The 60948-nt window shown below is 37.2% G+C and overlaps 3 protein-coding genes and 1 long non-coding RNA gene across 7 annotated transcripts; 3 read left to right on the plus strand and 1 right to left on the minus strand.

Annotated features, from left to right (window-relative positions):
* The first annotated feature begins 3851 nt into the window (after positions 1–3851).
* On the plus strand, positions 3852–5301 carry LOC149666837 (uncharacterized). The gene is made up of 2 exons (XR_016368241.1): positions 3852–4039; positions 4111–5301. It is a non-coding gene; the product is annotated as an uncharacterized LOC149666837 (long non-coding RNA).
* Positions 4282–6396, minus strand: LOC149666838 (uncharacterized). Its single transcript, XM_089841544.1, has 3 exons — positions 5573–6396; positions 5424–5502; positions 4282–4405 (listed from the first exon to the last, which is right to left on the minus strand). The coding sequence occupies exons 1-2, from the start codon at positions 6008–6010 to the stop codon at positions 5470–5472; spliced, it is 471 nt and encodes a 156-aa protein (XP_089697670.1). The 5' UTR covers positions 6011–6396; the 3' UTR covers positions 4282–4405; positions 5424–5469.
* A 29089-nt stretch (positions 6397–35485) lies between these two features.
* On the plus strand, positions 35486–45236 carry LOC149666839 (uncharacterized). Its single transcript, XM_089841643.1, has 6 exons — positions 35486–36916; positions 36959–37307; positions 38112–38310; positions 43240–43272; positions 44682–44960; positions 45080–45236. The coding sequence occupies exons 1-6, from the start codon at positions 35486–35488 to the stop codon at positions 45234–45236; spliced, it is 2448 nt and encodes an 815-aa protein (XP_089697769.1).
* A 4519-nt stretch (positions 45237–49755) lies between these two features.
* LOC149666840 (uncharacterized) lies at positions 49756–55666 on the plus strand. 4 transcript variants are annotated; one of them, XM_089841545.1, is made up of 13 exons: positions 49756–50286; positions 50951–53041; positions 53209–53404; positions 53468–53689; positions 53777–53911; positions 54021–54116; positions 54282–54335; positions 54394–54588; positions 54652–54702; positions 54761–54811; positions 54882–55111; positions 55166–55310; positions 55391–55666. In XM_089841545.1, exons 3-13 carry the CDS (start codon positions 53215–53217, stop codon positions 55525–55527), a joined length of 1506 nt encoding a protein of 501 aa, XP_089697671.1. In that variant the 5' UTR covers positions 49756–50286; positions 50951–53041; positions 53209–53214; the 3' UTR covers positions 55528–55666. The 4 variants fall into 4 exon arrangements, with proteins under 4 accessions (XP_089697671.1, XP_089697673.1, XP_089697675.1 ...); XM_089841547.1 differs by having other exon boundaries at positions 54045–54116; XM_089841549.1 differs by having other exon boundaries at positions 54045–54116; positions 54285–54335.
* Positions 55667–60948: the final 5282 nt, after the last annotated feature.

Genomic DNA, 60948 nt, shown 5'->3' on the forward strand with positions numbered 1-60948 from the left:
ACAAGATTTTTAGATTTTGAAGGAGATTTTCAGATTTTCAGATTTTGAAGGAGATTTTCAGATTTCGAAGATATTTTCAGATTTTTGATGAAATTTTGGGTATTTACAGGGGATATCAAGATTAAGTATTAACTTCCGGTGTTCAAAGGATATTTCCAGATTTTGAAATATAGGTTTAGGTTTTAGACTTTAAATTTGATTTAATTTACCGCAATGAATACCGGAGAAAAATTGACCAAAATCGACCAAATTAGTCTAATTTGTAATACAGAACTCGGGCGTCAAAAAGCGAGATGGCTGGCAGAGTTTTACCCCCGTGACTTCCGCTCTTAAATAGTTGCAAAACGTGTATTGTAAGCGTGGGGACTTTCAGATTTTTATATTTTAGGGTGAAATTTCGGGATTTTCTGTTAAGATTTCGGGGTTTTCAGATTTTGACGTGAGATTTTGGGATTTTTAGATTTTAAGGGTAAGATTTCGGGATTTCGAAGCTTACGAGAGAGATTTTAAATAGATTCAAACGAACTGTGCGAGATTTTGACATACGTCTGACCCCTCGGCCTCGACACCAGAGGAGACCATACGTTCAGACCTATGCGGACCACTTGAAGTTTCAATTGGAGGAATACGATGGTCCATTTTGTTCAATGATAATTTTTCCCGTTTCCGGGTTGGATACTTCCCAAGAACCGATAAGGGTATAAGTTTGACCTGCCCTGTTGTCGTACTCGTAGGCGGTATGACTAGGGTTTTGGTTAACTGTAACTTACGATTTTCTCGAATGAATTGCGAATATGGTAATAACCTTGATACATTACCACCAAATTCTTATTTCTTTCGACCGGAAAATGGTCTTAAAGCTCCTTGTTTTAAATGGTCTTACACTTTGAAATTTTTCTCTACCCAAGCTTGCGTACTTATTTAAAAAAGAAAATATAATTCTATAAACTGTGGTATTTTTCATTATTTAGCTTAAAAACTACCAATATAATTTAATTTTGAATTTCGGGCAAATTAAATTGAACGGAAATTTACGCTGTAAATTACGGCGTAATTTACTTTTTTCCAAAATTACCGTAATTTTCGAACCCTAAGTGAGTAGTGTAAAGCCGCACTTCGTACCTCCGTAGGTGTAGAATGTAGGTGTAGAATGTAGGTGTAGAGTGTAGGTGTAGAATTTCAAGGTCACCCTCTCGCCACGCCCCCTTGGGAAACTCGCGCGCGCCCCCTCGCGGGAAAACTCGCGGGCCCCCGCGCGCCCCCTGGCGGCTGCGCCCCCTGGCGGCTGCGCCCCCTGGCGGCTGCGCCCCCTCGCGGGAAAACTCGCGCGCCCCCTCGCGGGAAAACCCTGCGCGGGAATCTGGCAGACCTGTCTACAACTGTATCTGTGACGTCATTGGCGGGAAAATCTACAACTGTATTTGTGACGTCATTGGCGGGAAAACACCGTGCGCCGCCTATTGGGAAACTCCTCCCTTCTACAACTGTATTTGTGACGTCATTGATAAGAGACGAGAATTTATTAAACGTACATGGCCAAGGGTTAATGATAGGCTGAAAGTTGCGCAATCCATTGTAATATTTAGTTTGACTCAAAATTTTAACCTTTTTTCAAGGAGTTTATTTTGATTATGGTATTGTTTTTAATGGTAATTAAAAGTCAGTCTCTTCTACAACTGTGACGTCATAGATAAGAGACGATAAAAACTTTAAACGTACATTGCCAAGGCTTAAATCTTCTACAATTGTAGCTGTGACGTCATTGATAAGAGACGAATGGAAGCTTTAAACGTACATTACCAAGGCTTAAATCTTCTACAATTGTAGCTGTGACGTCATTGATAAGAGACGAGAATGGATAGCTTTAATACATTGCCAAGGGTTAATGATAGGTCTCTGCTGGATGGTAATTAAAAGGGAACAAAGATTTGTCAGCCCAAACGGAATCAAATACCAGTACAGAAAATAAATGTTTTATTGCACCTTAGTGTATTTTATTGTGGTGGGTTACGGTACCAGTACAGAAAATAAATGTTTTATTGCACCTTAGTGTATTTTATTGTGGTGGGTTACGGTTAAGGTTTGAAGTGTTACTAGGATGATTATTAGAGTTAGGAGTTGTGGATGTAGAGGCCGCTTCAAGTGGTAAGGGCAACCCCTGACTTCTATGTTGTGATCTTATCCATTGACGTTGTTGCTCGTTCAAACGCAAAACGAAGGGTATTTCCTCAATTGGGTCCTGTTGCTCCTGTACACCTTCACGCAACATCGGCCTGACCCGCGCTATCTGTAAATTTCTCCATGACGGGTGTTTTTCGTACAATTTCTCATTTTCGGTTCTTATTATCTTATTACTTAATTTTTCTAAAATTTCCTAAAAAATATTTAATTATTAAATTCTTAGACCCAATTGGAAATCAAAATTTCTTTATTTCGGGCAATTTAGGAAACTATCGAAAATTGGTTTTAAAAGTTTTTCAGTTTCTTTAATCCGATGTTTAAACCTCATGTTATTATATAGTTCCATGTTATATCGATCTTCCAGCGGTATTACATGTACAGTTATTATATGTGAAAAACTAACCAACAATTTTTGGTTTTTTACACAAAGATGCTTTTCTCTCATCAGGTAAAGTTGTTGCGAATAGCTCCTTGTTGGTGTTTAGGTTATTGGGAGAACTAATATTATCTAAAAGAACTAATTAACCGACTGAAAAATTAACTAGTCTTAATATACTTTTGTTGGTTATTTTGTAAATGAATAAACTTTGAGACTTTATTTGCAAGAAATAGTTTATTTTAGCAAGGTTAAAATTAAATGAACTTCTCGCGTTGGAGGTAATTTCGAGAGTGATTTTTTGAGAGACTCACTAACAAGAGACGCGAGACCCTATACGTCACGTGTCCGTTTTTTATCTTAGAACAGCAGAGGTTTTCTAAGCTGTTATCTTATTTACCTATATTATTTTTTTACATTGATCTATTTTGTTAATTTTAGACTATACATTATTAATTATTATGATTATTTGATTTGTTATTTACACAAGATAAAATTACTAATTTTTTTCTTTTACACAAAGTTCTAAAATACTTTTCATGGGTCCGCTTTAAAACCAAATGGCAAAGTGTCCCAACCTTTAATTGCACGTTTGTTAAACGTAAATCCAAAGCTTTTTTCTAGTTTTCGACTTAAAAGATTGGCCGACGTTTTATTTCGAATGACGTTGAAAGGAACGTCCACTTTTAGACGTTTGGATTTATTTTTTATAGAGTCCACTATAGCTTCAAAGTTTATAATTTTCTCATTAACACGATTAAGGCAAATTCCTTTAACCTTCACGACAGATTGACCGTCCGTAGTTCTGTAACCGTAACTCTTGGGCCCATTTGAAACAAACTCTGCAATTGTAGCGTCCCCTAGTTCGTTAACCCAACATCCTAAATTGTTACCCGTGGGGGGTTTAAAATCGTTTTCCCCCGCCACAAATAAAACGCTGTCCGTATCTGTGTATAATGCTCTTTTACCCATGCGCAATCCATTGTAATATTTAGTTTGACTCAAAATTTCAAGGAGTTTATTTTGATTATGGTATTGTTTTTAATGGTAATTAAAAGTCAGTCTCTTCTACAACTGTGACGTCATTGATAAGAGACGATAAAAACTTTAAACGTACATTGCCAAGGCTTAAATCTTCTACAATTGTAGTTGTGACGTCATTGATAAGAGACGAATGGAAGCTTTAAACGTACATTACCAAGGCTTAAATCTTCTACAATTGTAGCTGTGACGTCATTGATAAGAGACGAGAATGGATAGCTTTAATACATTGCCAAGGGTTAATGATAGGTCTCTGCTGGATGGTAATTAAAAGGTACACGTAAAAGCGTAATTAATATATAAGAAATTCATCTTAGACGCAATAGTAGAAAGCGTAATTAGTCTCTGAATGTAGAGTTATACTTACAAAAGGAACAAAGATTTGTCAGCCCAAACGGAATCAAATACCAGTACTTAGTTTCAAAATACAATCACAGAAAAGTAAGCGTGTGAAAATACTCTCCTTTTAAATCTGGCATATTCAAAGCAATTCACGTCTAATTTTCTATTAGAATGGTACTAAAGCCAAGGTGGAGGCCGAGGCTACCCCGTTTACAGGTCAACACCAAATGCCAGGACTCGTCCTAACGTGTCTAAACCTAACCTACCTCCAAGTTATAACGAAGTTATCACTGATTCAAAATAAATCACCGATAGGTTAGTAGTGGTTTGAAAGCAATTACCTATACTAAACCAGACTATTTTGGTAAAGATGTCGTACTTGCAATGGTTTAATAGTAGCAAAATTTCTTCCAACATATAAATGTTTAAGGGATTTGTTTTTTCCAGCTAAATCGGCATCGAAATCTGAAAGGACTCGACTTTAATTTGAGCTGTTAGATTGTCATACCTTTTGAAATAACTAGTTTTTCAGGCATTTTCCTCCTGTCGTATGTTTATATTTATTACCAACGTTCCAATCAAGGTACTAGAACCTACTTTGTTATTCCCTATTGAAATTGAATTCATAGTTTGTTTATTTAAAAATGGATAGAGCACACATTCCACTATTTAGATATTCAGGGTGTAGAAAGTAAATTATTTTTAATTGATTTTAACATAAAGAACAAACTATTTAGCTGTGCCAAGTGATTGAAAATAGAGTCTTCAAGTTTAAAGCAATTAACAACGAGATTGAAGACAAAGCAATTCACGTCTAATTTTCTATTAGAATGGTACTAAAGCCAAGGTGGAGGCCGAGGCTACCCCGTTTACAGGTCAACACCAAATTCCAGGACTCGTCCTAACGTGTCTAAACCTAACCGCTTAGATCCATTAACGGCTGAAGAAAGTCGCAGAGACCCTTGTAAATCTTTGATAGATAAACTACAGTCAGTCAGAGTTGCGGGTGAAAACTATAGCCATAAAGGGCCGTACCCCAACAACTTATTACGTAAGATGGCGAGAAGAAATTCCCCCCACAGAATTTGTATAAGTCTTAGACGTTGATATGATGCCCAACTATAACCTCCACGAAATGTTCCTGGAGTATGCCTGAGAAAATAGACACCTTCAAAACTAAGTTAATCTATACTTGATATTCAAGTAATCTCATCTGTATAAATGTTGATTTAAATATAAAATGTACAAACAACAGCTTCAAAACTAAGTTAATCAATACTTGATATTCAAGTAATCTCAATGTTATTTGTATATGATCTGTATACTTTCTCATTTAAATAAAAAAATGTACAAACAACAAACCTACAATCGTAAATTCATACGCAAAGATAAATTATCACTATGCAGCCAAAGGTAGAAAAAACTAGTTGGTTTATATTGAACTGGTATTGGGTGAAAAGCGTTTCAAAAATGGTACACCTACTGTTTCCGTTTTGTCGTGACAGATGTTCGTGGAATGGTTAGTTGATTCAAACGAAAAATATCGTTATAATATTGGATTGCTATTGGGAATGTACAGTTATTATATGTGAAAAACTAAGCAACATTTTATTATTATTTTTAATTTTTTACACAAAGATGATTTTCTCTCATCAGGTAAAGTTTGTCGCATTTGAAGCAACGGTTTTTCGTATCGCATTTGGTGTTTTTTAAATGCCAAAAAAAACAAATTTTACAGTGTACGGTCGTGGTGCCTCTCGCTTTTATAACGGATTTAGCCGTAAACCGACAAGTTGTGCCTTCTTCGGAACATTCGGCGTTACGAGCGTCCTTCGCCGACGAATACGTACCGCATACTAAACACACTCTATCCGGACTCAAAGGTTGAAATTTTTCTTCTATCGGGTGTATGTGATTATTTTTTGTTACAAAAACAGTGTGATGTCTTAAAGGACAATCGAGATCTCCATCGCAATAAAACGTTTGTCCGGCGTGATCTGGAAACTCAATAAGGCTTCCGCCGCATTGATAACATCCAGTCGGATAAGGTTTCATTTTATCAGTAGACATATTATCAAGAACTAGAACTAAACGATTTTTTCGACTATTGCGTTAGCAAAAACTACATTGGTTATTCAGTAGATATACTTTTCGTCACGGGGGGGAAAGAATCATATTATATTAATAAATCCACGGTACTATAGTCATCAACCGAATACACCCTCAAGTAACATTGGTTCGCTCGTTAACGTATCTGCCTTTAAACTCGTTGTTCACGAGTTCGAATCCCCTTAGCGAGAGTCCTTAACAAGCGAACCAAGGTTACTTTTGTAAAGGATATGTATTTTTATCTCTTATAACAGTTGCTTTTATAAAGCGAAAACAAGGTTGACGTCAAAGATAATTGGAAATATATTTTTATATCTTATAACAAACAGTTGTTTTTATAAAGCAAAGACAAGGTTGACGTCAAAGATAATCGGAAATATATTTTACTCTCTTATAACAAACAGTTAGAGTATTTGGTTAATTTTTACACCATCAGGGACGAATCAAAAGCGTTCTCCGAAACTGACAACACATCGGACACCCCTTCCTAGCCTATCTGCTGTAGTGAGGATTGTAGAATGAATTCACCCATTACTTTAGAAGCCGTCGTTAGACGAAACAACTTAAGACGAATTGAAAAATTTGGTGCTATCGGATGGGATAAAGATTACGGAAAATCCGAAAGGACTACAGATCCCGAAACGGGGTATTTACTAATAAACCCCACACCGAATGAAGTCTATAATATAGCCGATGGTGAAGGTTATATATGGCAATACGTTAATGGTCCTAATATAAATTTTGGATTGAAACACTTGGCAATGTACAGATTACTAACTTCTACAGTGCAATTACCCCCAGGGTCATTAATTAACATGTTTGTTAGACAGTTTCCATGTATCATAAATAACAAGGTTCATCAATTCAAATTGAAAGAAATCACTGGGGATAGTATCCACGAATTTAACGTACACCTGACACCGAACAAAATGTATGGAACCTCAAATATTTGTCAGTTAGGTAGTTGCCATCCTCGCAATGAGGAGGGATGTAAATTTCGTACATTTTATTATGGAGGATACGAATTTCATTGTCCAAACCAATACTTAAGAGTTCTTAACTTAGCTCTTCATATGTGTATGTTTATGGTATATAAAACTAACAAAACCATAAGGAAAAATTATAGTGATGAAAACGACATAGCTACGCATTATATATTCAAGGCCATGCAGATTTGCAGGTTAGCCGAGTGTTTGTGTGATAACACTAACAGTTTAATGTTTCATGAAGTTCATTATCACATGAGATCCAATGACGCGAATAATTATTTCGCGAATAAGTATTTCGCAGACTTTCTTTAATATAAGCCTATTTTCAAACCTTATCTTTTTACCATTTAAACAACTGTCTATCTGAACGAGGTTTAATTCATGGTTCGTACAAACCTGGGAAAACTAAGACAAATAAATAACTTTCAAAAAATTCAATGTTTTTCTTCTTGGCGGTCTAGTGTAACCATGTTTTACTGTAGTTTAGTGTGTTTTGTTTTAATTTAAGTGAATTTTAGACTGTTTTATTGCAGTTTTATAGCAATTTAAATGTTTTATTGTGCTTTTAGTGTGTTTTATAGTGGTATAGTGTAGGTTTAGAGTGTTTTATTGTGTTTTACTGTATTTTATTGTAGTTTTATTGTACCTTAATGTATTTTATTATGGTATAGTGTACTTTTAGAGTGTTTTATTGTAATTTTAGTGTATTCTATTGTGTTTTACTGTGTTTTATTGTAGTTTTATTGTACTTTTAGTGTATTTTATTGTAGTTTTATTGTACTTTTAGTGTATTTTATTATGGTATAGTGTACTTTTGAAGTGTTTTATTGTAGTTTTAGAGTGTTTTATTGTGTTTTAGAGTGTTTTATTGTACTTTTAGAGTGTTTTATTGTAATTTTAGTGTATTCTATTGTGTTTTACTGTGTTTTATTGTAGTTTTATTATGGTATAGTGTACTTTTAGAGTGTTTTATTGTAGTTTTAGAGTGTTTTATTGTGTTTTAGAGTGTTTCATTATAGTTTTATTGTACTTTTAGTATATTTTATTGCAATTTAACGTCATTGGCGGGAAAACACCGTGCGCCGCCTATTGGGAAACTCCTCCCTTCTACAACTGTATTTGTGACGTCATTGATAAGAGACGAGAATTTATTAAACGTACATGGCCAAGGGTTAATGATAGGCTGAAAGTTGCGCAATCCATTGTAATATTTAGTTTGACTCAAAATTTCAAGGAGTTTATTTTGATTATGGTATTGTTTTTAATGGTAATTAAAAGTCAGTCTCTTCTACAACTGTGACGTCATTGATAAGAGACGATAAAAACTTTAAACGTACATTGCCAAGGAAATAGATCAATGTAAAAAAATAATATAGGTAAATAAGATAACAGCTTAGAAAACCTCTGCTGTTCTAAGATAAAAAACGGACACGTGACGTATAGGGTCTCGCGTCTCTTGTTAGTGAGTCTCTCAAAAAATCACTCTCGAAATTACCTCCAACGCGAGAAGTTCATTTAATTTTAACCTTGCTAAAATAAACTATTTCTTGCAAATAAAGTCTCAAAGTTTATTCATTTACAAAATAACCAACAAAAGTATATTAAGACTAGTTAATTTTTCAGTCGGTTAATTAGTTCTTTTAGATAATATTAGTTCTCCCAATAACCTAAACACCAACAAGGAGCTATTCGCAACAACTTTACCTGATGAGAGAAAAGCATCTTTGTGTAAAAAACCAAAAATTGTTGGTTAGTTTTTCACATATAATAACTGTACATGTAATACCGCTGGAAGATCGATATAACATGGAACTATATAATAACATGAGGTTTAAACATCGGATTAAAGAAACTGAAAAACTTTTAAAACCAATTTTCGATAGTTTCCTAAATTGCCCGAAATAAAGAAATTTTGATTTCCAATTGGGTCTAAGAATTTAATAATTAAATATTTTTTAGGAAATTTTAGAAAAATTAAGTAATAAGATAATAAGAACCGAAAATGAGAAATTGTACGAAAAACACCCGTCATGGAGAAATTTACAGATAGCGCGGGTCAGGCCGATGTTGCGTGAAGGTGTACAGGAGCAACAGGACCCAATTGAGGAAATACCCTTCGTTTTGCGTTTGAACGAGCAACAACGTCAATGGATAAGATCACAACATAGAAGTCAGGGGTTGCCCTTACCACTTGAAGCGGCCTCTACATCCACAACTCCTAACTCTAATAATCATCCTAGTAACACTTCAAACCTTAACCGTAACCCACCACAATAAAATACACTAAGGTGCAATAAAACATTTATTTTCTGTACTGGTACCGTAACCCACCACAATAAAATACACTAAGGTGCAATAAAACATTTATTTTCTGTACTGGTATTTGATTCCGTTTGGGCTGACAAATCTTTGTTCCCTTTTAATTACCATCCAGCAGAGACCTATCATTAACCCTTGGCAATGTATTAAAGCTATCCATTCTCGTCTCTTATCAATGACGTCACAGCTACAATTGTAGAAGATTTAAGCCTTGGTAATGTACGTTTAAAGCTTCCATTCGTCTCTTATCAATGACGTCACAGCTACAATTGTAGAAGATTTAAGCCTTGGCAATGTACGTTTAAAGTTTTTATCGTCTCTTATCAATGACGTCACAGTTGTAGAAGAGACTGACTTTTAATTACCATTAAAAACAATACCATAATCAAAATAAACTCCTTGAAAAAAGGTTAAAATTTTGAGTCAAACTAAATATTACAATGGATTGCGCAACTTTCAGCCTATCATTAACCCTTGGCCATGTACGTTTAATAAATTCTCGTCTCTTATCAATGACGTCACAAATACAGTTGTAGAAGGGAGGAGTTTCCCAATAGGCGGCGCACGGTGTTTTCCCGCCAATGACGTCACAAATACAGTTGTAGATTTTCCCGCCAATGACGTCACAGAGACAGTTGTAGACAGGACTGCCAGATTCCCGCGCAATGTTTTCCCGCGAGGGGGCGCGCGAGTTTTCCCGCGAGGGGGCGCAGCCGCCAGGGGGCGCGCGCGAGTTTTCCCGCGAGGGGGCGCAGCCGCCAGGGGGCGCGCGGGGGCCCGCGAGTTTTCCCGCGAGGGGGCGCGCGCGAGTTTCCCAAGGGGGCGTGGCGAGAGGGTGACCTTGAAATTCTACACCTACACTCTACACCTACATTCTACACCTACATTCTACACCTACGGAGGTACGAAGTGCGGCTTTACACTACTTAAGTGTGACAGAATAAAAACTTTTCGTTCGTGGATTTTAAAAGGATGGGGATTACAATAGAAAGTTTTGGATGTTCAATTTTAAATGGTCGAAAAAAGGCGTTTCCGACGCTAGAAACCAAAATGTAGTTTAATATTTTACGTTATAAGGATTAATAATGTCGTTCGTGGGTCGTAGCTCAGAGACCTCTTTCTAAACTCATAATTTTGATTTAAATTGAACATTTTTTTAACTTGAATAGTTTTGTAAACTTTAAAAATTCTTATTCGAGTAAATGTATAGAACAGCATTGTATTAAGATTCTTAATCATAATGAAAGTGACTAGCGGTTTTATTTTCTGAGAAATCTATGGCATTTATCAGCCTAGTGAAATTGACATTTTGAATTAAAATATTTTTCACTTGCTTATATCCTCGTGGTCGATGTGGAACTCGGAATTGAAATTTAACCAGTTGGCCTCTCGTATAAAGGTTGCACTCGGGAAATAATAAACTTTAATAATTAAAAGTTAGATAACACCAAATATTATAATTTATAAAAAAGAAACTATGTAATTAAGTGGTGATACATTTTTCGGTGTGTAATTCCACAGTCAGTCCGACTGTCGAATGGCGATGTTACACGTAAGCAATGTAATATAAAGCGGAGAGGAAGGTAGCAATGAGGATCTAAGTGCTAAGAGATTGTTTGTACAACTCGTGATTTTACAATGTCGGCAATGAAGAAAATCTCTTATCTCATTCATATTTTCTGTCTTCATGTTATTCTAATACTGATTTCCCCTTCTGAGTGCGATAAAATGGCTGGCTATCACCATTCATGGTGTAAATAGCCTGATTCGTACCTCAATGATTAATTCATACATGAACTTGTTTTCGAATAAAAGCTTTGTACTGGACGTTTAATCTCTGTTAACGATCATTCCAAAACACTAGTCAGTCCTCGAGGGATTTCAATAACACAGAAAATTACTCTGTTTTGCTCAAATTTTCTAGTAGAGGAGAAAAGGCCAAAATATGAACACGTGAGAAGAAATTATATGTAATTATAATTACGGGTCGATTACTAGGTTGTGTGTAATTAAGATATTTAGATCGATCGATTTTTTTCTTGAAAATTACCTTGCACCCATTTTCTTGTGAATAAACAGAAGCCTGTAAAAAATATAAAGAAAGGTAACCTATGGTACCGAGTAGGAGATCGAACAGATAACTCGACATACACAGTAGCTAAAGGAACGCAGCGTTGAAAATGGCAGGATCTTCACAAGTAAAAGCCTAAGATGGGTAGATGGGAAAGAGTTACGGCGCCAGTACTAATTCCCCTAACACCAGGAAAAAATTCAAGCGACCACCACGGTTGAGACCAGCTCCAAAGAAGCTCTCGCCTAAATGTATTATAAAAAATCGTCTTGGTTTGGACCAAGGCCGAAAAAACAAACGATATGTGGGAGGTTTATCATTTGACTGAAGTTTCAGATATTGCAATTGTTTTAGTTATTTTTATCCATTTAATCCTTAATCAATATTAAATTCAATCAACTGATTTTACTGTTAATCGATCCATTCCCTCTAAATTAATTGAAAAAATTACATATCTACGCTTTTTCAAGAACAATTACATTTTCCGAAAACATTTTATCATGAAATTAATTATTTTGAAGGGATTTCGTGTCGATAATTACTAACTTGAAAGCACATTGACGGTCATAGTTTTGATTAAGGCTGGCTTGACAAATTTTGAAGTTTGCAGCAAAAAAGTTTAAATCTGTAGTAAGTTTCTGAGAAGACTGATGTTCAAGAAATTGATGATAAATAACTTATTTTGCTCAAACTAATTTATAAACTAATGTCGTCTTCTTAAGACAAAGCAACAACGTTTATCCCGCGTGGTTTCTTTTAGTAGGTGACACTCTGTAGCACACGAAAAATATATTATTTTATTTTAATGTATGCGCTTTTGATGTAACTCCCCCCTTCCTCTAAAATTTCAATATATACAGTTTTACAATCACCAGTCGTTCCAGTGTATGGGTCATCTGAGCCGTCGCAACACACTCAGCCAATATTATCATATAGTTCGAGATCTTTTCACATTAGTGAACGGTACATGACTCTCCGGAGTTGCCCGCCAACCTTAATAACCTAAAACTATAAAACATTCGTGTACATGAAGGATTACGGTTCTGGCTTGACACTCGCTAGCGCCTGACGGACCGATCAAGTGAGTGCTCAGACCACTGAGGTGGTCTGAGGTGAGTGGAAAATTTTGGAAATTACATACACATAACTAAAACACAGCGGTGATACCACCATTGAGGTCTTCTCTCTCTTGCCTAGAAGCACCGCTATAGGCAGTGAGATTTGACTAGCCTCTTGCCTGTAGTGAACTTTGCCACAGTCTGGCGGTGACCCTTGGTGTGAGCGAGAATACCCCAATGGTGGCCTCGCCCCTGTGTGTTTTTCGAAATGGTCTTTATGCGTACTAAAATGATTACACGTAATACGTAACCGGTGTACAAGTAGCGCCAACAGTGTAGAAAGGGGTGGTGACGTTTCAAATGAAGAATGAATTATGACCAAGAAATTCTAAAGCACGGAGAGGGAAATGAAGAAAATAGGTTTAAGCGCGCTATAAGGTTAGGCTGACCTCTGACCCAAAAGTAATTTTTTGACGTACTGTCTTAATTAGTTAAATTACAAAAATTAGAATTCATTAATTAAAAATCGAAACAGTTAAGTTTCCCATTTAATAAATGCTTGTTAATTTAGAAGTATTCCGAATACTAACTTCGCTATACTTTTTCCGTATGGCCTATGACCATTTCGTTAAAAAAACGAAAATTTTTTAATGCTTTTTCTATGGGACGCTAACCCTAAAAGGTGTGACTTTTTCTTCAACATTACGGAAGGGTATCATGTCATATCTACAAGGGCCTACCGGCCCTGTAGAATTGTTTTAATTATGGCCTTAAGCCCTAATTCCATTTGTTAGTCCATGGTCTTAAGTCTAAGTTACCTCATTAGTTTGAGAATAACAGTTGTGGCCTTATGCCAAACCGCGAGTGTGCATGCTTTATTTTGTTTATTACCAGTCAGGGCCTAAGCCCTCGCGAGTGTTCATGCCTTAGGTTATTATCTATTTGCTATTAGTCTGCCTACTGTGCAGTTATTTTTATTAAAATTAAGATTTAGTTGGCAATCTCATTCATAACCCTCATTCTAAAGATAAGCATACCCCTTTAGACATCTGATCCATTAGTTAATTATCCACTTCCTCGCTCTACCCAATAGTGTAATAGACGCGAGTTACCCAGGACCATAACATCATAAGTTTCGTTGGTAGAGGACGGGACTTTAGTAATATTATGAAGATGATTTTAGTTTAAGTAAAGAAACACGTTACAGCCCCGATTTGCCAACGCGGTCCCCTGGGGTGTAACAACAGACAGAAAGACACACACCGACAGACACGTCGAAATTAGAAGTTCTCCGTGACATACGTCACTCGGAGAGGTAAAAAGGAACGGCCACGGTCGTTAAATTGTTTTATTTGTTTATTTTTTCAATAGGTTTATGAAAGACCGACTTCCTAGGCTAATTTAATGGGCTTCTGATTCTAGTTTAGTCGTTTTAAGAAACGTTATTTCTATAATCGTTGTCAACATACCTATTGTTAACGTTTGACTTCTATCGAACGCTTTTTTCAAAATATTTCAAAATTTAGGGTGTATAAGGCGATATATTCACAATAAATGACAAGAAAGCCGCGTGAACCTTAGGTGGAAGCTTTGACTTCGATCGCCGCGTACATCTTAATCCTAGCGATGTTAATGGAGTAGAAGCCAATATACTATGAAGGCGGTCAGGATATTACGAATAGAGACCTTTCAGTTGGAGGTGGAGCTGAGTCTCGTGACATAATAATTGGTGGGTTTGAAGCAGGAATGAAGCTGAGACCACCCAATATGGCTACCAGAACAGCGGTAAGACTGGGAGGGTGTGACGTGCAACTATCCCATCTGAAAGCTCTCTATGAGTTTGCTCCCATTTGCAACTGCGAACACTGTGAGAGACTCACAGACACTTCCGGTTAAATACCTCGTAATCTGCACTTGGAGGGGTGAAAACACAAAATCCAACCTCTAGCCTCCTGATTTGCTACCTCAAACGAGGTAGAAAGCAGGGCTAAAGCTGAAAATTTGACCCAAGTATTATACTCTCTTCTATTTTCTCTTGCAAGTACCTCCCTTATGATTAACTCCCTATAATATTATAAAAATCTGAAGAAATGAAACATTTTCTAATCAAGATATGTCATAAAGATTATTTCTCTCCCGGGTAAACAAAGAGCTTATTTGATAAATATATATGCAAGGTAATGGTTTGACTAATATTACTAAAATCTGAAGCAATATAAAAATATTCATTTTGCTGTAATGAAGCCCATTTCTAATCTAGCTTGTGAAAAATATACTTTAAAAGATGAACATTTCTCTCTTTCGGGTAAACAAAGAGCTCATTTGTCGAATATATATGCAAGGTAATGGTTTCACTAATATTACTAAAATCTGAAGCAATATGAATTTATTCTTTTTGCAGTAATGAAGCCCATTTCTAATCTAGATAGTGAAAACTATACTTTAAAAGATGAACATTTCTCTCTTTCAGGTAAACAAAGAGCTCATTTGTTGAATATATATGCAAGGTAATGGTTCTGAAACAGCCCTCTCAGTGAGATTGCACATTTTACGTAATTTCGCCATTGGTTTGTTCGCCCTTCAAAACGAGCAGCGTTAGTTTTCATAGAATCACAGTAAATATACAGTTCGAACTTTAAAGAAATAAATTTGGCAGATATTAACCAATACTGGTCATTTTCAAGGTAGGTTCATTTTAGTTTTGCAACTGAATGAGAAACATTCGGGGGGAGGGGGGATTCGAGTCAATTTGGGCGCGTAGTTCAGGCACCAGGATACGATTCGGGGTTCAAGTGATTTGTCAGGAAAGTGTTAGAGGTTCGAATAGTTCAGGTAAATAAAAATTTGTGGACACCGAGGCGAAAACTAACTTTTTGCTAGGTGTGGTTATTTAAACAAACCTACCTTGCGATGTTGTTCCCTTAATTATTTTATAACAAAGATTTTGAGTACAAATTTAGGAAAATATCAACTGTTTTCTCCAATAAAGTTCTTGGCGGGTAATTAGTTAAAAAATGTTCGTTTCAATCATCATTAAAGCTCAATATCTAATGAACTGTTTCGATGTACAGCTTATTTTACATTACCCATAAAGTTCTAAAATCATTAATTACAGATGTAACTTGCTTATTCAATCAAACATATATAATTTATCGTTTAGTGCTCACGACTCCCATACTCTTCGTAAACGGCCCAGAGTGTTGCGTTTCGGTTGAATTAAAAGTTCTGAAAACTCAAGAATTAACTAATTTTATATTGAACTTTCATTGATTGATTCTGCTGATGTAAATTTGAATTACAAACAGAACTTTATATAACTTTTAACCATAAGGACTATAATTACCCTGGTATTTTCACAAATAATTGGCTTGTAAACATTGTTAAGTTACACAGCATGATTAAAAAGGTTTTATCTTTCGGTGACCAGAGCCACAAAAGCAGAGAAAACGCACCGAATAATGAAAGGGTACCCAGACCAAACCTATAACTATGACAATCTAAAAGCGCTTATGACCTTGGGTTCTATTAAATGAACTGAATTATCCAATTTTCGGCTATTTTTGAACCGTTAAAACCTCTCATTTATCTATATCTATATCTATATCTATATCTAGATCTAGATCTAGATCTATATCTATATAAACAAAAGTCCATAACCCCCCTCGAAGTACTGAGATGTAACAGTTAATACCCTGGCCGTCCTCGGTGTGGAAATTTTGTTTCAATCCACAAGTTTTCCGACTAGTTTTGGGGAAATATTGCCCCCCCCCAGCTTTCAAGCCGGTCTTAGCGCCAAAAATATTTTTGAGAGGGTACTTTTTCAAAGTATTTTCACGAACAACGGGGTGACATTAGGTAGTATTGTCCAATCGAAACGTTCCCTTCTCTATCGTTTCGTCTTGCCACTAGTCCCTACCACCAAAATATGGTATACGGGGGGGTTGAATAGGGCGTGGTGGGAGAGTTCCAAAAGTGCTTTGTTTTGATCACGTACGTAAAATCTTAAATTTTGGATTTTTTATCATTTTTCGGGTAATGTTACCTCTCTAATTTTTAATATATTGCTCATATTCAGAAGACTAAATTAACTAAGTTACGTAATATTCTTCATAAAATTCTATGATCTTAACTTGAACGACAAAATAAAACATTTTTTCGTATTTTCAAAAAAAAAACTACCGGGTCCCTCCTGACCCTAATATCCACGCTAGCCTCTGCGCCGCCGTTGTGGGAATTTCCGTTGTCACTTTTACAACCTCTGTTCTTATAAGCTCCCTTGAGTTCGGGAAATTCAAAAGCAAACAAGCTGGTCCAGCAACCAGATCATTTTTGCACACCCAATCAATTTATAGGACATTGGTCCAGTGAGGCAGTGACCCCTATAAGTGTTTCAAAGTGTGTCTCAGCATAAATTACACTAAGGCAGTAAATTAATTACCTACGATAAATTAATTTATTACTTTAAAATTTGAATTTTATTCAATATAAAACTAAGCTTTTCCTGAAGGTTTTGAACCGTTTAATTGAAATTATTTAAACTATTAGTGATGATCAATTGGCCAATATCGTAAATTAACCGATGTCAATACAAATTTATTTAAAATCAATGAAACGACAATATCAATATCACTGGAAAAGATATCAAGCTATTCTTTAATTTAAATTTCTCAGGATAAGTTTCAAAAGAAGATGAATTTTATTATTTTCTAACACCAAAATGGGCAGCTTCTTTGCATAATTCCCGAAGTTTTTCTATTCCAAAATAGAAACGTTAACGTTTTGTGATATTAAAGGAGAAATATAAATAAAATATTCGTTTCTTTTGAACTAGTTTCTATAAAGGAACTTTAATCAAATGGCAATTTGTATGAGTACACTTACCGATAATGGATTGTACTAATCTAGACAATTACTACGTCTTTTAATTAATATTTTATAAATACTACCTGAATATTTTTTAAATATGAAAGATTATTTTTTATTTCAGATTAATGAGTTAAAAAAATTGGTATCCGTGTTTCAGTTAAGCTTTGATTTTGACTTCGGTTAATTTACGATATCGGCTAACGATCCTAGTCTGATTATAACATTAAATCGGAACTGCAATTGTCACTAGACAGTATATAACTTCAAAATCGAGAGTTAGGAACTTTAAAACAATCTCAACAGGATATCCGTGGTTATATGTGCTAATGTAATAAGATAATTTGACCAAGCGGCTCAGTGAACGTTGGGCAATGGCCTCAGAGTTTTGCTTGTTGTTAAGCTAAAATTCCTCACTTGACTCAGTCTTCTAAGGACCTATTAGTAAAATAATATATTACGAACAAAAATGGTCTCACTTAGATCACAAAAATTATACTTAGCTTGAAAAATTCATATTTAAATCGAAGTAGAAAATTCAGTTAAACAAAGGCTTAGAGCATTGCCGTAATGACGTCCGCACGCAGCCGACGCGCCGCGGCAATCTCCCCTTAGTTTATTCTCAGTATCATCCTAAACAGCCAACCCTATTTCTTGCCAATATTTTAGAGAAGCAGCCCAATTTGCGGCTTTCCCGCCCAATATGGCATCCCTGCAAGCTGCAGACCGATGGCATCCCTGCAGGCTGCAGAATGACCCCCCCCCCCGCAGCCGCACTGCAGAACGTCGCGGACTGCAGAACGACGCGCTTGAGCGGCTCGCACTGCAGAACGGCGCTCACGAGGGAACGAGAAAATAACGTCGTCGTCCGAGGGATCAGCCACTGGCGTATTCTCCCGCTATTACCTCTTTGGAGGTTTTAATGCCGTAAATTCGGGCGATATGCCTACAATCCGTTCTAATATTGAAAAAAAACTGTAGAAAGTAATCCCGAGTGTATTTCCGCGTTATACGGCGTAATACCTTTCACATCTTACACCCTCAGAAAGACTTTATTATAGAGTGGCTTCTCCCTCGTCAATTGTCCCGTATAGGGACTAACATTTTTGCTCCGCCAGATGGCGTGTGCAAAAATAAAAAGAAACACCCCTTTAGAGACATTTTTTTCCTCTTCGGACCGCCACTATCGCACGGCTCTCTCAGAGGCGAGAATTTGTGCTTGCGTCGCGGCGTTTTGCTGAATTAGCCTTATTCCTGATCAGCGCCACCTACCCATAGCGGCGACTTTGAGAACTACTGTAATCGGCAAGCCAATCAAATGTCGCTAAAATCTGGTGACGTCATTTTTGGTAACGTCACCACATTTTAGCGACATCTGATTGACTTGCCGGTTACAGTAGTTCTCAAAGTCGCCGCTATGGGTAGGTGGCTCTGATCAGGAATAAGGCTAATTAAGCCCTGAAGAGTGTATGCGGGAAAGCTTGACTTTTGCACTCCAAATGTAATGGACTCCTAGTATGACACTACTTATACTTCGTAATGCTAGAGACTTACTAAGAGCAAATGTGGATGAGAGGGAAAGTATGACAATGGCCATAGAGCCTGTGTTAAAAAACGCGGACATCAAAGTTTCGCCAATAACTATTTAGTTTACTAGTGACTGATGGACTTGCAAACTCGCGATTGAAAGTCGTTCAGACATTTATGCTCCTTGGTTTAACCATAGCCCACTCGATAACGCGAATCACGACGCAAGCTGCTCGCGCTATAGCAAAATTACTGAGATTTCTTTTAAACGTATCTAGTTTTATGTGCTCTTCTATTGCTTCGATAACCTTACTTAAATCCATATTATACCTTCTAATACCTTTTAAACCATTATCTGCTACTCTGTCCTGACTACAAACACAAATGGAGGAAGTTCTAGCTTACACAATAGCAGACGACGGTAAACGCGTAACCGCGAATTAACACAAGACCTGTTTTAAGGGAGTGAACAGGTCCAGTATAGCTACGCCAATAATATGGTCAACTACGTAGAAACTCTGATGACTCGTGACTTTTGGCCATTTTCATACTTTTCCTCTCATCCACTTTTGCTAACATCATTTGAAACTTAGCTTTTATTGACGTTTGACGTCTGGCGTATGCCTTTCTCACGCTTTTGATTTTGATAAACGAGGGTATATACAGGGTGTTTCTGATAAGCATGTCATAAATTAAAGGGTTTGTTCTTTGGGTCAAACTGAGTGAAAAGTGTCAAAGAACATGGGGTCTACAACGCTTAGTTTCGGAGATACGGGCCCCCAAACATTGACCCCCAAAACGTGAAAAATGTCACAAATGTGGAATAAGACATAGCAGCTTGCTGATCTTGTTTAGACAATTCCAATACCCTCCCATCTTAGAATACTAATGAGCCATTATCTAGCAGAAGCGTATTATTAAAGGTAGAAGTGTGCAAGGACTAGTCAATAAAAGTTGATTCAAAGTGACAAACAAAGAAGAGTTTCCAGGTTATGTATCATTTATTCGTACATGTACAAAGTTAGCAGAAGTTTCAGAGGTATTATTCAAAATGTTCACCATTAGCAGTAATGCAAACATGTGCCCGTCATTGAACGATTCTTGGACATGTTGAAAGATGCCTGGTGTGTTTCGGATTGTTTCACACCCTTCAAGTATTCGTTGTCGCAAGTCGTCCACATCATGGACTTCACTCTTGTACACCAAGTCCTTGAGAAAACCCCAAAGGTAGAAATCACACGGATTCAAATCGGGAGATCTCGCCGGCTACGCAACTGGTCCTCCTCGTCCAATCCACCTCAAAGGAAATGTAGCGTCGAGATGTTCTCGAACCATACGGCTGAAGTGTGGTGGTGCCCCGTCGTGCATAAACCACATGTCACGTAGCAATGCTAACGGTATGCCCTCGAGTAGTTGAGGTAAAGTCTCTCTTAAAAACTCGAGATATGCCTCGCCATTTAGTCTGGGTGGTAGAAAATGAGGCCCTAATAAATGTGAGCCGACAATTCCGCACCACACATTTAAACTAAATTGAACTTGGTGACTCCTAACAGTTGTTACATGTGGGTTTATCTGACGCCATTCATGGTCATTGTGATGGTCTTCAATTCTAGCCCCAAACAATACGCGTCTAAGATAATCTGCATGGTTAAGAGCTTGTATTTTCTGAATACTCCTCCTTGTGCAAACCACTTCCAAGAAAATGTAGCATAGGACAGATAAGATTTTTACGTGAACGTAAAACAATCAGAAACAAAAATATTTTACTCAGATCATAAAAATTGCGGTCGGTTGGTATAAGGTACGATGCTGTTGTTCACAAAGTCACAGAGTCTCTTGAACCTCCGGTAGTGACATAATGGCGTACACTAATGCAGAATATGCGGATATGCATGTTATGTATGGACTTGCGAGGGAGGCACGGAGACAATATCAGGAACAATTTCCGCAACGTCGCGTACCGGATAGACGAACATTCGAGGCTGTTGACCGGCGCTTGAGGGACACGGGTCAACTACAAGCACGAAATGATCGAGAACGAGGTCTTCAAGAAGGCATCGAGGACATCGAACAAGACGTTCTTACTATGTTCGAGGATGACCCATAAACTAGTACCAGACAAGTTGGACAACAGTTAGGCGTCAATGACGTCTTACTATGGAGAATTCTAAAAGGGCATCAGTTTCACCCGTATCACATTCAGAAGGTGCAAGCTCTTAACCCTGCAGATTAGCCTAGACGCCTAGACTTTTGCCGGTGGTTTGTGGCTAGAGTTGAAGATCATCAATTCCCACGCACTCTTTTAGTTACGATGAGGCATCTATCTCCTGTGATGGTATTTTGAACTATCACAACGACCATGAATGGCGTCAGATAAACCCACATGCAATAACTATTAGGAGTCACCAAGTTCAATTTAGTTTGAATGTGTGGTGCGGAATTGTCGGCTCACATTTATTGGCGCCTCATTTTCTACCACCCAGACTAAATGGCGAGGCATATCTGGAGTTTTTAAGAGAGACTTTACCGCAACTACTCGAGGACATACCGTTAGCATTGCTACGTGACACGTGGTTTATGCACGACGGGGCGCCACCACACTTCAGCCGGATGGTTCGAGAACATCTCGACGCTACATTTCCTTTGAGGTGTATTGGACGAGGAGGACCAGTTGTGTGGCCGGCGAGATCTCCCGATTTGAATCCGTGTGATTTCTACCTTTGGGGTTTTCTCAAGGACTTGGTGTGCAAGAGTGAAGTCCATGATGTGGACGACTTGCGACAACGAATACTTGAAGGGTGTGAAACAATCCGAAACACACCAGGCATCTTTCAACATGTCCAAGAATCGTTCAATGACGGGCACATGTTTGCATTAGTGCTAATGGTGAACATTTTGAATAATACCTCTGAAACTTCTGCTAACTTTGTACATGTACGAATAAAAGATACAATAACTGCAAACTCTTCTTTGTTGGTCACTTTGAACCAACTTTTATTGACCAGCCCTTGCACACTTCTACCTTTAATAATACGCTTCTGCTAGAAAATGGCTCATTAGTATTCTAAGATGGGAGGATATTGGAATTGTCTAAACAAGATGAGCTAGCTGAAATGTCTTACTCCTCATTTGTGACATTTTTTCACGTTTTGGGGATCAATGTTTGGGGGCCCGTACCTCCGAAGCTAAGCGTTGTAGACCCCATGTTCTTTGACACTTTTCACTCAGTTTGACCCAAAGAACACAACTTTTAATATATGACATGCTTATCAGAAACACCCTGTATACATGGCGGCCGATTCCCCATTGTTTAAACATTGGCGAATGCCCTATCATTGGGTGTCTAAACGTTTCTCGTAACGCCTAAAAGTATGCAATTTATCGCTGCCATCTTTGGTGATTTTTGAAATTGATATTATTAAGAGATTTTCAATTTCCCTAAATTGCCTTTTTCAAATTATTTCAAGCTAGCAAAATAGTATGGTAAAACATTGATTTATTTGCCCAACGAATACTTCATATCAGAAGTGAGATGAGACTCGAAGTGAAGGGCTCTAGCATTGGTAATAGATCCTGGCACTAGTGAACAAGTTTGAGGTTTTTATGCCGCTTCAATCGCGCCTACACTACAGAGAAAAAAATTGGTCGAGTTCCAAAAACATTTCCTACCCCCTTCCCCTCGAACTAAAGCCGCGGAACAAGGACACCTGTAATCTAGTTCGGCTGTCTACCACCGCGAGCGTCTCACGTTTTGGAGGCAAAATTCAGAAACCGCTACTAGAGGGCCAACCGTTGGTGTGTTAACCAGAATATTCACTTTCTCCAAGTGAAGAATTTGGTTAGCTCAGTACTTCTGGTCTCATCTCACTTCTGTTCATATATATATATATATATATATATAGAATTTTTTACGATTCTATGTAAATACTGTTTGTTTATCTTCCAATTTCTCCTTTGCAAATCCAGCATGTCCGTCACATATTGATTGCATGGTGCTTGTTTCGAGACGTTTGATATAAAAACAATAGCCTACATCATGGATGCTAGAACTGTAATGCAAGTCGTATTACTAGCCGTAAGTTTACTCTATATTTTATTCTATTCAAGTTTCTAGTTGATCTTCGCAATATTTAAAGGTCGTGTGTATTTTATTCACAACTTTGAAGATAATTGTTTGGCGGGGGGTTCGACATTTACACAAAATCAAGAAATCTATGACGTAGTTGCGAAATCAACGAAGAAATCACGAAACCATTGGCGAAATAGCGAAATAATAGAAGACATTTTTGGCGCAATCCCAAAATCTTTGTCGAAATCACAAAATCAAAGAAGAAATTCCGAAATTTCTGACGAAATCACCAAATCAAAGAAATCTTTGACGAAATCATGAAATCTTTCTCGAAATCATGAAATACCGTGTTGCTTTTTTTTGGGAATGTCGGACCCCTCGTTGTTTGGTCAACAATAAATAGATGATTTTTTACCTGTGAGCCAGATTCAATAGTGCCCAATTAGGCTTTTTGATTTAAAGACTACAGTTAAAGGAATGGGTTACCCATAAACCTTGTAATCCATTTAATGATACCCAAAACCAAGATTTCGAGAGGTAAAAAAATTTTACATTAAGTATATTTTAAATTAAACCAGTAAAACAAATTGCATTGAGGATCTTATGGCGCCTGTATGGTTCTTTTCCGCAAAGCCAGAGAGAGTGCGATACATCACTCCCATATATTACTTCAGTCCTCCATCTTATTGGCCGAGGTATCTATAAGACAAGCTTCTACTAAAAAGTAAACTCGACTATTACGCGGTTGAGCGCTAGACCGGCGAAAAGGTACGTTGGCAGCGCCCGTAGAGAGAGCCGTAGTCAAGCCCGTAGCAAAGGCCTAGCTAGTACGCTGGCGAATCGTAACCATAAGGGTACTTACAGTGATCGGGAACAGTATAAAAACTAACCGCACACCTAGAGTTAACACTCTGACAGTCTTTTATAATACCACTTGGCATTTCGGCAAATAATTTTGATTCAAATTGATCAACGGCACGACTAACGAGAGCTATACATACTTGAAGACGAAGTTGTCACACTCAAAAAAAAAACCCCGACCTAAATTGTTCTGTTTGGAGTGCTAAAATTACATTGGTTAAACGCATTTCTCAACCGGCCAATCATCTGGCAGGTTTAGCCAAGCAAGACAGTGAAGTTTAGAGATAAGGGTTAATGGTGATGTCCATATAAAATTTTATCCTAATTATAAAATGAAAACTATCGCTACTAATTTAATTTCAGTAGTCCCACTATCTTTGTATAAGAACTATTGACGCTAAGAGGCAAAAACGTTTATGGGTGTACCATTCCTTTAAGTTGGACTTTACGTTTAGTACATTCCTTCAAGAATAGGCATGCCGAGTGTAAAAATAACGCGTTAACGTATTTCCGACTCCGGTATTTCACTTTGTATCAAGGAGTCATATCAACGGCAAAGAGGTAGTAATAACAAAGTTTTTAGCCTCGTGCATTTTTTCCCTTATAGAAGGATTACAACTTTTTAATGGAAAAATTCGAAAGGAAGGGTACACATTTTGCAGATATCCTTCAAATTGATTTCCTTTTGTTTACGAGAGGGAGGTAATTTTTTCCAGGCTTGCATAAATAATTTTACCGTAGGATATAGATTTTTTTGTTGTCTATTTCAGGGTAAATATTACGTTCATTCCTGTAACCGATTGGAGCTACGCGCCGGTATTGTATTTTTGCATGATACACTTGTGCAAAATTATGTTAATTTTTTATTTCGTTTTAGTACACCGATCTACACTTAGAACCTCGTGTACTTGAAACGTTTTGCGTTGATTCAATTGAGAAACGAAACCAAACCTGCACGCACCCATATTGGTACACAGAGCACAACACTCTTACTCATTTCCGCGAAGCCGAGTACCAAATATCATTGACCGGGGTCCTTCAAGTCTTTCATCCTCAGGCATGTCTGTTCTCTAATTTTTATATTACTGGTCAGTGGGTGGATGAATATGACCATTAATCGGTCAGTTTGAGATAAGTCTTTTTTTAAAAAAAGAAAAATTTGAATCATGCTCGTGCTGTTCTTGTTCATTTCATCGGGTTCAGTGAATGAGTCCGTGAGTCACTGAGTACTCTACTCGACATAAATTGCTCTTAAGTGTAAAGATTTTTAGGACCTTTATGTCTTCTACAAAGGTTCGTAATTCTAAAACTCTATTTCAATCCCGTGAAAATTGGATTTTTCATAATAGACTCAGGACGGAAGATGTTAAAGCATGCCCTGGCTAGCAAGAAAAAAAGCTCTCAGTATTTTCTGTAAAATCGTATACTAAAACTGGAATGAACGCTTAAGTGTTTTGCACCTGAGAACGCCCACGAAACAGGCCTACGCCGGCCTAGGGTTATGTTGTGTTTTGCAGACCAAATTATATTTTATCAACAGTACGCCAAAGCATTATATTTTGTTATCATGTAAGCCTATTAACCTTTTATCTACCCTTATATAAATACGGGAGAACAATTAATGTACGCGCAATATATGACGGACGACGTTACTAGTTGACTAAATAAATGCTCTTAAACATAGTTGTGATCCTTATTGAAAGCACGGCCTAAACCCCAACAGGTTAAGACGGAACATCCAGTATCTGGAAATCTAACGTCTTTGAATTCACATACCGGATGTCTCGTCTTAAGAAAACAATGTGGTCAAACAAACAGACTCTATTTACCCCGTCGAATAACAGTGTCTGTTGTTTCACGGTTAGATCGAAAAATTGATATTTTAAAATACCCTTTTGGCTTTCTGCGTTGTAGTTTTCGATTAAAAAAGAGCTTGATGTGTGCAACTTACGATCTAAATGTTCCTTTATAGCAGTGAAATATTTTACCTCATGTTTATGACATTTTTGATGAAACTTGAAGCGTTATTTGACATTGAAACAGTTCTAAAGTTCAATAAGAAAAGATCTTTCCCGTAATGTAATGGCTTTTTCAAGGTGTAAGCACGGAAACAAAAATATTCCAGATGACCTAGATTGCTGATATAAACTGCGTTTTCTTTGTTGAAGATAGCATCCAAGTCATCTTTATTCTCCGTCGGGTGTTCCTTAAATCTTCTTTCGTATTCCTTAAAGATATCCTGACGGATGGCCTGTTAATGAAGATTATTTTTTATACTCAACATATAGAATTGACCATACAAATTTTAAGCAAGGTTGACATGATAATGGTTTTTGGTAGGTCTCTGCTTCCTCCTGATCTTCCTCTACCTCTAAAGCTTTACTATTGCCGAAATTAAAAATTATAATAACAGGGATTTTGATACCTCCCTGTCCTCACTTCAGGGAAACAAAGAATTTAACATGAACTAAACTTGAAGCCACTTAATACCTTAATAAAAACGTAGCTGGTTGCCTGTCGATGTAAGAGAATAGGCAAGTCTGGGTATTTCAAGATATCGTCCAAGTAATTTATGTTGTGATCAATGTCCAACGTCAATTTAGTTGACAGGTTGGCCTTGAAGTTTTCTACCAAAAAAAACAACCGACGAAATAGAGCGCCAATAAAAACTTCTTGGTAGCTTCGCATTTGTTAGCCAACATATCAGAAACCAGTCGTAGTCCGGGCACGAATCGATTGGTATACGCAAACAAGAGATTCCAAAGTTTGAAATTGAACAAGATCAGGAAAAGATTGATAAAAATCCAGACCTAAAAAGTCAAAATTCCCCCTTAAATGTAATAATGGTTCGCTTCTCCACGTTGTTATATAAAACGTGAAATTCTGGAACACCGATTAATGGTCATATTCATCCACCCACTGACCAGTAATATAAAAATTAGAGAACAGACATGCCTGAGGATGAAAGACTTGAAGGACCCCGGTCAATGATATTTGGTACTCGGCTTCGCGGAAATGAGTAAGAGTGTTGTGCTCTGTGTACCAATATGGGTGCGTGCAGGTTTGGTTTCGTTTCTCAATTGAATCAACGCAAAACGTTTCCAGTACACGAGGTTCAAAGTGTAGATCGGTGTACTAAAACGAAATAAAAAATTAACATAATTTTGCACAAGTGTATCATGCAAAAATACAATACCGGCGCGTAGCTCCAATCGGTTACAGGAATGAACGTAATATTTACCCTGAAATAGACAACAAAAAAATCTATATCCTACGGTAAAATTATTTATGCAAGCCTGGAAAAAATTACCTCCCTCTCGTAAACAAAAGGAAATCAATTTGAAGGATATCTGCAAAATGTGTACCCTTCCTTTCGAATTTTTCCATTAAAAAGTTGTAATCCTTCTATAAGGGAAAAAATGCACGAGGCTAAAAACTTTGTTATTACTACCTCTTTGCCGTTGATATGACTCCTTGATACAAAGTGAAATACCGGAGTCGGAAATACGTTAACGCGTTATTTTTACACTCGGCATGCCTATTCTTGAAGGAATGTACTAAACGTAAAGTCCAACTTAAAGGAATGGTACACCCATAAACGTTTTTGCCTCTTAGCGTCAATAGTTCTTATACAAAGATAGTGGGACTACTGAAATTAAATTAGTAGCGATAGTTTTCATTTTATAATTAGGATAAAATTTTATATGGACATCACCATTAACCCTTATCTCTAAACTTCACTGTCTTGCTTGGCTAAACCTGCCAGATGATTGGCCGGTTGAGAAATGCGTTTAACCAATGTAATTTTAGCACTCCAAACAGAACAATTTAGGTCGGGTTTTTTTTTTTGAGTGTGACAACTTCGTCTTCAAGTATGTATAGCTCTCGTTAGTCGTGCCGTTGATCAATTTGAATCAAAATTATTTGCCGAAATGCCAAGTGGTATTATAAAAGACTGTCAGAGTGTTAACTCTAGGTGTGCGGTTAGTTTTTATACTGTTCCCGATCACTGTAAGTACCCTTATGGTTACGATTCGCCAGCGTACTAGCTAGGCCTTTGCTACGGGCTTGACTACGGCTCTCTCTACGGGCGCTGCCAACGTACCTTTTCGCCGGTCTAGCGCTCAACCGCGTAATAGTCGAGTTTACTTTTTAGTAGAAGCTTGTCTTATAGATACCTCGGCCAATAAGATGGAGGACTGAAGTAATATATGGGAGTGATGTATCGCACTCTCTCTGGCTTTGCGGAAAAGAACCATACAGGCGCCATAAGATCCTCAATGCAATTTGTTTTACTGGTTTAATTTAAAAAATACTTAATGTAAAATTTTTTTACCTCTCGAAATCTTGGTTTTGGGTATCATTAAATGGATTACAAGGTTTATGGGTAACCCATTCCTTTAACTGTAGTCTTTAAATCAAAAAGCCTAATTGGGCACTATTGAATCTGGCTCACAGGTAAAAAATCATCTATTTATTGTTGACCAAACAACGAGGGGTCCGACATTCCCAAAAAAAAAGCAACACGGTATTTCATGATTTCGAGAAAGATTTCATGATTTCGTCAAAGATTTCTTTGATTTGGTGATTTCGTCAGAAATTTCGGAATTTCTTCTTTGATTTTGTGATTTCGACAAAGATTTTGGGATTGCGCCAAAAATGTCTTCTATTATTTCGCTATTTCGCCAATGGTTTCGTGATTTCTTCGTTGATTTCGCAACTACGTCATAGATTTCTTGATTTTGTGTAAATGTCGAACCCCCCGCCAAACAATTATCTTCAAAGTTGTGAGTAAAATACACACGACCTTTAAATATTGCGAAGACCAACTAGAAACTTGAATAGAATAAAATATAGAGTAAACTTACGGCTAGTAATACGACTTGCATTACAGTTCTAGCATCCATGATGTAGGCTATTGTTTTTATATCAAACGTCTCGAAACAAGCCCCATGCAATCAATATGTGACGGACATGCTGGATTTGCAAAGGAGAAATTAGAAGATAAACAAACAGTATTTACATAGAATCGTAAAAAATTCTATATATATATATATATATATATATATATATATATATATATATATATATATGAACAGAAGTGAGATGAGACCAGAAGTACTGAGCTAACCAAATTCTTCACTTGGAGAAAGTGAATATTCTGGTTAACACACCAACGGTTGGCCCTCTAGTAGCGGTTTCTGAATTTTGCCTCCAAAACGTGAGACGCTCGCGGTGGTAGACAGCCGAACTAGATTCAAGTACAGGTGTCCTTGTTCCGCGGCTTTAGTTCGAGGGGAAGGGGGTAGGAAATTTTTTTGGAACTCGACCAATTTTTTTCTCTGTAGTGTAGGCGCGATTGAAGCGGCATAAAAACCTCAAACTTGTTCACTAGTGCCAGGATCTATTACCAATGCTAGAGCCCTTCACTTCGAGTCTCATCTCACTTCTGATATGAAGTATTCGTTGGGCAAATAAATCAATGTTTTACCATACTATTTTGCTAGCTTGAAATAATTTGAAAAAGGCAATTTAGGGAAATTGAAAATCTCTTAAAAATATCAATTTCAAAAATCACCAAAGATGGCAGCGATAAATTGCATACTTTTAGGCGTTACGAGAAACGTTTAGACACCCAATGATAGGGCATTCGCCAATGTTTAAACAATGGGGAATCGGCCGCCATGTATACAGGGTGTTTCTGATAAGCATGTCATATATTAAAAGTTGTGTTCTTTGGGTCAAACTGAGTGAAAAGTGTCAAAGAACATGGGGTCTACAACGCTTAGCTTCGGAGGTACGGGCCCCCAAACATTGATCCCCAAAACGTGAAAAAATGTCACAAATGAGGAGTAAGACATTTCAGCTAGCTCATCTTGTTTAGACAATTCCAATATCCTCCCATCTTAGAATACTAATGAGCCATTTTCTAGCAGAAGCGTATTATTAAAGGTAGAAGTGTGCAAGGGCTGGTCAATAAAAGTTGGTTCAAAGTGACCAACAAAGAAGAGTTTGCAGTTATTGTATCTTTTATTCGTACATGTACAAAGTTAGCAGAAGTTTCAGAGGTATTATTCAAAATGTTCACCATTAGCACTAATGCAAACATGTGCCCGTCATTGAACGATTCTTGGACATGTTGAAAGATGCCTGGTGTGTTTCGGATTGTTTCACACCCTTCAAGTATTCGTTGTCGCAAGTCGTCCACATCATGGACTTCACTCTTGCACACCAAGTCCTTGAGAAAACCCCAAAGGTAGAAATCACACGGATTCAAATCGGGAGATCTCGCCGGCCACACAACTGGTCCTCCTCGTCCAATACACCTCAAAGGAAATGTAGCGTCGAGATGTTCTCGAACCATCCGGCTGAAGTGTGGTGGCGCCCCGTCGTGCATAAACCACGTGTCACGTAGCAATGCTAACGGTATGTCCTCGAGTAGTTGCGGTAAAGTCTCTCTTAAAAACTCCAGATATGCCTCGCCATTTAGTCTGGGTGGTAGAAAATGAGGCGCCAATAAATGTGAGCCGACAATTCCGCACCACACATTCAAACTAAATTGAACTTGGTGACTCCTAATAGTTATTGCATGTGGGTTTATCTGACGCCATTCATGGTCGTTGTGATAGTTCAAAATACCATCACAGGAGAAAGATGCCTCATCGTAACTAAAAGAGTGCGTGGGAATTGATGATCTTCAACTCTAGCCACAAACCACCGGCAAAAGTCTAGGCGTCTAGGCTAATCTGCAGGGTTAAGAGCTTGCACCTTCTGAATGTGATACGGGTGAAACTGATGCCCTTTTAGAATTCTCCATAGTAAGACGTCATTGACGCCTAACTGTTGTCCAACTTGTCTGGTACTAGTTTATGGGTCATCCTCGAACATAGTAAGAACGTCTTGTTCGATGTCCTCGATGCCTTCTTGAAGACCTCGTTCTCGATCATTTCGTGCTTGTAGTTGACCCGTGTCCCTCAAGCGCCGGTCAACAGCCTCGAATGTTCGTCTATCCGGTACGCGACGTTGCGGAAATTGTTCCTGATATTGTCTCCGTGCCTCCCTCGCAAGTCCATACATAACATGCATATCCGCATATTCTGCATTAGTGTACGCCATTATGTCACTACCGGAGGTTCAAGAGACTCTGTGACTTTGTGAACAACAGCATCGTACCTTATACCAACCGACCGCAATTTTTATGATCTGAGTAAAATATTTTTGTTTCTGATTGTTTTACGTTCACGTAAAAATCTTATCTGTCCTATGCTACATTTTCTTGGAAGTGGTTTGCACAAGGAGGAGTATTCAGAAAATACAAGCTCTTAACCATGCAGATTATCTTAGACGCGTATTGTTTGGGGCTAGAATTGAAGACCATCACAATGACCATGAATGGCGTCAGATAAACCCACATGTAACAACTGTTAGGAGTCACCAAGTTCAATTTAGTTTAAATGTGTGGTGCGGAATTGTCGGCTCACATTTATTAGGGCCTCATTTTCTACCACCCAGACTAAATGGCGAGGCATATCTCGAGTTTTTAAGAGAGACTTTACCTCAACTACTCGAGGGCATACCGTTAGCATTGCTACGTGACATGTGGTTTATGCACGACGGGGCACCACCACACTTCAGCCGTATGGTTCGAGAACATCTCGACGCTACATTTCCTTTGAGGTGGATTGGACGAGGAGGACCAGTTGCGTAGCCGGCGAGATCTCCCGATTTGAATCCGTGTGATTTCTACCTTTGGGGTTTTCTCAAGGACTTGGTGTACAAGAGTGAAGTCCATGATGTGGACGACTTGCGACAACGAATACTTGAAGGGTGTGAAACAATCCGAAACACACCAGGCATCTTTCAACATGTCCAAGAATCGTTCAATGACGGGCACATGTTTGCATTACTGCTAATGGTGAACATTTTGAATAATACCTCTGAAACTTCTGCTAACTTTGTACATGTACGAATAAATGATACATAACCTGGAAACTCTTCTTTGTTTGTCACTTTGAATCAACTTTTATTGACTAGTCCTTGCACACTTCTACCTTTAATAATACGCTTCTGCTAGATAATGGCTCATTAGTATTCTAAGATGGGAGGGTATTGGAATTGTCTAAACAAGATCAGCAAGCTGCTATGTCTTATTCCACATTTGTGACATTTTTCACGTTTTGGGGGTCAATGTTTGGGGGCCCGTATCTCCGAAACTAAGCGTTGTAGACCCCATGTTCTTTGACACTTTTCACTCAGTTTGACCCAAAGAACAAACCCTTTAATTTATGACATGCTTATCAGAAACACCCTGTATATACCCTCGTTTATCAAAATCAAAAGCGTGAGAAAGGCATACGCCAGACGTCAAACGTCAATAAAAGCTAAGTTTCAAATGATGTTAGCAAAAGTGGATGAGAGGAAAAGTATGAAAATGGCCAAAAGTCACGAGTCATCAGAGTTTCTACGTAGTTGACCATATTATTGGCGTAGCTATACTGGACCTGTTCACTCCCTTAAAACAGGTCTTGTGTTAATTCGCGGTTACGCGTTTACCGTCGTCTGCTATTGTGTATGCTAGAACTTCCTCCATTTGTGTTTGTAGTCAGGACAGAGTAGCAGATAATGGTTTAAAAGGTATTAGAAGGTATAATATGGATTTAAGTAAGGTTATCGAAGCAATAGAAGAGCACATAAAACTAGATACGTTTAAAAGAAATCTCAGTAATTTTGCTATAGCGCGAGCAGCTTGCGTCGTGATTGGCGTTATCGAGTGGGCTATGGTTAAACCAAGGAGCATAAATGTCTGAACGACTTTCAATCGCGAGTTTGCAAGTCCATCAGTCACTAGTAAACTAAATAGTTATTGGCGAAACTTTGATGTCCGCGTTTTTTAACACAGGCTCTATGGCCATTGTCATACTTTCCCTCTCATCCACATTTGCTCTAAGTAAGTCTCTAGGATTACGAAGTATAAGTAGTGTCATACTAGGAGTCCATTACATTTGGAGTGCAAAAGTCAAGCTTTCCCGCATACACTCTTCAGGGCTTAATTAGCCTTATTCCTGATCAGAGCCACCTACCCATAGCGGCGACTTTGAGAACTACTGTAACCGGCAAGTCAATCAGATGTCGCTAAAATGTGGTGACGTTACCAAAAATGACGTCACCAGATTTTAGCGACATTTGATTGGCTTGCCGATTACAGTAGTTCTCAAAGTCGCCGCTATGGGTAGGTGGCGCTGATCAGGAATAAGGCTAATTCAGCAAAACGCCGCGACGCAAGCACAAATTCTCGCCTCTGAGAGAGCCGTGCGATAGTGGCGGTCCGAAGAGGAAAAAAATGTCTCTAAAGGGGTGTTTCTTTTTATTTTTGCACACGCCATCTGGCGGAGCAAAAATGTTAGTCCCTATACGGGACAATTGACGAGGGAGAAGCCACTCTATAATAAAGTCTTTCTGAGGGTGTAAGATGTGAAAGGTATTACGCCGTATAACGCGGAAATACACTCGGGATTACTTTCTACAGTTTTTTTTCAATATTAGAACGGATTGTAGGCATATCGCCCGAATTTACGGCATTAAAACCTCCAAAGAGGTAATACCGGGAGAATACGCCAGTGGCTGATCCCTCGGACGACGACGTTATTTTCTCGTTCCCTCGTGAGCGCCGTTCTGCAGTGCGAGCCGCTCAAGCGCGTCGTTCTGCAGTCCGCGACGTTCTGCAGTGCGGCTGCGGGGGGGGGGTCATTCTGCAGCCTGCAGGGATGCCATATTGGGCGGGAAAGCCGCAAATTGGGCTGCTTCTCTAAAATATTGGCAAGAAATAGGGTTGGCTGTTTAGGATGATACTGAGAATAAACTAAGGGGAGATTGCCGCGGCGCGTCGGCTGCGTGCGGACGTCATTACGGCAATGCTCTAAGCCTTTGTTTAACTGAATTTTCTACTTCGATTTAAATATGAATTTTTCAAGCTAAGTATAATTTTTGTGATCTAAGTGAGACCATTTTTGTTCGTAATATATTATTTTACTAATAGCTCCTTAGAAGACTGAGTCAAGTGAGGAATTTTAGCTTGACCATTGCAAGCAAAACTCTGAGGCCATTGCCCAACGTTCACTGAGCCGCTTGGTCAAATTATCTTATTACATTAGCACATATAACCACGGATATCCTGTTGAGATTGTTTTAAAGTTCCTAACTCTCGATTTTGAAGTTATATACTGTCTAGTGACAATTGCAGTTCCGATTTAATGTTATAATCAGACTAGGATCGTTAGCCGATATCGTAAATTAACCGAAGTCAAAATCAAAGCTTAACTGAAACACGGATACCAATTTTTTTAACTCATTAATCTGAAATAAAAAATAATCTTTCATATTTAAAAAATATTCAGGTAGTATTTATAAAATATTAATTAAAAGACGTAGTAATTGTCTAGATTAGTACAATCCATTATCGGTAAGTGTACTCATACAAATGGCCATTTGATTAAAGTTCCTTTATAGAAACTAGTTCAAAAGAAACGAATATTTTATTTATATTTCTCCTTTAATATCACAAAACGTTAACGTTTCTATTTTGGAATAGAAAAACTTCGGGAATTATGCAAAGAAGCTGCCCATTTTGGTGTTAGAAAATAATAAAATTCATCTTCTTTTGAAACTCATCCTGAGAAATTTAAATTAAAGAATAGCTTGATATCTTTTCCAGTGATATTGATATTGTCGTTTCATTGATTTTAAATAAATTTGTATTGACATCGGTTAATTTACGATATTGGCCAATTGATCATCACTAATAGTTTAAATAATTTCAATTAAACGGTTCAAAACCTTCAGGAAAAGCTTAGTTTTATATTGAATAAAATTCAAATTTTAAAGTAATAAATTAATTTATCGTAGGTAATTAATTTACTGCCTTAGTGTAATTTATGCTGAGACACACTTTGAAACACTTATAGGGGTCACTGCCTCACTGGACCAATGTCCTATAAATTGATTGGGTGTGCAAAAATGATCTGGTTGCTGGACCAGCTTGTTTGCTTTTGAATTTCCCGAACTCAAGGGAGCTTATAAGAACAGAGGTTGTAAAAGTGACAACGGAAATTCCCACAACGGCGGCGCAGAGGCTAGCGTGGATATTAGGGTCAGGAGGGACCCGGTAGTTTTTTTTTTTGAAAATACGAAAAAATGTTTTATTTTGTCGTTCAAGTTAAGATCATAGAATTTTATGAAGAATATTACGTAACTTAGTTAATTTAGTCTTCTGAATATGAGCAATATATTAAAAATTAGAGAGGTAACATTACCCGAAAAATGATAAAAAATCCAAAATTTAAGATTTTACGTACGTGATCAAAACAAAGCACTTTTGGAACTCTCCCACCACGCCCTATTCAACCCCCCCGTATACCATATTTTGGTGGTAGGGACTAGTGGCAAGACGAAACGATAGAGAAGGGAACGTTTCGATTGGACAATACTACCTAATGTCACCCCGTTGTTCGTGAAAATACTTTGAAAAAGTACCCTCTCAAAAATATTTTTGGCGCTAAGACCGGCTTGAAAGCTGGGGGGGGCAATATTTCCCCAAAACTAGTCGGAAAACTTGTGGATTGAAACTTAGAAATAATGTTAAAGGGGATGGAAATTTAGAAGCTGCTTCCAGAATAGATAACCATGAGACAAACTAAAAAACATCAAATATACTATCAAAACAGCAGGGGATTACGTAGCAAGGCCGACACATTCTTCAACAACGTAATAGCAATGAACTATGATATAATATGTATAACAGAAACCTGGCTCAACAGTTCTCATTGCAGTTCCGACTATTTTCCGAGTGAATATACTGTCCACCGAAACGACCGCGTTACCCTAGGTCGTGGAGGTGGATGCATCATAGCAAACAAAAGTAACATAAAGACCATAAGGCGTAGCGACCTAGAGTCCAATCTCGAGGCTGTTTGGATTGAGATTCGACTAAATACTCGCGAAACCCTCCTGCTCGGCTGCATATATCTCCCTCCAAACACTAGTATAGCAACTTATGAAGATTTAACAAATAACCTTAGAAGTCAACTACTTAAATTTACTGGTGATATAATTATCCTAGGGGATTTCAATATTCCAGGCGTAAATTGGACTACCTGGGAAACCAACGCGTGTAGATCTCATGTGAAACACAAAGCGGAACATATCTTAGAACTGGCACACATAAACAATTTAGAACAATTAAACTCGAAGTCCAACATGTGTAACAATATACTCGATCTCTGCCTTCTAAACAACAGCCATGATTATACAATTAAATACCCTAACGACACCCCTTTAGTCCCGACAGACCCACATCATCCAGTATTCACTGTGGCATTCAAAAAGAATGAAAATCTTACCATAACTGAAGACAAACGTAGAAGATATCACTATAAAAAAGGGGACTATTATAGGCTTTATAATATAATTAAGAGTGCGGATTGGGCTCCCATATATCAATCAAAAGACTTAAACTATTGTGTAAATTACACTAAAGGAACCATACAGTCGGCAATGCAGGACAGTATTCCCCGAACTACTACGACGATACCTGTTCGGCACTGCAAATACCCAAGCTGGTATTCGCGCGATCTAATTAAAGCAATTAAGAATAAAAATTACTACCATAAGAAAACCAAAAGAACAAACAATGCGAAAGACCTTGGAAAATACAAAAAAGCCAGGGCTACGGTAAAAACATTACTAAAGCAAGACAGGGGAGCATACTCAAATAAAATCTGTGATAGCGTTAGGAACGACCCCAAAGCATTCTGGACATACGTGAACGGCAAAACCAAATCAAAGAAAAACAATATCACTCTCAAGTCGGGTGGAAACTTTGTAACCAACAGCACGGATATAGCAAAGGAATTTAGAAACATATTTTCAAATATAGCCCATGACTACACAAGTAGCTTCCCTAACATACCGGAAGACAAGGTCCCACGAGAGTACTTTGATTGCCGTATCACTGAAAACGAAACTAAAAATACCATAAAAAATCTTAAACCCAAATTATCATCGGGATCGGATGGAATACCAAACTTTATAATTAAAGGGTGTGGGGACCTACTGGTACGCCCCCTTACATATCTATATAACCTCTCCCTTGAGCAGGGTTGCTTCCCAAACAATTGGAAAGAGGCCCTGATAACTCCTGTTTTCAAAAAGGGGTCGGAAGGAGACCCTTCAAACTATAGACCGATATCCCTACTAAACTCCCTCTGCATGATATTCGATATGATTATGAGTAAGAAACTCTACTCATGGTTCAAAATTAACCTACCCGACAATCAACATGGATTTGTCAAAGGCCGATCAGTCGAAACGAACCTAATCAGTACGTTGGAGTACATTAGCCAAGAATTCGAGAATAAGGGGCAAGTCGACATAATTTACATTGATCTAGCAAAGGCCTTCGACAGAGTATCACACCGCATACTACTACAAAAATTACACCTCTACGGTCTGTCCGGGAACCTCCTTAAATGGTACACAAGCTATTTAAACAAAAGGGAAAATATACTAAAAGTCAATGGAGATGTCACAAATGTAAAGTACGAGGTTACCTGCGGTGTTCCACAAGGTTCATCATTAGGCCCTCTACTATTCAACATCTATATCTCCGACTTACCAGTGAACACTCTGACCTCAAGGACCACGCTATTCGCCGACGACCAAAAACTTGCTCATAAAATCAAAAATACAACTGACTGCATGAATCTACAAGCTGACTTAATTCGCCTTAACCATTGGTGCTTAACTAATAATATCCCTATAAACGAGAACAAAACAGCTGTTATATCATACACTCGTAAAAAAAGTAAAATCATCTATCCTTATGTCTTGAACGGAAAAATCCTCAAACGGGAAAGTCAAATAACCGACCTAGGCGTAATATTCGAAGACAGACTGCACTTCCGAAACCACATCGACAATATATACACTAAATGTATAAGGACGATATGCTTAGCGCTAAAAATATCCCGAAATATAAATTCGGCGTCATGTTTTAAGAAACTTTAATTCACGCTAGTCAAGCCAAAACTATTATTTGCATCTCTGGCATACAGCACATGTAGTGATTATCAGAAAACCAAGTTAGAACGTATTCAAAGAAAATTCATTAGATACTACAAAATGTACTTCTGTTATAAAACAAATCATAATTATGAAACCATGCTGGAAAAACTGAACATAGATACTATCAAGGACACATTTATCAAGGCTGATATCATGTTCCTACAAAAATTAATTTCAAATGAAATAGATTGCAGTGAAGTAGTCCACGAACTGAACTTCAATATCCCCAACAAAAAAACCAGACTTACAAATTACAAGCCATTCAAAGCTGAAATATCATCAATTCGACCCATTAGCCGCATAATGGAAAATTTCAACAAATTTGGCCGAAAAACAGACATTTTCAACAGAAAAGGACTGACTCCTCGACAAATTATCCTGGAAAGGTGATGCCGAAATCACATTTTAATGACACTAAAAGAGACATTTCTCTTTTTATTCTAACTTAATAGTGCTCTAATGCACAAGTGTAAATCCTTGTAGGTACTCAAAATGTACTGTTGATTTGCACTAATAAACCAAAATTTTATTATTATTATTATTATTATTATAAAATTTCCACACCGAGGACGGCCAGGGTATTAACTGTTACATCTCAGTACTTCGAGGGGGGTTATGGACTTTTGTTTATATAGATATAGATCTAGATCTAGATCTAGATATAGATATAGATATAGATATAGATAAATGAGAGGTTTTAACGGTTCAAAAATAGCCGAAAATTGGATAATTCAGTTCATTTAATAGAACCCAAGGTCATAAGCGCTTTTAGATTGTCATAGTTATAGGTTTGGTCTGGGTACCCTTTCATTATTCGGTGCGTTTTCTCTGCTTTTGTGGCTCTTGTCACCGAAAGATAAAACCTTTTTAATCATGCTGTGTAACTTAACAATGTTTACAAGCCAATTATTTGTGAAAATACCAGGGTAATTATAGTCCTTATGGTTAAAAGTTATATAAAGTTCTGTTTGTAATTCAAATTTACATCAGCAGAATCAATCAATGAAAGTTCAATATAAAATTAGTTAATTCTTGAGTTTTCAGAACTTTTAATTCAACCGAAACGCAACACTCTGGGCCGTTTACGAAGAGTATGGGAGTCGTGAGCACTAAACGATAAATTATATATGTTTGATTGAATAAGCAAGTTACATCTGTAATTAATGATTTTAGAACTTTATGGGTAATGTAAAATAAGCTGTACATCGAAACAGTTCATTAGATATTGAGCTTTAATGATGATTGAAACGAACATTTTTTAACTAATTACCCGCCAAGAACTTTATTGGAGAAAACAGTTGATATTTTCCTAAATTTGTACTCAAAATCTTTGTTATAAAATAATTAAGGGAACAACATCGCAAGGTAGGTTTGTTTAAATAACCACACCTAGCAAAAAGTTAGTTTTCGCCTCGGTGTCCACAAATTTTTATTTACCTGAACTATTCGAACCTCTAACACTTTCCTGACAAATCACTTGAACCCCGAATCGTATCCTGGTGCCTGAACTACGCGCCCAAATTGACTCGAATCCCCCCTCCCCCCGAATGTTTCTCATTCAGTTGCAAAACTAAAATGAACCTACCTTGAAAATGACCAGTATTGGTTAATATCTGCCAAATTTATTTCTTTAAAGTTCGAACTGTATATTTACTGTGATTCTATGAAAACTAACGCTGCTCGTTTTGAAGGGCGAACAAACCAATGGCGAAATTACGTAAAATGTGCAATCTCACTGAGAGGGCTGTTTCAGAACCATTACCTTGCATATATATTCAACAAATGAGCTCTTTGTTTACCTGAAAGAGAGAAATGTTCATCTTTTAAAGTATAGTTTTCACTATCTAGATTAGAAATGGGCTTCATTACTGCAAAAAGAATAAATTCATATTGCTTCAGATTTTAGTAATATTAGTGAAACCATTACCTTGCATATATATTCGACAAATGAGCTCTTTGTTTACCCGAAAGAGAGAAATGTTCATCTTTTAAAGTATATTTTTCACAAGCTAGATTAGAAATGGGCTTCATTACAGCAAAATGAATATTTTTATATTGCTTCAGATTTTAGTAATATTAGTCAAACCATTACCTTGCATATATATTTATCAAATAAGCTCTTTGTTTACCCGGGAGAGAAATAATCTTTATGACATATCTTGATTAGAAAATGTTTCATTTCTTCAGATTTTTATAATATTATAGGGAGTTAATCATAAGGGAGGTACTTGCAAGAGAAAATAGAAGAGAGTATAATACTTGGGTCAAATTTTCAGCTTTAGCCCTGCTTTCTACCTCGTTTGAGGTAGCAAATCAGGAGGCTAGAGGTTGGATTTTGTGTTTTCACCCCTCCAAGTGCAGATTACGAGGTATTTAACCGGAAGTGTCTGTGAGTCTCTCACAGTGTTCGCAGTTGCAAATGGGAGCAAACTCATAGAGAGCTTTCAGATGGGATAGTTGCACGTCACACCCTCCCAGTCTTACCGCTGTTCTGGTAGCCATATTGGGTGGTCTCAGCTTCATTCCTGCTTCAAACCCACCAATTATTATGTCACGAGACTCAGCTCCACCTCCAACTGAAAGGTCTCTATTCGTAATATCCTGACCGCCTTCATAGTATATTGGCTTCTACTCCATTAACATCGCTAGGATTAAGATGTACGCGGCGATCGAAGTCAAAGCTTCCACCTAAGGTTCACGCGGCTTTCTTGTCATTTATTGTGAATATATCGCCTTATACACCCTAAATTTTGAAATATTTTGAAAAAAGCGTTCGATAGAAGTCAAACGTTAACAATAGGTATGTTGACAACGATTATAGAAATAACGTTTCTTAAAACGACTAAACTAGAATCAGAAGCCCATTAAATTAGCCTAGGAAGTCGGTCTTTCATAAACCTATTGAAAAAATAAACAAATAAAACAATTTAACGACCGTGGCCGTTCCTTTTTACCTCTCCGAGTGACGTATGTCACGGAGAACTTCTAATTTCGACGTGTCTGTCGGTGTGTGTCTTTCTGTCTGTTGTTACACCCCAGGGGACCGCGTTGGCAAATCGGGGCTGTAACGTGTTTCTTTACTTAAACTAAAATCATCTTCATAATATTACTAAAGTCCCGTCCTCTACCAACGAAACTTATGATGTTATGGTCCTGGGTAACTCGCGTCTATTACACTATTGGGTAGAGCGAGGAAGTGGATAATTAACTAATGGATCAGATGTCTAAAGGGGTATGCTTATCTTTAGAATGAGGGTTATGAATGAGATTGCCAACTAAATCTTAATTTTAATAAAAATAACTGCACAGTAGGCAGACTAATAGCAAATAGATAATAACCTAAGGCATGAACACTCGCGAGGGCTTAGGCCCTGACTGGTAATAAACAAAATAAAGCATGCACACTCGCGGTTTGGCATAAGGCCACAACTGTTATTCTCAAACTAATGAGGTAACTTAGACTTAAGACCATGGACTAACAAATGGAATTAGGGCTTAAGGCCATAATTAAAACAATTCTACAGGGCCGGTAGGCCCTTGTAGATATGACATGATACCCTTCCGTAATGTTGAAGAAAAAGTCACACCTTTTAGGGTTAGCGTCCCATAGAAAAAGCATTAAAAAATTTTCGTTTTTTTAACGAAATGGTCATAGGCCATACGGAAAAAGTATAGCGAAGTTAGTATTCGGAATACTTCTAAATTAACAAGCATTTATTAAATGGGAAACTTAACTGTTTCGATTTTTAATTAATGAATTCTAATTTTTGTAATTTAACTAATTAAGACAGTACGTCAAAAAATTACTTTTGGGTCAGAGGTCAGCCTAACCTTATAGCGCGCTTAAACCTATTTTCTTCATTTCCCTCTCCGTGCTTTAGAATTTCTTGGTCATAATTCAGTCTTCATTTGAAACGTCACCACCCCTTTCTACACTGTTGGCGCTACTTGTACACCGGTTACGTATTACGTGTAATCATTTTAGTACGCATAAAGACCATTTCGAAAAACACACAGGGGCGAGGCCACCATTGGGGTATTCTCGCTCACACCAAGGGTCACCGCCAGACTGTGGCAAAGTTCACTACAGGCAAGAGGCTAGTCAAATCTCACTGCCTATAGCGGTGCTTCTAGGCAAGAGAGAGAAGACCTCAATGGTGGTATCACCGCTGTGTTTTAGTTATGTGTATGTAATTTCCAAAATTTTCCACTCACCTCAGACCACCTCAGTGGTCTGAGCACTCACTTGATCGGTCCGTCAGGCGCTAGCGAGTGTCAAGCCAGAACCGTAATCCTTCATGTACACGAATGTTTTATAGTTTTAGGTTATTAAGGTTGGCGGGCAACTCCGGAGAGTCATGTACCGTTCACTAATGTGAAAAGATCTCGAACTATATGATAATATTGGCTGAGTGTGTTGCGACGGCTCAGATGACCCATACACTGGAACGACTGGTGATTGTAAAACTGTATATATTGAAATTTTAGAGGAAGGGGGGAGTTACATCAAAAGCGCATACATTAAAATAAAATAATATATTTTTCGTGTGCTACAGAGTGTCACCTACTAAAAGAAACCACGCGGGATAAACGTTGTTGCTTTGTCTTAAGAAGACGACATTAGTTTATAAATTAGTTTGAGCAAAATAAGTTATTTATCATCAATTTCTTGAACATCAGTCTTCTCAGAAACTTACTACAGATTTAAACTTTTTTGCTGCAAACTTCAAAATTTGTCAAGCCAGCCTTAATCAAAACTATGACCGTCAATGTGCTTTCAAGTTAGTAATTATCGACACGAAATCCCTTCAAAATAATTAATTTCATGATAAAATGTTTTCGGAAAATGTAATTGTTCTTGAAAAAGCGTAGATATGTAATTTTTTCAATTAATTTAGAGGGAATGGATCGATTAACAGTAAAATCAGTTGATTGAATTTAATATTGATTAAGGATTAAATGGATAAAAATAACTAAAACAATTGCAATATCTGAAACTTCAGTCAAATGATAAACCTCCCACATATCGTTTGTTTTTTCGGCCTTGGTCCAAACCAAGACGATTTTTTATAATACATTTAGGCGAGAGCTTCTTTGGTGCTGGTCTCAACCGTGGTGGTCGCTTGAATTTTTTCCTGGTGTTAGGGGAATTAGTACTGGCGCCGTAACTCTTTCCCATCTACCCATCTTAGGCTTTTACTTGTGAAGATCCTGCCATTTTCAACGCTGCGTTCCTTTAGCTACTGTGTATGTCGAGTTATCTGTTCGATCTCCTACTCGGTACCATAGGTTACCTTTCTTTATATTTTTTACAGGCTTCTGTTTATTCACAAGAAAATGGGTGCAAGGTAATTTTCAAGAAAAAAATCGATCGATCTAAATATCTTAATTACACACAACCTAGTAATCGACCCGTAATTATAATTACATATAATTTCTTCTCACGTGTTCATATTTTGGCCTTTTCTCCTCTACTAGAAAATTTGAGCAAAACAGAGTAATTTTCTGTGTTATTGAAATCCCTCGAGGACTGACTAGTGTTTTGGAATGATCGTTAACAGAGATTAAACGTCCAGTACAAAGCTTTTATTCGAAAACAAGTTCATGTATGAATTAATCATTGAGGTACGAATCAGGCTATTTACACCATGAATGGTGATAGCCAGCCATTTTATCGCACTCAGAAGGGGAAATCAGTATTAGAATAACATGAAGACAGAAAATATGAATGAGATAAGAGATTTTCTTCATTGCCGACATTGTAAAATCACGAGTTGTACAAACAATCTCTTAGCACTTAGATCCTCATTGCTACCTTCCTCTCCGCTTTATATTACATTGCTTACGTGTAACATCGCCATTCGACAGTCGGACTGACTGTGGAATTACACACCGAAAAATGTATCACCACTTAATTACATAGTTTCTTTTTTATAAATTATAATATTTGGTGTTATCTAACTTTTAATTATTAAAGTTTATTATTTCCCGAGTGCAACCTTTATACGAGAGGCCAACTGGTTAAATTTCAATTCCGAGTTCCACATCGACCACGAGGATATAAGCAAGTGAAAAATATTTTAATTCAAAATGTCAATTTCACTAGGCTGATAAATGCCATAGATTTCTCAGAAAATAAAACCGCTAGTCACTTTCATTATGATTAAGAATCTTAATACAATGCTGTTCTATACATTTACTCGAATAAGAATTTTTAAAGTTTACAAAACTATTCAAGTTAAAAAAATGTTCAATTTAAATCAAAATTATGAGTTTAGAAAGAGGTCTCTGAGCTACGACCCACGAACGACATTATTAATCCTTATAACGTAAAATATTAAACTACATTTTGGTTTCTAGCGTCGGAAACGCCTTTTTTCGACCATTTAAAATTGAACATCCAAAACTTTCTATTGTAATCCCCATCCTTTTAAAATCCACGAACGAAAAGTTTTTATTCTGTCACACTTAGGGTTCGAAAATTACGGTAATTTTGGAAAAAAGTAAATTACGCCGTAATTTACAGCGTAAATTTCCGTTCAATTTAATTTGCCCGAAATTCAAAATTAAATTATATTGGTAGTTTTTAAGCTAAATAATGAAAAATACCACAGTTTATAGAATTATATTTTCTTTTTTAAATAAGTACGCAAGCTTGGGTAGAGAAAAATTTCAAAGTGTAAGACCATTTAAAACAAGGAGCTTTAAGACCATTTTCCGGTCGAAAGAAATAAGAATTTGGTGGTAATGTATCAAGGTTATTACCATATTCGCAATTCATTCGAGAAAATCGTAAGTTACAGTTAACCAAAACCCTAGTCATACCGCCTACGAGTACGACAACAGGGCAGGTCAAACTTATACCCTTATCGGTTCTTGGGAAGTATCCAACCCGGAAACGGGAAAAATTATCATTGAACAAAATGGACCATCGTATTCCTCCAATTGAAACTTCAAGTGGTCCGCATAGGTCTGAACGTATGGTCTCCTCTGGTGTCGAGGCCGAGGGGTCAGACGTATGTCAAAATCTCGCACAGTTCGTTTGAATCTATTTAAAATCTCTCTCGTAAGCTTCGAAATCCCGAAATCTTACCCTTAAAATCTAAAAATCCCAAAATCTCACGTCAAAATCTGAAAACCCCGAAATCTTAACAGAAAATCCCGAAATTTCACCCTAAAATATAAAAATCTGAAAGTCCCCACGCTTACAATACACGTTTTGCAACTATTTAAGAGCGGAAGTCACGGGGGTAAAACTCTGCCAGCCATCTCGCTTTTTGACGCCCGAGTTCTGTATTACAAATTAGACTAATTTGGTCGATTTTGGTCAATTTTTCTCCGGTATTCATTGCGGTAAATTAAATCAAATTTAAAGTCTAAAACCTAAACCTATATTTCAAAATCTGGAAATATCCTTTGAACACCGGAAGTTAATACTTAATCTTGATATCCCCTGTAAATACCCAAAATTTCATCAAAAATCTGAAAATATCTTCGAAATCTGAAAATCTCCTTCAAAATCTGAAAATCTGAAAATCTCCTTCAAAATCTAAAAATCTTGTTCCAAATCCCGAAATCTCCTTCAAAATCTGAAAATCTTGTTCCAAATCCCGAAATATCCTTCAAAATCTGAAAAGCCTGAACAAAATCCCGAAATCTGAAAATCGCGTTCAAAATCTGAAAATCTCGAAATCTTGGACTAGATTTCAAAATCTAGAAATATCAAAATCCCGTACACTAAAATGCTGAACGTCCGACCCCTCGGTCGAGGCCCTGTATTTCCTACGAGAACCAACTGACTTTCTATGTTCTTTGTCAAAGTCGCAAAATTCTCAAACTGAATGGTCTTGTTGGACTTCTACGTTTAACTCTGCTCTAACGTGTCGCTTATTATAATGGTCCATTCTCTCGTGGAATAATTGAAGATTTCCACTAACGGCAGAATTGAATTCGGATGCTGTAAATTTCTTAAGGGCTCGGATAGATCATTTTAAGAGTCCTTTTCGACGAAATCCCATTAAACTTGATCATTTGTGACCAGGGAAGCTATTCAATGAAAATCTAAACCTTTAGAACCCCAGATCTATATTCAAGAGGGCCGGTAGGCCCTTATAGATAAGAACCTACACCCTTCCGTAATGATAAAAATAAATTCAGTTTTTCGCTAATTTTCCCATTGGAATAACATGATGTTTTTTGGGCTCCAGCACGAATAATTTAAAAACTACAGCGAAGTTACATTTTTCGAAATACTTTCAAATTAACAAGTAACTATTCAAGTTGTGCCTTTTCAAAGTTTTATGAAAAACAATTAAGTCTAAGTATGTTATTTCAATTAATTTCTAAAATGTGGCAAAAACCGTTTTCCCTGTACCATGTCAGATTAAAACCTTACCACGTTCAAAGCTATTTTGTCCATGAAAAGCAAGGGGAACAATTTTGTGAGTGCTATGCCGCTGTATTTGTGGGGTCAGATACGTCTGTATTTCTGGAGTCGGATACGTCTGTATTTCTGGAGTCGGATACGTCTGTATTTCTGGAGTCGGATACTTCTGTATCTACTACTATATCTATGGGTCGGATACTACTATAACTTTGGGGCGGATACTTCTGAATTTCTGGGGTCGGATACATCTGAATTTCAAAATATTTAGGGTTGGATGCTTCTACATTTTTAACTTTGGTGTCGGAAAGTTCTAAATTTGTATCTGTATTTGTGCGGTCGGCTATGTCTGTATTTGTATATTTGAAGTCGGATTCTTCTGAATTTGTATATTTGGGGTTGGATACTTCTTAACTTTTATCTTTGGGGTCGGATACTTCTGAAATTGAAAACTTTGGAGACAGAAACTTCTTAAACTATATATTTGGGGTCGGATACTTCTGAAATTGTAAACTTTGGAGACAGAAACTTCTTTAACTATATATTTGGGGTCGGATACTTCTGAACTTTTATATTTGGGGTCGGATACTTCTGAACTTTTATATTTGGGGTCAGATACTACTGAAATTGTAACTTTGGGGACTGATACTTCAGTATTTGTATATTTTGGGGACAGTTACTTCTGTTATTGTATCTTACGGAGACAGATACTTCTATATTTACATCTTTTGGGTTGGATACTTCGAAATTTGTATCTATGGGGTCGGATACTTCAGAATTTTTATCTTTGTAGTAGGATACTTCAAAATTTGTATATTAGGGGTTCGATACTTCTTAATTTGAATCATTGGGCTCGGTTTACTCTGTATTTGGGGAGCTGGACACCTATACTTCTGGGGTCGACTACTTCTGTATTTAGTTACAAACCGCCTACCAAAAGTAGATTTAGTTACAAACCAACTACCTTAAAATAGTAGATTAGCTACGAATCACCTTCCAATAGTAGATTCAGTTACCAAACGCCTTAAAATTGTAGAATAAGTTACCAACCGCCTTCCAATAGTAGATTAAGTTACCAACCTTCTTCCAATAGTAGATTAAGTTACTAACCGCCTTCCAATAGCAGGTAGTGTTACCAACCGACTTCCAATAGTAGATTAACTTACTAACCGCCTTCCAATAGCAGGTAGTGTTACCAACCGACTTCCAATAGTAGATTAACTTACTAACCGCCTTCCGAGAGTTGAAACATGGATTTAAAACTAAAGAACTAATACTTGAACTAAATGTTGATAATGAAACTATAATAGGCACTACCCCGAAGTTTAACCCTTAGCAACTTTTTTTTATAAAATAAACAATTAAATGGATCTTCTTGAAGATTCATCCACACACTAAAAGCTCGAATGTTAGTTCAGTGGAATTTTTTGGAATTAGTAAACGAAATACGAAAAAGGTTACAATCAATCAAAAACCTTCCTTATTCATAAGAGGCAGTGTCCATTTTTATATAAGGGAGCTTAGAATTTGTAGTGTCCGAACATATATTATCCTACAAATAGTAGGTTTCAAATGGAATGTGGAGAAAGTCGTTCCACTTCACTTGTTAACAACTTAATTTATTTTAAAAGACCAAATCATACTAGGTTAATTTTATCAGATGTCCATTAATTAGCCTAGGAAGTAACCAAAAGAGGGGTTTGGAACTCTCCTCTCTTGTGTAGCAATACTGAAGAAAGCCGGGCGACACATTCGACACCTCACGATATTTTTTCTCAAATCTCCGGTTTAGGTGCGACTCGTACGCCAAAATTTGCCCTATTGAGCGAGAAAAACCTATTGGCTGAAAATGAACACTGTATCTCTAAAGGGACCGGAAAACGCCTCTTTCCATTGTAAAACCAAGCCCTCTTTAGCATAGAATCAGGAGAAGGGATGGGGGTGTGAATTTTGGAACAGTCAAGGTCATTTAGTTTTTATGACTCTTCATAAACCTATTGAAAAAAAACTATTTAACGACCGTGGCCGTTGCTTTCTTTATTTTTTTACAATCTACCCTTCAGAGATCCAGAATTCATGGGCTGAAGAAGTAATGCCCCGCTCACTTCAAGAAAGACTTCCTAGAGAGGAGCTCGAGATTTCTAACAGTGTTATGAAAGGGGGAAAAATTTAATCCCTCATTCAAGGAGTTAGGAGGTCTTACCCCAGCAGAGACGTACGTTATACCAGCTATTGTAATTGTTTACTTCCTTGGTTAATTTAATGGATTTTATTCATATTCTGAGTGATATTTTGTATTGAAAAGAAGAAAACCCCATAAACATTAAACCGGGCCACCTTATAATAAATACAATAATGCTAATTCTAGTCAAAAGAGGTCGAACAAAACGTTGATTTTTCTAAATTCAATATAAATTTATTTTCGCTCTGTTTATTATTGTAGCGATTAAATTTTTTGTCGCTACTGAGTATTCTATGAGACCGGTAGCTCTCTTAGATAAGACTTCATACTGTCTTCAATGTATAAGGAAGAGTTTTTGATTGGATATAACTTTATTTGTATCGTATTAACTGTTTTGAAACAATTCCACAGAACTACAATTCGGGCCCTCATTATATGGTTAAAATTTCAAAGAGATCCATTTAATAGTTTATTTTATTTTTTTTAAAGTTGCTAAGGGTGGTTTTCATTTCAATAAAAATAATCAGTCATTTTGACGAAAACCTCGAAATTTTTCCATAGAAATAACATGGGAAAATATTTTACAAATAACCATTTGTGAAAGCCGCAATGCAATAACTATTCGTTTGTTTGACCTTAAAATGGTTTTAAACGAAAGCCTGGTATTATGATTTTCCGCTTGTTAATTTTCATTAATTAGATTTAAGTTTAAGTATGTTTTTTTTCATATTATCAAAACCATTCCAATCTGCGATATTTTAGAATGGATAAGAGTCAGTTTATGATGTTAGCACTGTTAAGGCTATTTGGTCGAATTTTCGTAGGGTTAAAAAACCATGGGACATAAGCTTGTGTTAGCTAACAAGTTAAGTTGGAAAAGGACCCCACACATGTATATTAAGTTGCCAACTGCCTTAAGAGAGAGTAACAATAAAGGTGATTTAAGAAGAGTACCTACGACTGGTAATTTAATAAGAGTACCTACGACTGGTAATTAAGCTACCCAGCAAACACAAAACATCCCTAGAATATCCTGAATCAATCCAAACCTCCATGCATGATCACATCCAAAATCAACATTATAGGGATATCTCTCCAATATCCAAATAACCCGTCATATTAACCATGTCCAAAAGACATACGATGAACATGCAAATACCAACATCCAAATTATAATATACATTAGTGGTCCATATGATATTTAAATTACGTGATTTAAGTGCGCGCCTTCAAGTGGTCATCTATGTCAGTTTAAATATGAAATTATTTAAAAAACTAATTTTCTATTGAATTTATGAATTTATGTGTAATTATAATCAATATCATTATTGACTTAAATTATTATGTAAATTGTTATTATTTTAAATTATCAAGTGAAACCGAAAAGAATTAGTAACTAGGTGGGGTAAAGGCTCAAAAAAAGAACCGCGTGATAACGGGTTTGACGTCACGGGTCTAGGCGAGGCGAGGCGCTTCCAGCAAATTGTTTCGGAAACTCGGAAAGTTTGTCAACGTGTTCGGTTCATCGGTTGATTAGATCGCCCCTCTCTCTCTCTGCCTCTACGCGCCTTTCATACCGCGCGCCGGGAAAAATTTACGTTCGCCAGTCCACGGCTCCGCGCTTTGCCGCTTTCATTGTTCGACGCCATATTTGGAAAGTTCCCTCTTAGCGATAAGACGTTATTTATTCATCATTAATTATACGTATTTATAAAACTTTAATTATACGTAATTACTCAACTTTAATTATACGCAATTATTCAACTTTAATTGCACTTCGAGGATATAAAAATTCAGGTAAGAAGTGAATATTTTTATACTTATTATTTATATGGTTAAGTCGAAATTGATATGGTGTAGATACACGAGGCTTAACAATTTTTACCGCTGATTCTGGTTCAGGCTCAGTAAATTTTCAAAAGTGTTTTTATTAATTTCAAATGTATTCCTAGATATTTAAATTTCCTATATAAATACTTTAATTCTGTTTACAAGCTAACCGACTTTGATATATTTGATCACATATGTAGGACTAGGCCTTAGCCTAAAGCTAAGTGCAGCTAACCGATTTTGATATTTGATCACATATGTAGGACTAGGCCTTAGCCTAAAGCTAAGTGCATAATTTATGAGCGGCTAAGTGTGCGCCTGTTTTTGTTATTATAAAGGCATATCAAGGGAATTAACTACCCTCTTTTCCAAATATTACTAAATTGGGTTGTTTTTACCCCAAAATATTGCTACTTTTCCCAATTATTGTTATTAAGCCTTTCTATTGTCAACGTTTTCCACATTGTTATTTTACTTTATATCTTCTCTAAAAAATGGCGCACTTTTAGCCACTCGTCAAAATTTAGCTGTCTTCAAAGACTATCTAAAGCGACCTTTAACATTTTTAAACATTTAAATACAATGGAAAGGCTTCAGGTTTATGGTGACAATATGTGTTTGTGTTAAGCAGGATTAAAATGCCAAAAGGACGATATAAGCCGTTATCTTCACTGTCTTCTAGACAACGATTCAGACTAATTAATTCGGCAACTAATGGCATTCAATCCGATATATCAGAATGTAACTTGCCTGATGGAGAACCTATTGATAGTGTCGATGCTATGGGGGAGGGAGATGAACATGAGAGTGATGGTGGTGGAAATATAGGGATAGTAGATAACGAGAGACAGATAAACGTTTCAGAACCAGAGTTTAGCAATAACTCTGAAGATGAAAACCACTTTGACGTAGATTTTAATTCTAAAATTGACTTGGAAAGTCTTCAAGGAACGGATGTACAAAATGTTTCAGCTAGTCTAGCTCGGTGGGTTACGTGCCATGGAATCTCTAAAAATGCAGTTAATGGCCTATATAAAATAATGAGAACGCACAAATGCTTCGAAGAACTTCCAAAAGACTCACGAACCCTCTTACAAACACCTAGATCTTCTGTACTTGAAGAAATCACCCCAGGACACTATTTTCACTTCGGACTTGAAGCAGGCATTAGATTTGCGGCTAGTCGTGAATTTAATCCGGCTGTAGAAGTTCCAGTATTAAAAATTTTAATCAACATTGATGGTTTACCAATCGGAACCAGTAACACAAGCAGCTTTTGGCCTATATTGGGTACAATAGCGTCTTTTGAAAACTCTAAGCCCTTCGTGATTGGATTATATCATGGATATAGCAAACCAAATTCTTCTGATCAGTACTTGGCCTCATTTGTGACAGAAGCTTCGTATTTGGTAGAAGAAGGACTTGTCATAGATGGGAAAGATAAAATTGTTCAAATTTTCGGATTTATTTTCGACACTCCTGCAAGGGCATTTGTTCGTGAAGTTAAGGGGCATAATGGCTACTTTGGCTGTGACAAGTGTACTCAACCTGGCATAAGGCGAAGGGGACGGTTGTGTTTTCCAGATGTTAATGCACAATTACGAACTGACGAAAACTTTAGAAACAAAAGTCAAGCAGCTCATCATCACGGTACCAGCATATTAGAAACTTTAACAAACATCGATATTATTACTGACTTTCCATTGGATTATATGCATTTAGTTTGCTTGGGCGTTATGAAAAAACATTGAAATTGTGGATGGGAGCCGAGGGTAAAAATTCAACTTATAAACTTAGAGCTCATGAGATAATGGCAATATCAGAGCGCCTGGAATCGTTATCGTCGGTAACATGTTCGGAATTTGTTAGGAAACCTCGGTCATTGAAAGATGTCGATAGATATAAGGCAACAGAGTTTCGACAGATTGTGCTTTATTCGGGTATTGTTGTTCTACGAGGGATTCTCCCTAAGTCCCATTATGAGCTATTTCGGGCATTGCATGTCGCCATACGCATTCTCGCTACACCGAAGCAAACAGTGGGAATGATCGAATTTGCAGAGAAGCTCTTAAAGTACTAAGTTAAAAAATATGCTGTACTCTATGGTCAACATTTAGTTTCTTATAATGTGCACGGTTTAATCCACCTACCCACTGACTGTTTAAAGTATGGACATTTAGATACTTTCAGTGCATTTCAATTTGAAAACTATTTATTTACCTTGAAAAATAAACTATCCAACAGCGGTCATCCTTTGAAACAAGCCATAAACCGTCTTAGTGAAGAATGAAAATTAGATAGGTCATTTAAGGTGGAAATCGGAGTTTCCTTTCACATGACTCACGAAGATGGGCCCCTCTTAGTGGGCTGTACTGACCCACAATTTAAAAAAATCATAAAATCTGAATATCAACTAACAGTCGGGAAACGCGACAACTGTTGCTTTTTAAATGATTCATCAATCGTTGTTATTGAAAACTTTGCTACATCAGATGAGGACTCTTCAAGTATTTTGCTAGTAGGAAGAAAATTTACCCGTGTGAACAACTATTTTACTTCGCCATGCCAATCATCATTAACTGGAATTTTCCGCGTATCTAATTTATCTTCCTTAATGAAGTGGCCACTTCAGGAAGTTTTGGGCAAGGCCATGAAATACCCAGTTGACAACGACAACGAATTTGTTATATTCAAACTTCTACACTGTCTTTCTGAGTAAAAGGTAGAGAGTACATTTTGTAATATTGCATTACTGCTAAAGTGACTGTTTTAATGCAATGTAGTTCATAATAATCTTGCTTTGATGATATTTAATTGCCTGTTGCAGTAGAAGCATGTTTTTAGAAGTAATAACTGTACATGGTTTTAATTATACTAAATTTTTTTCAGTTCAAAATGGACTTCAAGATAGTAGAGTTTATTCATGGTGGAGTAGCTGTAATACCCAGTTCTTGGGTTTATGAAGACTTGGAGAAAACAAAATGTTATTGGCCGGGTGATAAAAATGCAACTCGTCAGGCAAAAAAGCTAACAGCTCCGATGGACGATTGGGAGTCATACGAAATGAACATTCTTCAAAGCTGCAGTACGTATTTTAAGTCTATATTGTAAAATTTTTGGATTCTAAAAGTTTTGTTGCTTTTTCCAGATACTTTTGAAGAAGCATGGAAGAAAATGGTCAAGTACGTAAGAGATACTGATATATCTAGTAGTGAAAATGAAAAAGGTCGTGGAAAACGGAAGAAAAGGCTAAACAAGGAAGTCAGTTTTCCGGAAAGAATTGACTCAGAATCCGAAAGTGAAAATGATAACCTACCAGTTGAAGATACTACTGAAATTCCTTCGTTATTTAACGTAGCTTCTGTCCAAGGTATACAATCTTTATGCAGCTCATTTATTAAATTACTACTGTTAATTGATTTATGGGGAAAATTTAAAGTAATTTAACTTTTCTTAGGTCCTGGTTTGACCAGCGCACTGAACAAGGAAAAGAATTCACAAAATAATTCATTAAAGAGACTTAATAAAGTTGCCAGCCGTGAATCTTTGATATTTGATGAATCTTTTGTGAATGATGATCTTTCGGATATTGGTAAATATTTGAATTTCATTTAAGCTTTTAATGAAACATTCAGCCATATTTTATAAAGTTTAATCGATTGGAATTTTTTATGAAATGTTTTAAATATAAAAAATAATAGCTTCCATTGATAATTTGTCACCAGAAAGACCCGAAAACCATACAAAGGATGATGATGAAGTTATTGGTAATGATGAACTTGGTAGTAATGATGAAGGTTTGTTTAATTATTGATTAACGTTTTGTAATTTAAAACTGGCATCCTTTCGTCGCAATAATTAATGTGAAGCCCTAGCTCAATTTTATGTTCCATTAGGATTTTATAATACTTAGATATATGTTCAGTATTTATATATATGATAGTAAAAACTTATATTAACAGCAGATGAGGATGAAATGGATAGCTTTTGTGTTGGACCACGCCCCATTTTCAAAAGTAAGAAATGGTCCTTAAATTCTTATTCCTGGAAGCTTTAAACGTTTTACATTTTCAGAGCCATTTGAGAAAACTAAACTGTCATCAGTTGCTGGAAAAAAAAATGGCAATATTTCTTCAAGAGGGATAAATACGTCACACGAACGTAATAAAACGTCTGCTCGGCCATGCTCTTTTAACACTTCCAGAAATGGAAGTCCAAGTTCCATTTCAAGGATCAGTCCGTCGTCAAATTTGTCACAGAGAATTAACAGTAAGATTATATTCGTATGTCACTAATATCTAGAAATTCACGTCTTATTTCTACTTCCTTCAGATGAAAGAAATTCATCATTGCCAACAAATAAAGATGGCTCAAATTCAACCTGTAAACTAACTGTACTTAATTGTAATTCAGCAAAAAATTAAATATGATATTTTTTCAGGTTTAACTCAAGGTTCTGTGAAAACTGCCGGTATAATTTCAATTAGCGAAGGTATGTAATTTTATGCTTTGCTAAAGACCTTTCATCGAATATATTTGTTAAACTATTTGTCTCTTTTTAGCTTGGTACCGCAGTATAAATAGGAATCAGGAAATTATAAAAAGCAATCAAAGACATATGTTGGAGACTTTAGAAGCCTTACTGAAAAATAGTCAAACGAGTGGCCAACGCAATATATCAACTGAAGAAATTACTGAAGTCCAAGACGTTTTTGGCTTCACACTAAATAACGAAGGAGAGCTAAATTTATTAGAAGATTCCCTAAGCAATCTAGAAAACATCACGAAATTAGTAAGGTTTATATTTTAATCGAAGTATCACAAATTAATAATATTTCCTTTTCAGAGAGCGTATCTGAAACAATTTGGTGGCTCAACTTTATACGATTGTTTAAAAAGGATTTTAGTCCATATCTTTACGGACAAATTGGCAAGTGAATACAGCTGGGAGGGTAGAAAAGGAAAGAAACGGTTAATGAAAATAATAATTGGTAAGAAATTCACGGTTTAACACTAGTTTTCAACTTTTCATTGCTCACTAAACTATGTGTCTCTTTTATTCCTTTTACAGAGACTGTTCGTAGCTCAAAAAATTTTAAAGATGCAACTATTGCAGAAATTGAAAAGCACATAAAATCGTGGTTTACGCATGCTTCTGATAGAATTAAGTCCAAAGAAATGACTGCCGCCAAAAGACAGAAAACGTAGGCTAAAATGTAAAAATTAAGATATTGCGATTTTTTGCTTTTTCAAATTTAAATCATGGCACAAAAGAAAAAAAAGGTATTTTTAAAAAATCCATCAAAATATGATATGATAATTAGAAAAAAAAATATATATGACTATTGAATTTTTCAAAATAAAAATATTTAAAAATCAACTAAACTTTGCTATTTTTCCTACAAATATTAACACATGCTGTAATTAGGGAACAAACGAGTTTTCTATGATGCAACCTCTTAAAAACATTCCATGCATCACAGTTCAAATGTTCCTGGGGTGTCTCTTAGACATTTCAAACTATATAATCGTACACCCAAAGAATATTTTTCGGGTGCAAAATGTTCAGTACGGAATATTCATGGTAGTTGCTTCGGTTGTATTGGACATCTCTAGAATGTCTTTGGAATATACCCAGAATGTTATAAAATAAACTCGTACAAAACTAATGAACACAGGATGTTCAACGGAGGTAATTGGGTTAAAATGGACATTCTTTGAATGTCCATGTTAGGTCCTATGAACATCTTCATGTATATATTTAGAATGTCTTATTGATCAACATAATGGTGACATTTGGTTATCCATGGAACATCTAATATAACTCAAGTCAGATTATTTGGATATCTTTTGGATCTATTGAATATCCATAAGAGATATATCCTGAATGTCCTGGGGACCTTTTGTGTTTGCTGGGTAGATTACTGACGACTGGTAAATAAGCTAGGTTACCGACGAATGGTAATTAAGCTAGATTGTCGACGACTGGTAATTAAGCTAGATTGTCGACGACTGGTAATTAAGCTAGATTACCGACGACTAATAATTAAGTTAGATTACCGACGACTGGTAATTAAGCTAGATTACCGACGACTGGTAATGAAGCTAGATTACCGACGACTGGTAATTAAGCTAGATTACCGACGACTGGTAATTAAGCTAGATTGTCGACGACTGGTAATTAAGCTAGATTACGGACGACTAATAATTAAGTTAGATTACGGACGACTAATAATTAAGTTAGATTACCGACGACTGGTAATTAAGCTAGATTACCGACGACTGGTAATTAAGCTAGATTACCGACGACTGGTAATTAAGCTAGATTACCGACGACTGGTAATTAAGCTAGATTACCGACGACTGGTAATTAAGCTAGATTACCGACGACTGGTAATTAAGCTAGATTACCGTCGACTAATAATTAAGTTAGATTACCGACGACTGGTAAATAAGCTAGATTACCGACGACTGGTAAATAAGCTAGATTACCGACGACTGGTAAATAAGCTAGATTACCGACGACTGGTAATTAAGTAGATTACCGACGACTGGTAAATAAGCTAGACTACCGACGACTGGTAAATAAGCTAGATTACCGACGACTGCTAATTAAGCTAGATTACCGACGACTGGTAATTAAGCTAGATTTTCGACGACTGGAAATTGAGCTAGATTACCGACGACTGGTAATTAAGCTAGCAATTAAGCTAGATTACCATCGGCTGGTAATTAAGCTAGATTACCGACAACTGGTAATTAAGCTAGATTACCGACAACTGGTAATTAAGCTAGATTACCGACAACTGGTAATTAAGCTAGATTACCGACGACTGGTTATTGTTGGAACTCCTCCAATAATGGAAAAAAAATATAATCTACTAATATGTTATCGTTCTTTACCTTATAACATGTTTTTTAAGTTGTATATATATACCAAATCTTAACAATGTAAAAGGGCATTCGGTCTGATGGCGGTCTAATAATAATAAAGTTGTAAATTTTTGTTATCTCTTGCGTTCTCTCTTCGTGAGCTGTTACAACAGTGGTGATAGAAGTGGGATGTCGCGTTACGGTCTTCGGGTAAAGTCGCGATACTGATTCCGAGAACATGCCGAAGCAGGACAGCGGAACCTCCGAGGCCTCCTCCTAGTCCGCTCTGGGAGACGTGTTGAACGCATTTATGCAGCAGCAAATAGCGTCCCAGAAGCAGAACCAAAGGATCATCGACCTTCTACTCCAGACAACAGGAACCGCCGGCCCGTCAACCTCGACTCCAGCACCCACATCCACGATAGCTTGCCTCGACATTCCAATCTTTGAGCCTGATGAACACGATGGCGAGAAATTGGAACAATGGCTGAAGAGATTTGACTATCTCGTGGATATTAGTGTCCCAAATCTGCCCGACGTTGCCAAAGTCAAGTATCTGGTCTCGAAGCTGTCTAACGAAGCCTTCAGCGAGTATTATCGGTCCTGTATGCCCAAAGAGCCAACGGACTACCCGTATGCAACGACAGTAGAGAGCCTCAAGAAACTTTTCGGGAAGAAACAGACACTCTTCATAGAAAGATTCAACCTAATGCGGATCCAGCGGCACTTGGATGAAGATTATGGCCCGTATTTTAATCGCGTTAAACTTCTTCTAAAGCGTTTCAATTTTTCCGATTTGACCGAAGATCAATTCGGAATTCTGGTTTCCCTATGTGGATTATCCCGACCAGAAGACGAATCCATACGAACCAGAATCCTGCAACGGTTAAATACCGAGGCCAACATTGAACTCAAGAATGTAATTGACGAAGTCCTGACCATCGTCGCTACGAAGACTGAACAGACGGTTTTCCAAGCAAAGGCCACGCCGATCAACAGCTTCCGTCGTCGGAAGACTTCTGTACGGCATCCTTCTAGATCTCCCGAGAAGCGGAGAGCCAAGTCATCTCAAAGATCTTCGAAACCGCCGCCATACGCCTGTTTTCGATGCGGAGAGATGCACTGGGGCAGGGAATGCACGCACGCTAAGACTGAATGCCATAAATGCTCTCGAACAGGTCACCTCGCTAGTCAATGCGAAAATCAGAAACGAGTATCCGGACACCGGAAACCAGACAGAAGCCAGATAAATACAGTCAGCCTGAATGCCATGCGACCTTTGAAACTCATAACGGGGGAATTCTTGGTTAACGACGTTCCCGTAGTTTTCTAATTGGACAGTGGAGCGGAAGGCAACATTATCAATGAGGCGACTTACGAACGAATTGGTAAGCCGAAGTTAGCCCCCTGCAGCGAGCAAGGAGTGCTATTCGATGGATCAAGCACTACATTCCTTGGGAAAGCAACGGCGAAATTTAAACTGGGACCAGCTGAAATTCAACACAGTTTCTACTTGGCGAAAGACGGATCCCTAAACCTGCTGGGAGTGGAAACCCTGGACTTTTTCGGCCTTCTGGAGAGCTTACGACAATGTTCTCGACCCGGTGCTCAAGCCATTAATCTCTGTACCGCCTCATCTGGAACGCCTAAAAGATTAAGAGAAGAAGACTGCATCGCGACGCTGAAGGATGAGTATCCGGATGTCTTCGAGGACGGTTTAGGGCTGTGTACTAAAGCGAAAGCTCGCCTTACTCTCAAACCCGGAAGTACTCCAGTATACCGTAGAGTCAGGCCAGTTCCGTTTGCCGCCCGCAAAACTATCGAATTGGAGATCAAACGCCTGGAAGAGTCAAATGTCCTGAAAGCCGTCGAGCACACTGATTGGGCAGCACCGATTGTAAGCGTAAGAAAACCTAACGGCACTACCCGTCTTTGCGCAGATTTTTCCACCGGTCTGAATGAGACCATAGAGCTCAACCAACACCCATTACCATTGCCGGAAGACATATTTGCGACGCTCAACGGGGGGGAAACTTTTCTCCCAATTGGATCTTTCTGAAGCATACTTACAAGTAGAACTGGACGACGAGTCTAAACCACTTTGTACCATTTCCACCCATCTGGGAAACTTCCTGTATCAGAGACTTCCGTTTGGGATGAAATCCGCTCGATTATTTAAACGTGTATTTAACTTTCGGCTCACTCTGAACCGTTAATGTTCTTTATTACAGACACGAACATCACAACCCAAAGTTTACTACACCTCAGGTCTCAATTTTTTACTCTTGGATATTACGCGTATAGCGGATAATACTTGATTTACCCATCAGAGTCCAGGCCTTAGTCTTCTTCATGAAATAACTAAATCAAGGATTATTCTATATACAGATAAAGTATCGCTTAAGTAATATATAAACAGCCATTTCAAATAAAACTACTATTAAAAAATATCCTTGGAATATCAAAATGAAACAGAGCTTTAAAGCTACAAAACTACTAAAGGCATCGTATTTACGAAAAATATTTCCACATAGTCACTTTATATTATGGAAAAAGAGAATGTTAAGGTTCTGTATGATTTCTTAACACATAAACACAAGTCTAACTGCTAACGCGACGCACTAGTGTAACAATGGACGGACACACACCGACAAAAACATAGACTGCTTTTTACCTCTTTCCGTATTAATTTTGAGTTGATCGTTACATCGTTTTGATAAAGAACAATTAAACATTCTTGAGAGACTTGACTAATATTGGCGTTTGAAATGAAGCATACGCCTGTTGCTTCGCCTTACTCAAATAGGTAGTATATAAGGGTGTCGAACTACAGTTAAAAGCAAGAACAACCGCAATTGCGAAAACCTTTGGTGGATAACCCACCCTAGGGAGGCTAGACGTTTCTCGTAACCCTAGCCAATCGCCGCGAATGTGTTAAACCCAACCATGACGATGGAGTTAGAAGCCAATGAGACAGATTGGTGTCTAAGATAAGAATTTTTTCGAATAATCAATGTTTTATGATCATGTCTTCAAAAGTGATATTTTAATATCTGTTACTTCAGGCACTTAATTTTCTACACTTATCTTTTACACTTTCCCGTCTTTGTCTACAATGACAGTTTTTTATTAATAAATAATAGGACTCGTTTTTGGTTTCTTGGGAATTTTGAAGAGATAATAAAAATATTATGTGTAGCCCGCATATTGAAGTATGGAAAAATACGGAGGACCCATATTCTTTCTTACAAGATGTTTATTCAATCCCTTCTCCGCCCGAGTATTACCACTGATGTAGGTGGCCGATATCGACGGTTACAGGACCCCGGGTAGGGAAAGAGAGAGGCAGGCAGTTGTGTTTAGGACGTTGTAAAGGTAACATAACAAAAGAAAAAAGAACTTTGTGATTTCAACTTTGCTCTACTACTTGTTAAAAATTAACCGAGTCGCGATTAATTTGGTCGTGATAGAGTTTAGGGTCATTATCACTAAACCTCGTCACATATGTCAAATATATACAAAAACTATTTTAACAACATTCAGCGGAAATTCTTACCTTCTTTCGATTGTCCTAAATATACTACTATAAATGGTTACAAGATAACAAAATAGTATGTTGAACTGCATGTATTTAGATTACCAAAGCTTTCAGAATTACTAAATAGGCCACTGTTAACGAATAATTCATGCTAAGAGTGTTTTTCTCTTCAACGTTTTGCTTTCCGCATAAGATTGGTTGCATTTTGGTGACTGCAA

Source organism: Phalangium opilio, unplaced genomic scaffold, assembly GCF_054372755.1.
Source record: "Phalangium opilio isolate 3A_F unplaced genomic scaffold, DU_Popi_V2 ptg000060l_1, whole genome shotgun sequence".
Classification (NCBI taxonomy): Eukaryota; Metazoa; Arthropoda; class Arachnida; order Opiliones; family Phalangiidae; genus Phalangium; species Phalangium opilio.

Coding starts and splice junctions, on each gene's coding strand:
- LOC149666838 (XM_089841544.1), bottom strand. CDS start 6,010: ATGTCTACTGATAAAATGAAACCTTATCCGACTGGATGTTATCAATGC. Junction 5,503..5,572: donor TGAGAGAAAATCATCTTTGT/GTAAAAAATTAA, acceptor CATTCCCAATAG/CAATCCAATATTATAACGAT.
- LOC149666839 (XM_089841643.1), top strand. CDS start 35,486: ATGAGACAAACTAAAAAACATCAAATATACTATCAAAACAGCAGGGGA. Junction 36,917..36,958: donor AAGGGTGTGGGGACCTACTG/GTACGCCCCCTT, acceptor TCCCTTGAGCAG/GGTTGCTTCCCAAACAATTG. Junction 44,961..45,079: donor GTATGTCAAAATCTCGCACA/GTTCGTTTGAAT, acceptor AAATCTTAACAG/AAAATCCCGAAATTTCACCC.
- LOC149666840 (XM_089841545.1), top strand. CDS start 53,215: ATGGACTTCAAGATAGTAGAGTTTATTCATGGTGGAGTAGCTGTAATA. Junction 55,112..55,165: donor TAGAAAACATCACGAAATTA/GTAAGGTTTATA, acceptor TTTCCTTTTCAG/AGAGCGTATCTGAAACAATT. Junction 55,311..55,390: donor GTTAATGAAAATAATAATTG/GTAAGAAATTCA, acceptor TTCCTTTTACAG/AGACTGTTCGTAGCTCAAAA.